This window comes from Scleropages formosus, chromosome 4 (assembly GCF_900964775.1).
Source record: "Scleropages formosus chromosome 4, fSclFor1.1, whole genome shotgun sequence".
In the NCBI taxonomy this organism is placed as follows: Eukaryota; Metazoa; Chordata; class Actinopteri; order Osteoglossiformes; family Osteoglossidae; genus Scleropages; species Scleropages formosus.
In genome coordinates this window covers 26,338,492-26,410,322 of record NC_041809.1, presented here as the reverse complement: position 1 = coordinate 26,410,322, position 71,831 = coordinate 26,338,492, and the positions used below count along the sequence as shown (strand labels likewise).

Here is a 71,831-nt window from a genome sequence, read left to right as displayed (position 1 = left end):
AGCGCACTTCACGGCGCCGCTCCAGACCCAGCTCCCAGAAGGCGAAGCCAGCTGCCCTCTTCTGCCTTCAGTCAAAGCCTTAATGAGCCCTGGAGTTAGACTGACTGATTTGCGTTTTGGACGTTTGAGATCTGGCAATAGGATGCTGGAATTTCCCTCCCTGCCTTTGCCATGATCCCCAGCTCTCTCTGTCCTTCCACGTGATGGAGTTAAACAGCGTGCAGAGGGACGTTTTGATAAATAGGCTCGGAGAGAAGTATAGGCTTTTTTAATACCTACTTTTTCTTTTGTCTCCCCACCCTCATTCCAAGGTCCAGCGCCTGTTTTATTGGCGTCCTGGGTTCCACACCGGATTGGGACGCACCACCACCCCCTCCCTTCTGCGCAAAATCCCTAGCCTTGAAAACTGGCCAGCCACGTTTTTCAACCATATGTGCGGGGGGGGCTCCTGTTGGGGGGGCATTAAGCTTGGAATGTCGATGAAATCTGAAGAGGACTGCAGAGAGCAGGATGAGAGAAGTGCGAGAGAAGAAGGCAGGGATGGAAGGAGGCAGAACGAGGCAGACAGATGGAGGGAGAGAGATGTTGGACTGAAGGAGTGAGTAAAGGAAGGAGAGAGTGAGAGAGATAAAATGCCCAGATGTTTCTACTCCCAAGCAGAAAATGCAGTGTTTCAGCGTTTTGCTCAGAGGCAATTTTATCTGAAGTATATGGCACACAAATTATCACAAGCGGTGTTTGATGGATTTTTTTTCCGTACTTGAATTTGAGTACTCATGCTGGACTTGCATGGCAGACACAATCTAACACACACACACACACCATCTGAACCGTTTGTCCCATACGGGGTCACGGGGAGCCGGAGCCTAAGCCGGAAACACAGGGCGTAAGGCCGGAGGGGGAGGGAACACGCCCAGGGTGGGATGCCAGTCCATCGCAAGGCACCCCAAGCGGGACTCGAACCCCAGACCCACCGGAGAGCAGGACCCGGTCAAACCCACCGCGCCCCCCGCACACAAATATAACACGTTACATTTTTAAGGTTTGCAGTCAGCGCAAGAATATTTCCTTCTGAAACATATACAGATTTTTATCAAAACATGTGCACTAATCCATTCACTTTCTGGGCCCCAGCGGCTAAATCGTAAACACGTGACAGTGCAAGGGAGTGTTTCATTGACTCTCCAGGTGCGTGTGCGCACGTACAGGTTTATACACGAGCGCATCCGTGGTATGCACCGCATTAGTGTTTGTGTGACCATTTGTGCGTAACCATAATCTTTGATTGTGGAAAAAATAAACCATTAGCATGCGTGACCTTCGCAATGTCAATATAAGGGTATTTTTTACCGCATTCTGTCTGGTTATCTCATGAGCCCCGGCGGTGTTATCATCGACCAGGAAACCGGGCCGAGCCAGGGTGGCGGGTCAGGGCTGAGCGGCCTGAAGGAAATGACCGAGATAGTCCGGGATCGTGGGGCTGAAATTAACTCCTGCTACGCCGTGGTAGCAGGTGACGCTGTTTCACAGTCACATCAGCGGACGGCACCTCCTCTCCGACAGGATGCGGCGCACATACAGTCAACGCGCACGGGTTGCCGACGCAAACGCCGCCGCACCTGCTCTCGCCGCGCATTTCCATCTCCAACCACGCACGTTATCCGAGCGTCGGCACGCAGGGCTGCGGGAATTTCATTTTCGGGATGGAAAGGTTGTAATTATGTCACAGCAGCAGCTTGTTTTGCTTGTTTCGTGCTGAAAATTCACAAATTTAATGAGAATACCCCCAACCCCCTTCTGCGGACATGCGGTGTACAGTAATTCGCTTACCTGAAATTAATTCTCAACACTCATAATGTAGAATATATAAGGACTCTACCCCCAATTATCTGTGCTAGTATTAGTATTAGTATTATTTTTATTTTAACTTCACTGAATCTGTGATGGGGGGGTGCGGTGGCGCAGTGGTAGGTCTGGGGTTCGAGTCCCGCTTGGGGTGCCTTGTGATGGACTGGCGTCCCGTCCTGGGTGTGTCCCCTCCCTCTCCGGCCTTATGCCCTGTGTTGTTGGGTTAGGCTCCAGCTCCACACGACCCCTGCCTGGGATAAGCGGTTTCAGATGGTATGCATGTTTGAGGTCATTTTCTACTCTAAAACCTGCATCACTCTGAGAACTGATTATAATTTTCCCTTAAGAAATGGTGTAAATAGTTTCTTCTTCTTCTGTGCTCTGAAGAATCTTTGGGAATTTATTAGGTATAGATAGGGTCGTATTATGAGTTTAGGAGCAGAATCGGTTGCTTAGCCAGCAGCGGAAATGATATTTGGTGCGTACAGGGTCCGACACATGTGCTCTTCTGAGACAACCGTGCTTTCCGCAAACAAACGGTTTCTTTCATGGCAAAAACGAAAAAGAACCTAACGTCGAGATCGCCGCTTCGGAACATTGACAGGCTGAGACTTGTTCCCAATGGGCTTCGGTTTCCTGCAAGTCTTCTCATAGAGAAGTCTTCCCACGAAGACTAAATGATTGACTCTCAGTTTTAACCCATCCGTACAACAACGTGACGCGTGTCATTTATGCAGTAAAAAATTCAGAAGCGGCTATAGCATAACTGCCTGCCCCGAAATGTTTCTGACATGAGGTGGCCAGCAGTGTACTTTGAGCAGCTGGATTGTGTGACTGATGAATGGCTGGTCTCGTTGTTTTCCTTGGAACCCGAAATGTGGGAGGCTTGCCGACACTTCGCCGGTTCGCAGTGCCGATTGACAGGTTCCTGCCATGCACACTGCGAGCGTCGCTCCTTAACAACTCGGGTCACCTTGGGTATCCTTGAGTAAAAGGTGTTCCCATCACCGTTTGTTTTACTTTCTCGGCATTGAGCTAAAACAATCCAAGAAACACTGAGTTTTTGAAAGGCTGTAGGTTAAAGTGCCGGAAGCGTAACTCTTGTTGTACCCTTGGATGGTCTGTTTAGCTTGAAGCACTCAGGTTAGATCAAACTATATTTATGCACGAGAAACAGAAGTAAAAGGAAGTCTCAAGAATATTGTTTACTAAAGTAACAATTTTAATAACACCAGAAAACCAGCAGGTCTCCACATGCTATGTGTGAAGAGTCAAGTGGAACAAGGGTGGGGCGGATCTGGGAAAGAGAGAAGCTGTTACCCCTCCTGGAGGGACAGGTGGGTGAAACAGGTGGGCTCAGCTGCCCCCGGAGAGAGGCGTCCGGGTTCGAACACGTCCGAGCTGGACAGGAAGACCTTCCATCCAGCGATTCGTAACGAAAATGTAAATAAGAAGAATCTACGAAGGGAAGTAAAAAGGGAGGTTCCGAACCGCTGTGGAAGTTTTTTTTTTTTTGTAAGTGCTCTACAATGTCAAAGCTTTGTCAGGCTGATGAAATTTTAGTACATGGGAATTTGGACACACAAATGACAACTTACGGCACGTTTGACAAAGGAGCTATTTCATTTTTCCATGCGTCCTTTTCAGTTCTATTTCTGCCTAAATTAGAACTGTAATTCATTTTTAAAAGTCATGCAGAAGTTTCGGTTTCCATTCTTCTTCATTTCATTCCTCATTCTTTAATTTGCACTTTGGGCTGCAACTACTGTAATCCGTTGACCGGTGCTACCAGCGAAGGTTGGTGTTCAACAGAGTTTCCTAACTGTAGAGAGATGAGAAGCTGTAGGTCATCGGTGCTCTGAGTGGTCCTTTTCCTATTGAAATTATGACTCTCAATGTAGCTAGAAAACTCTTCAGCTGAAAGTGATCCGCAGCTATAGAGACATATTTGCTTAACAGAAGCTTCTCAGTCAACTCAAACTCAACTCAGTCAAGACTTGACCACCACTACACCCCAACCAGACCGCTTTGCTCGTCTACTTCTGCTCGCTTGGTGGTCCTGCTCACGAAAAGTAAAGCGAGGAGGTTCTCGGTTCTGGCTCCCTTGTGGTGGAATGACCTCCCCCTCTCACTCAGAACTGCTGAAACTCTGTCTACATTCAAGAAGGGTCTGGAAACTCACCTCTTCCAGACTCACTTCGCCCGAGATCTCTCCAGCTCATGTGTGGTGTAAATGTTCATGCACCGTAACTTTATGAGCAGCACCAGCTAAGCCTTTACACAACCGCTACTCCGGCATTGTATGGAAATGTTTGTGTACCTTTCGAAGAAAAAAAAAAAAATTGTAGGAAGGTGATCAGGGCTAGTCTGTCCGGAGTTTTGTGCACCTACTCAAGCGATGAACATCGGTGCATCAAGTGGAAAGTGACAAACTGAGTTTACTTAAGAATCCCATGTCTGCAGCCATGTCTCTTTCTCTTAATGTAAAGCACAAATTCTGTTTTAGCTGAGATGTTCGTCGCTTTGGAGAAAAGCGTCTGCTAAATGAATAAATTTAAATGTAACTGATTTGTCAGGAAGGCTTTAACACATATGCTGCAGATATGTACACTACGGGTCAGTTCATGCACCAGGAGTATTTCAGTTTAATCCCCTTGCTCGCAGGTAGTCCTCTCCCGCATCTAAACCTGCTGCCTTTCACAGACACGCTTATTCACACATGCACACGTCGGCAGCGCGTTGTCACTGCACGCATGCAGAAGAGGCACGTAGCCGGAGTCTTGGGGTGAAACGCAGTCACTAGCTGAGCGCCTGACTAACATCTCTGGATCGTGACCGTTGTGCTGGGTGCAAATGTTCACACATCTGCAGCCATAGTGAGCGTGTGTTACTGCTAAAGCACGTACACGCACGGGCCAAGTGCGACTGAGATTTCGCTTGCTCTCTTCGTGATCTCCGCAAGCCGTCTTTCGAATACGATCTCACGCTCCATGCGCAAATGGACTTCTTTTAGTTGTTGCGTCTTCTTGTCCATATTTTCATTTTCATCTGCATCTCTCCATTTCTCTGTCCCTATTGTGTGGGTTCCAGTGAAAGGTCCAGCACTGCCCAGAACTGACTCAACCCACTCTTCCTGAAATCCCATACGTAAGGATATGTGCCCTCTTTCTCCGCTGAATACTTTACCGAAGCAGCGTAACCAAGCGTAAGAGACGAGGCGGGAGACAGGAGATGCGGTTGCCCGTTGCAGCGGGCTTTTATTTGCCCTTAGACAGGGGAGAAGGAAGGAGATGGGAAAGGGGGACCAGGGAACAGGTAGGGAGAGGTTTCGTGCTGGTCAGGGGGGCTGGGAGAGTCGGGCCGGTCGTCTCAGGGATCGGGTTCGGGTTCGCCTCCGTCTCGTTCTCCTCCTCGGTCTCTTTTCTCTACCGCTGGGCACCGGGGAAGAAATCGGGAGTGAAATCAGCCCCAGCTGTGGCCGCTTTGCCCCCGTCTCCGCCCCCTCCCCGGGCCGCCTCGGCGTGCTACACCGAGGTTCCAATCTGAAAAACCTGGTACAATAGTGGTTCCTCCCCTGGGGCTTGGCTACTTTCAGGTGACAGCTCTATGAAACGATGTCTGTGTTTCTTGGAAAGGAAACCCAAGTTCTGGGAAGGAGGCCGTTAGGCAGGCGACGCGCCGCTTTGCTGCGGGACACTTCCCAGCATCCGCTGCCTCCTGTCTGGGCTACGTCCTGCCCCGTTCTCCAGCCGCCCGGAGTCCTGGAAGGAACAAGAGGAGAGCCGCTCTTCCCACCTGCCAAGGAAGCTCGGGGGCGAGCTGCAACTGGTGGGCTGCGATGTCCATCATCTCAGAGCTTTAGAAAACGCCACCAATGCCAACCATTTAACGGGTGCTTGGGAGGGGTCAGAGGTCAGTCGGAGGAATCGGCTGCAGCTGTTTCTTTTTTGAATGTGAGAGACATGAACTCAAGGTACACGATATGAGCATTATTTCGTTGATTTGTGTCATGCGTCTGGAATTTGTTGATGGCACGACGAGGTGGCCTGAAAGCTTCTATGAATGTCTGTGGATGGGCGTGTGTGTGTGTGTGTGTGTGTCTTATTTGACCTTGGTTGTCTCCTGTCTCCGCTGGCTTAATCGTGCTCAGTCCAGCAACAGCACGTCTTGTAAAAATCTTGAAATTCTCTCCTTGTGTTTCATTGCGTTTAGTGTGTCTCTCTTTCTTTCTCAAACACGTGTTTCTGTGATCGCTCACCTTTCCGTGTCTGTCGTACCGTTTCTTGCGCATTGCGTGGCGGTCGCTTCACAAAAAGGCAACGCGGATCATGCAACTGAATGTTTTTATTAAAGCGGTCTTGGCGAAGTGCCGCGTCGAGTACTACGTGGTACGACAGCGAGTCGCTTACCGCATTTTGAAATCTTTCGGTCGCAAGGTCAGGTCCCTAAACGTCTGACCCGATGACATACATACTTTCAGTTTCAAACGCAGAGATATCTGGCCACATCTTTGTAAACCTCTTTCCTGAGTGGACAGGGATGTTTTTGATCTCAACCACACCGAATAACTGAGCTCAAAGCAACACGATTAGCTGAGCCTGCGCTACACGCAGGTACAGTGAAGAACAAGCCGGACTTAGGCACTGATTTCAGGTCATCCCTGCACGGGTCCTCCAGTTCCCACACCGTCTCACCTTCCGCAGCACGCTTTTGTTTCTAACATACATGTGCCATGTGCCATGTTTTACAGATCCTATAAGATTTACTTGTAGATCAAAAACTGTTGCAAGAGTGCTGTTTAACACACACACACACACACTCACACACTGTCTGAAACTGCTTGTGCCGAGTGGGGTCACGGCGAACTGGAGCCTAACCCGGCAACACAGGGCGTAAGGCCGGAGGGGGAGGGGACACACCCAGGACGGGACGCCAGTCCATCACAAGGCACCCCAAGCAGGACTCGAACCCCAGACCCACCGGAGAGCAGGACCCGTCCAACCCGCTGCAAACCCGCTATTGTGCGTTCTTAGAAGCACAGTAATTGGACAGGCCATCCTTGCAAGTGTGTCCAAGGAATGCCCGTTTCCCTGCGGGAGGGACAGCGCGACATCATTTAGGAGTGACTTGACATCAGCACTCCTGGAAACGTGAAGGAGGAAACAGCCCAGCCTGGCAAAAGCTTCTGGCATGTTCTTTCTCCCTGCGTGTCACGAACTCTGCTTCAGATGTGATGTTTCCTCTCTGTCCGAGCGTCTTTCCGAGTTTCCTCCCATCTCCGTGTCTCTCGGCCTTCGACGTTCTCGTACCCTCGCGTTCACATCGTGCATCACCCAGTAACAGCGACCGCATTCAACAGCTCCGCTGTGGGACACGCATACATTCCGGACGTGGAAGATCCACAATCGGGTAGGAGGTTGAAGCACGGTCAGAGGAGGGTAGCTGCATTAGGAGAAGGAGCAAAAAAGGAGGGTAGGTCAGGGAGAGTTGAGCAGTTAGGACAGATATTTGAACCGCAATTGGGAACCTCTGGAAAACTGTGCATGGAAGCCATGCCAAGGGACTGGCTTCCTCTCTGGTTTGCGGTTGCAGATCCCATTGGGAGGCAGCTGCTGGACAGCTTGGAGTTATACAGTTTTTATTTCTCTTGCACAAATCTTTCCAAAAACAGTGAAGATAAGTCATATGGGTTTAGGGCGGAGCCTATGCGCAAGGACGCAGTTTGGAGAGGGGTTTCTAAAAGGAGAACAGAGTACGCTTCCTCTGTCAAACAATGCTTCCTATCCCCCCCGCTTTGGTTGTACCTTCACTAATGGCATGCTCCGTGCCTTGTTTTGTGTCTGAACCCCCCCGCAGTCTCTCTGTTTGGCTCTCGGCAGACTTATAAAGGACGTCCTGTCCAAGGCTGTTGCAGGGCCAGAAGACATCGTTTCGCACCCCCCACCCCGCAACCCCTCGCCTCACACACACACACACACACACACACACACACACACACACACACACAGACTGCTCCCCAAGCGTACACTTACGGTTCCTTTTTTGCCAAGTTCAGATATGCTTTTGCTCGTTTTCTCACACACAAAGCAGCCCTAATAACCCGTAACACTGTTCGGCAAACCCCCCCCCCCCCAGCAGTTGCGGCTCGCTCTGGTATTTCTTCAATTCCAGAGGCCCCATCCAAACCGAGAGAGAGTAACTCACAGTCCTCTGTCTCACTGTCACTGATTCTCTTTCTCTCTGACTGTTAACCCTGCCCCAACGCCGCTCACACGCTCTTGTTGCCGCGACTCCCGTTACCCCTGCCCCTCTCTCACTTTCTCTTTCTTTCTCCCCTAAATACGGTTTGGATGCTGAGAGATTCGGAGCAGCAGCGGAAACTTTTGCTCTTCGTTCTTACCCTGGTGTTTTGTCGGACAGGAACGGAGGCGATCGCCGAACGCGTGGGCGGCGGGAGACGGTGAATAGGAACGAGAACGTCGGTCGGGGGGCGCGTGCGTTCCGTGATGTGTTTCTGACCGCTGCCACGCCGAGGATGGTGGCACACAGGTGGCATGGCTTCTGACGGGGTCCTGCTGTTCTCTAAGGTGACTGTCAGCTTAGGTCCAGCGCAACACAGATGGAGCGAGGTCGAGTTCGTCACGACCCTCACACGCACACGCCCCCTTCGTGACCCACAATAGGATATGATTAAGCTACATTTTCATGTCACCGCACTCCTCTCTTAATGGACAGCTATGATTGTTCGCAGCAAAACACCAAAAAATGTTCCCGGTGAACAGCAAACTAAGGAAGCACAAGTGACATCGAACAAGAAAACTGACTAATGATCAGTACTGCCGACTGATGTGAAAACCGGCAAGTGCTCTGTTCGTTAGTAACTTGTTAGTAACTTGTTTTACAAGTTTTAAGTGCAATGTGAGAATCATGAAGTCAAATATCAGGCATTTACCCAACATACTTTTTATTCATGAGTATATCTCCACTTCTTTTCATGTTTTTTTTTTATTTGACCAAACTCTTACAGGGAGCTTTATGTGCCCAGGAAAGCCTCAACATTTTTTTTCAGTTTTAATATATTTTTCTCTGAATTTAGTAATGGCCTGTCATCCTGATCTTATGCCTCGCTCTCAAAACGTGACACCCGAAGCGACTCGTACGAGTCAACACCGTTTCATTAGATGAGCTTAATGCAAGTAGCCCACTTACTTCAAATCTGCGTGTATTCGTTTCACTAGGTAACCTAATGCATATAGAGGGGCCAGAATTTGCTTAAATTTCACTGCCCTGTTGATATACACACACCATCTGATGCTGCTTGTCCCATATGGGGTCATAAGGAGCTGGAGCCTAACCTGGCAACACGGGGCGTAAGGCCGAAGAGGGAGAGGACACACCCAGGACTGGACGCCAGTCCATCGCAAGGTACCCCAAGCAGGGCTCAAACCCCACACCCACCGGAGAGCAGAACCTGGTCCAACCCGCTGCACCACCTGTGCCCTGTTGCTATAAAGGTTAAAAAAAAGGTGTCACCCTCTCAAGCAAATATGGACCAATGTATGATCTTTGGTTCTCCTTCTCACAGATGGCTGATGTTGCATGGTGGGGACATCCCAGGGCTGTGCCACTGAGCACACATCAATTTACCCACATACCCTGGGAGTTAATCAGGTACCCCACGGCCCACTATCACCGGGTGCAGATCCCTCTCCTGGTGCCCACCGAATGAGAAAGACAGTAGTTACAGGGGAAACAAACAGTGGTAAATCGCCCCAAAATCACAGCTGCAATATTATAAATGTACTCTTGATCAGTATAACAACAGAAACTGGTAACAGGAGGCACAGCATGTGGTCCTTGAACATTTTTTTTCATAAAAAATATAAATACATTCTTTCATGTAAAAATACGTTCCTCTACAAATGTATTGTTGTATGTGTATAAAATGAAACAAAACACATACCCAAACAAAGAAATTGCTGGTAATGATACTGGATGCAACAGTCATAAGTATACATAATAACATACACTGCACTTTGTTCTTTGCCGGGAGATAAAACTGCACCACCTGCGTAATAATGAAAGAGTCCTTACACATCACCCTTAACCTCAACACACGGAATGGAGCATCACAGTGCGTTGATGTCTAATCATCATGTCCCTGTCTCAGGTCAAGACATTTAACCCAAGACAGAGTTAATAAGCGTTGGTAAACAGCATACTGGTTAAGGACATGGACTTGTAACCTGAGGTTAGGGATTGAAGATCCATTCCTGGTTTGTTCCCCTAGAAAGACACTCACCCTGAACAGATCTGAAGCTGAATAGGTGGGTAAAATATTTTTTGTTATTATTTTGGATAAAACCATCAGCTAAGCAATGAATTAGGACTAAACGTATCAAATCGGGTCCCCGCAAACACACATACTGCTGTAACCATGGCTGCGCAAGTTGCCAGGTCTAGCAGTTACACCAGACTAAGCGCTTTTAGAAAGGACAAGGATGGCGAGGGCTGCAGGCTTGAGGTAAGACGGTATAAACTTTTGGGAAAAATGTGATTCTTTTTAGATTACAAGTCTATTGGGGCAAACAGATCTGCCAGGGAATACAGCCAACAAAGTGAGAGCGAGAGCCAATCTCATGTACGTTCAGAACTTTCCGGATAAAGAGGAGCACAATTGCGGACTGGTCCTGTAAACGCAGCCAGACTGTCACCGGGTTTCGGTGGAAGTAACCAAAGAATTGCAACAGGTCCTGCGATTGTGCTTTAATGAGCATTACCTCACACATGCCTGATGAGGAACTCTCCACCCCAACACCAAATAGTTTTTTAAAAATTTTCTGGTGTCTGGATCGGGAGTGTGAACAACACCACCTCAGCGTAAAACCGACAGCTCCGAACAAACTAACAAAATAAGAAGATCTTTCAATACATTGTGCATTCCGAAAGGTTGGGTGATTCCTACTGCCAGAGTTCATTCTTGTCTCTAAAAAAAAAAAAAATCACTAAATCATCTGTATCGACACTCTTTCCGCATTTCATACGTCACACACTACACAGGTTTGGGAAACATTTGCGATAACTTCCTAAATTAATTTTTTGGACTCTGGACGTGTAAATAACAATTCCTCGCCGGGTTTTTTTTTTGGTTTCTTTTTTGGCTCAACGGTTCAGCAAAAACTGTCAAGGATTCCCTTTCTCCACCGGACGATTGCGCGCTGCCTCATGTCCGCAGGCAAGCGTGGCATTTAGTGAACACGTGCTCGAGTGCGCATGATGCAGACATTTAACAAAGGCACTTTCAGTGGTTCTCCTGCTTTCTCTTTCCTCAAAATTAAACAGAAACACGATGGTGCGCAGCCGCCGAAAACAAAAGTCCTCCGAAGCGGACGCTTGCTGCAGCTCGGCACGGCCGCCTCCGGCACAGCTCCGGGTGAGAGGCGCGCTCCCCGCTTTAGCCAGGGGAGTAACGGCCGATGGCGTGGGCCTCGGCGGAGGGAGGCGCCAGGGGCAGCCTCAGGACATCCATCTTGTTGTGGAGAAGCCCCAAGTGCGGGACGGCCAGCTTGGACAGCGGGTACAGGCTTTCCAGGACTTTGTCATCGGCCAGCAGGTGCTGGGAGGCCTGAGCTAGCAGCTCAGCTGCTCTCTCCGAGCTGAACCCCAGACGCTCCGCCGCGTAGCGGCTCAGGTGGTGGATCCCCTCCGGGAGCTCCTCCCTCGGTCGCCCATCGACCCCCACGGCACCGGACACCCCGTGCATTTTCATGTGGCTGATGAGGTTGCGCTGCTGAGCGAACTTGCCCCCGCACACCTGACACTCGTAGGGCTTCTCACCCGAGTGGATGCGCATGTGTTCCGTCAGCCGATACTGACGGGTGAAGCGCATGCCGCAAGCGTCGCAGGCAAAGGGCTTGAGGCCCAGGTGACTACGCATGTGGCGAGTCATGGTGCCGCGTTGCGTGAACTTCTTGCCGCAGATGTTACAGGGGTAGGGCCGCGTCAGCCAGTGTGTCTTCTCGTGCTGTCGCAGCGTAGCCGGATCCTTGTAGGACTTGCTGCAGGAAGTGCAGCGGTATGGCCGCAGGCTCTCGCCAAGCCTGGTCACCACTATAGCCTGAGTCTCGGGGCTCAGCTTGCTCTCGAGGTAGGACAAGCCGTCAGCACCGCGGCCATCCTCCTTGCCCCCATTTCCATCGGGACTGCTGGGGTCATTGGCGCGTGCCAGTTTGTGCCCTGCTTGGCCGAACGGTAGCTCCTCTGCGTGGCCCTCGTCGAGATTAGTTTCCTCCGTATGCGCCTCCACGTGGGCGTTAAGCTGCTCGGAACTGGGGAAGCCCTTGTCACAGGGGATGCACACGTACAGGTTGTCCCCCAGGCTCTCGGGCTCGAAGGCCACGCGAAACCTTTCCATCGCCTCTGTAGGGGAGGGCCGATCTTCACTGCTACCTGTCTCCTCGCTAGCTGATCCGCTCTTCTCGTCGTCACCGCTTGCACCCAACTTGTCCTGAACCTTCTTAAAGTGTTGACGGGGTCTGTGGTTGATCTCCTGCCTCCGCACCTCCCGCACCTCATCCTCCTCATCTTCCTCATCATCGTCGTCGTCTTCTTCGTCGTCTTCTTCATCATCCTCAAGAGGAGAAGTTATTGGCTCATCCTTCACCCAGCGATACACACCATCCAGCTCTCCTCTTTCTCCAGCCGCATTGGCGTCGGTGCTGAGGGGTCCAGCATAGGAGTCCTGGCCAAAGGAGCGAGGGCGATAAAGATGAGGGAGACGAGCCGTAAGCTGCGAATTGGCATGGCGTTGGGATAACTTCTTGGAGAGTAACTCTGCCCTCTCCTCACTTTCTGCATCTGCTGGCAAATCAGAGTCTTTACCTGGACCGCTGTTCCCGTCAGGCCCTGGGAGCGCGTGCGGCATGTTGGGATGCGATGATTTGTGTTGGGACTGAGAGTCAGGACTCTTTTTGGACAGGTCCAGCCCATAGAAAGGGGAGTGGCCACTCTCAGAAGCAGAAGTATGTAATGTGGGCTGAGGCTGTAGGGCCAGCTGGGGTGTACAGTGAGCCTGGGAGCCCTGAGAGGAGGGGTGCGGTGCATACAGCTCTCCCACTTGTGTCGGCAAAGAGTGGGCTGTCAGCTCCTCCAGGTCATGTGGCAGGCAGGTATTGACCACACCACCTGGAAAGTAGGACTGAATGACAGGAGTGGATGTCCTATACCGAGCCTCCCCTCCGATCTTCCCATAAGGTGCTATCCTTCCAGGTGGGTGCAAATGATACCTCCCATCCCCCTTCAGCTTCTTCCTGCACAGCGCCACCAAGTCCAGTAGCTGCAGGTAACTTGCAGCTGCCAGCACAGCAGCCAGGTTGGGCTCTGCACTGGACTCGTGATTGTCTTCGGTCAGCCGTCCTGTGTAAATATAGTCTAGGATGACCCGAAACACACCAGGGCTCACCATCTCATGGTCCAGGTTGATAAGATTGTCGTGGACAACGAGGGACTTGAGGTAGTGACTGCTGGCAGCTAGAATGTTCTTGTGAGCACGGAACAGGGCGTTCTGAACCACAATGATGACATCACACAGGAAGCCCTTGGTGCGCTGTGAGTTGAGCTGCAGCAGGAGATGCCTAGCATGACTGGGAACTTCCATGGCATCCAGTGTCGTCTTCAGACCCCCTCCTGCAAAAGATAAGTAATCGTCGCCGTCAAAGCAGCACTCGACTGAAGAATGCACGCCGTAAAGGGAAGACGCCGTACAATTTAAAATGAAAGTAATATATTTCAAACAAGGTGTAGAATATCGACCATCTCCAAGTTACGGTACCGGGAGGGGCCTGAAAGACTGTCATACATGCACATTTTACTCCAATCTGCAAATGGAAAAAAAAAATGATCGCAACAAAGATACAAGAATGAGACATGAGAAGATGCACCGGTTTACGTGTTGCTTTCTGCTTCTACTGCAAGAAATGTCAGGGCTTTCAAACAAATAAGATACTTGAGTGTGCTGACCCACAGATACAGATGCGGGGTATAAAAAACACAAAAGAGTTCCAACAGGGGGCGTGGTGGCACAGCAGGTTTGACCGGGTCCTGCTCTCTGGTGGGTCTGTGGTTCGAGTCCCGCTCGGGGTGCCTTGCAGTGGACTGGCGTCCCATCCTGGGTGTGTCCCCTCCCCCTCCAGCTTTGCGCCCTGTGTTGCTGGGTTAGGCTCCAATTTGCCACGACCCCACTCGGGACAAGCGGTTTCAGTTAGTGTGTGTGAGTTCCAATATAAAATTGTGAGGCTTTACAAAGGGGGTTTACAAGAAGCATCTTTGTTAATAATAAAATTTAATTTGTATTTGTTGATAATTAAAGAATGAAAACTGTCAAATGAATAACGTACTCTATAAAGAACTTGAGACAGTGAATAAAAATGAACAAAAAGCATCCCAATAAACTGCCCTTACACTACAAGCGATTGCTCCCGCAAGGGGTTAAGCGCATTGCAAAATAAATCAACTTTCTCTTGCATTGTCCAAGTACCGTATTACTATCGTTTGACTTATTGTTCTAGAACTGCTTCACGTCTCAAAACTTCTACCACCAGCTCCTCAAGGGCAGGCTGTTAATAAACATAATTTATTACTATCTAGGGCATACAGAAGCTTCCAGACCAAGAATCGACAGATATCATGATGTCTGAACCAATTTTAATTTGTTTTAAGGTAAATATTAAATGAATAACAAAACTTACACAAAGTTTTTTTCTTTTTTCTGGATTCTTAATTTTGTAACCACCGATCTAGAAAGCTGAGGGAAAAAAATCGAATGTCTTAGCAACGGCTTAAATTCATTAGCGCAAATGTAGTCGAGTGTTTGGAAATACACACAGCTCCCTCCTTATTAATGCACAAAAAATACCTACATGCAACTTTTCTGTATTTAACTAAATCCTGCTGGCATTCGAAATGAGACTCCAAGTAAACAGCGTAGGAGGAGTAAATAAACAGATGTAATTTAGTGCTGCCGAGCGTAACTAAAACCGCCCAAGACGAGAGGCCCGTAGGAAAGGGTGCCATATGGCCTGTATAATTACTATTATATTTAACGACGCATTCTGCTTCTCTGTGTGTGTGTGTGGATCCACTGCACGTTGTCGCCTTGGGTGCGGCTACGTGTCCTCCTCTGGCGCCAGAAATGTCCCCAACGGCGTTTTCTCCGGAAGTTATAGCTTTCTCTGAGAGGCACATGCACAGAACCACGCGAAACACGCGCAGCCATGCTCCTGGGCTTTGGATGCTATACTCATGTTTCAACCATATACTGTATATATTTCTTCTGCCACTGCTCATTTAAGTGTGAAATGTAACGCTACAATTATTATAACCCCATCCAGTTTTACATTAGAAATGTTTTTTTACAGTAAATGTGTGTTGCAACAAAAACTAAAGAAAAAACTAAATATAAGTCTAAAATATGCTTATATGGTTATGGATATAAAATAATATTGCTTTGATTTTCACAGTAAAAATGTGAAGAAATAATAATAATAATAATAATAATAATAATAATAATAATAATAATACTAATAATAATAATAATTAGTGAGCAGGCGCAGGTACGGCGACATGGAGAGGGGCGGGGCAACGCGGACAACGCCTGCGCGCGACAAATTGCACGCACAGTAACAGGGAAAAGTGACGTCATGACGTCATCGTAAGGCTGTGCCCGTCAGAACACCTGAAAGTCTGCGTCCGCACGTGATACCTTTACGCATTAAGGTGTAGTGTAGGGTCTGTAGTGTGCGCATTCATATGCCGGTATAGTAGTGGTTATGAAATTCAGGTTTTGAAAAAGCGTTGGATGATCTTCAAGCTTTTTAAAAATGACAACAGCTAAGCAAAAGCGCACTTAAAAGCTGAAAGAAATAAGCGAGTTAATCATGTTTAAACCCTGTTTGAAAGGCACGTGTGAATTTATTTCCTCTAACGGAATTACAGCTTAGTTTTACACAAATTCTTGAAATGAGTCACGGATAAATAGTGGGCAATAAAATGAATCATTCTACTTAAAATTTAAGCAGATACTATTAACACGTGGGCGTGCATACTGATTGATTTTTTTTTCCATGTAAAAAGTAATCTCTAAAATTGCATCAGTTACCTTATTAGTGTATAGCTGACATACAGTATCTGAATGCATAAATAAAAATGTTAAAAATACGTGGTGAACCAAAAGTCTGTGGAAGCACAAGAAGCGTCTCTAAATACGGACTGAATTAATGGAATTTTCTGTATTTTTCATGCCGAATAAAAATGTCATGATGGCAAACACAGATACGCATCGCCGAACGATTCAGCAGTTATAAACATATAATAAAGTCCCTTAACTTATGTGAAAAATTATACAGTACATTCATGCACAGCTTCTCCGGATTAGCATGTGTTACAATAAAAAAAAATGTGCTGAATTTTATGAATATGCATGCAAACTTTAGACTTTTTATGTTTCTGTAGTGTTTTGTGTTTGCTGTCACTCTGTGATTTCGGGAATCAAGGGTTCAGATTTATAATAACGGGTGACTGAGCGAACCTGCGAGCATCACAAACGATTTACTGTCACCTCTCTGTTCCACCAGTGCGGTTTAATCTCATATTAGCATTCATCGTACTTTATTAGTGCTTCATCTGCTACCTACTTTGTTTTAATATGCATTTTAATGCAGTTTCCAGAGGGGCCTGGACTTGGTAATAAGCCGCTTCGTTCGGGCTCGTCCGGGAAAGAGTCCCTTCCTGTTTATGCCCGATCACACTCCGGAGCTCAGCAAACGAAACACTTATTCTCAGCTCGCGCCCTCTACAAATCAAATCATAATGCGAGTTGGTCAATATCACACCTGCTACAGAATACAACAAAAATGCCTTCGTTTCCTTTTACTGATTTAAAGGGTTCAAATGTCTAAGGTTTTAAACACCCAGGCTGTGTATGAAGTTTAATAAAGAGCAGTATTTCAAGCTGTATATGATACTTTTTCCTCGCTTTATCTTGCGGTGAATACAAACGTTACTGGGCATCTCACACGGGTTTTCTTTGTATTTTTGTGTATGGCGAGTGAAACAACAGAGCAATTGCTCTATAATAAAGCACGAAAAGCCTAAGGAGATGGGTGGAAATGTCATTCTGGAATTTTGTTTAAGTGGAAGCTTTTAAATCTTTACTATAGGAATGTATTATTTCATAAAGAACCACCGTAGACTGACAGAGATTTAAAGTAACAGGCGATGAAACAAAGTTCTCTTGTTTTGTATTAAGTATTGTAGTTTTCCTATAAGCCTTATAGACGTTAGTTGTGAACTCTTTTTCTTACCTACTCTGGGGCATTCGGTTTCACGTGTGAGTCAGCAGGACTGTGCAACGCATAACACACACACACACACACACACACACACACACTTAACGGCAGTTCTATCTGTGCACAATAATGTGCGAAATAAGCGCTCCGAAACCCTGCCTGCCCCCGCTCGAAGGCTCTGAGCGTGTTGAGCGCCGCGGTTTTTCATAATATGACACCAGCGCCGCATATCACACGTCTTGTTCTTGCCACAATCTTACATACACACATTTACATACATCACTTACTTACGATATTAATTATCTTTGTTACAATATGCACAGGCGTAGATTCAAATAATTTACTCGTCTTTTAAGTTTAACTAAAAGAGTTTTTGAACAGTAGAAAAGCGTAAATTTTAAGGCCTCAGCCTGCCACGTCAGTTACATTACAGGTTTAACGGTCCTGCCTTTGAATCCTAATATTTCTCATTCACTCACTCGTTCACAGCTTGTCCTGGTCAGGGTCGCGGCCGTCCGGTGCCTATCCCGAAATCACTGGGCGCCAGGCCAGGAGGGTACACCCTGGACGGGTCACCAAAAGGTCGCAGTGAAACTTGCTATTTCATTTATTTATTTATTTTTTTATTGCACTCACTTATAATTTTTAATTACTTTTCGAGCATGGATTCTGCACAGACTACAGCTTGATCACCAAGGAAAGTTAAGTAAAGTTAAGCAGCAATTTTGCGCTGACAGTGATCAACACTGTTGGCAGTGCGGTACACCTGCTTATGTCCGACACCGCAGGTATTCAGTAGGCCGCCCAAAATATGTGGCAAAAAAAAAAAATGAAAACAGGCGTGCAGTAAATCAGCTCTTATAGTTTTACGTTTAGTGTGATGAGCCGAGAACTGATCACTCTGGGGATGTACTGTATAAACGACAGGACACTGATTGAGAAAATGATGATTGTAATGATGATGACTACCGAGTCAGTAATGAAATAATAAATCTACTCACTGTTTTCTTGGTCCAAACGTGTTAAGGATGAGCTTCTCTTAGTCTGTACTTTTTAAACGGTCTGTTATTAAAAACAGCCCATTCCTTGAGTGCCCTACTGCACTTAGTAAGTTTGTAATAATGTTCCACTTCCAGAGACACAACAAACTTGTAGCAAAAGTGGACAGGTCTAGAGAGAATCAGAATGACATTGACGCGACAGTCCTCGCAGGATATAAACGATGGGATTTACTGTAAGAGTAGAGGCTGCAATACATATACAGAACATGCCAGATACGCGGTTGTTCCGATGTTAATTTCATGTGCGCGTCCATCGCAACAAAATCACGGGATTCGGAGTCACCCCTCCTCCCCCGTTTACCCCGCTTTCCCTGAAGGGAAAAAAATAATAAAATAAAATAAAAAACGAAATGAACCGTTTCATCGTCCGGAAAGATGTGCTTGTTATCACACACAGTGTGTCCACGGCGAGCCGAGCGAGGAGCTGCGCATCTCTCTGCGCTCCGTCGAGCACATCCGCTCCGAGAGGAGCGCGACAGACGCGGCGTGCGCGCGCCGCCTCGCTCACTTCGTCTGAAGGATCGGAGCCCGGCAGAAAAGGCGCAGCTGCTCAGTCCAGCCAGAACTTCGGCAGAAACATCCTCTCGTCTCCGAAGTGTCAGTTCGGTCGTGAAAATATCGCTACATTCAATGCATACGCCAATCTTGGATTCCGTAATAATAATAATAAGATGCCCGCAACGAACTGTCACGAAAGACCCCAGCAGCAGCGTGAGTAAATACCGTGCTGAAAAATGATGGTACAGATCAAGAGAGTAAAAGAGTGTATAATCCGAAATGTATCCCTATAAGGCTATAGGCTATAAGGTGTCCAGCTGACCCTGTCCGAACTGTCGCACCTGGGTGGGAAAGGTGGGGATGCGCATGCGGCGCGTTACCTGGACGCCCGGACTCTTCATCCATGCGCTCTGCACTTCCCTCAATGATCATCTCAGCGGTCTGATACACTCATCCCTGAAGTCTCAACTTTGAACTGCCAGTCTCAGAAACTCTGGCCACTTTTCCAAGCACTACTGCCAACGCTTTATTAATTGCGATGGACTTCTTTTTACTGCCTCCTCCCCCCCCCCCCGCCCCCCCTCTCATTCACACACTCACCACCAGTCCTCCGTTTCTCTCTTTCTCACCCCTCCCATACAAATTCTTGCTCAACCCAGTTTAGCTCAGTTCTTGGATTTTTCTGTGATTCTCTCTTATTTTTTGCATTGCACCAGCAGCTAGCTTGACATTATGAGAGGGAATTGGCTGGAGTGGTGTGTGTGTGTGTGTGTGTGTGTGTGTGTGTGTGTGTGCCTGTTGGTGTGTGGGTTGTAGTGCCCTGTGTGATGTCAGACTACAGTAAAAAGTTAAAGGTAAAACGGAGGGCAGGGACTTGGGGTGACCCCACAGTGAACCACACACCACCTCCAGAGGCTGCCTTAAAGAGACAGGCAGCTCATTGTGTGTGTTACGCTGCAGCCGGCGAGTGGTGGCACGGCTGTTTCTCATCTTAAGGGCCAGGGCTGTAGTGGAAATGTTGTTACTTTGCTTTTCAACAAAGTTCTGGACCATTTTTAGCACTAGTATGGATGGGTGGTGAGACAGCTGCTTGTTGTGTTGTGTTGTGTTGTGTTGAGAAGGGGGTGTGGTGGCACAGTGGATTTGGCTGCTTCCTGCTCTCTGAAGGGCCTGGGGTTTGAGTCATGCCTGGGGTGCCTTGTGATAGACTGGCGTCCCATCCTGGGTGTGTCCCCTCCCCCTCCAGCCTTATGCCCTGTGTTGCCAGGTTAGGCTCTGGCTCACCATGACAAATGGCTTCAGTTAATGTGTGTGTGTTGTGTTCCGAGGCAAATGGCCTACACATCCAAAATGTTCACTTCCATGCCCAGTGTTAAGGAATTCAGATTTAGAGACACAGATGGAGAATGTTTAAGTAAACAGGAACTGTTTATATTTCTCTGGACTTCTTTATAAACAATATTTCTTTCCCACTCTCCAGTCCTCTCCATTTCTGAGTGTGACAATTTTGTTTGGATTTGACACCTGTTACGTTGGCTTTTTCTTGAGAAATACCCCTGCAGAAAGTAGTGCTTCAGTTTCAATAAGAAAAAAACAGCAGTATTTTGGGGGTTTCCCTACAGGTCTTGTGAGTATACAAAAATTTAGTTTCACAATTTGCTTTAAGTATGGTTTAATTTAGTATTTTTCAGCAAATATCAACTATTGCTCGCCGCACTATATGCTATTTCCCAGATATCTTTTTTCTTATTCTTGACCATCTCTCAGAATAATACACTTTAACACTGAAAATACATCACTAGACCCACAGAGGGATGCATTTTAGCTTCAGATTGAAAGTTCCATAATATTTCGTTGCGAAAGAGTTTTTGTCTTTATAATTATGAAAGCCATTTCTTGAGAAAAGACTGTACAAGTTTCCTCCTGCTAGTTCTGCATTTGTGAAAAGGTATAAAGCTTTCTGACATTAAATTTCTCAGAGGTGGGGGTGAAGTGGTGTGGCAGGTTCAGCCAGTGCCCACTGTGTGGTGGGTCTGGGGTTTGAGTCCTGCTAGGGGTGCCTTGTGATGGAGTGGTGTCCTGTCCTGGATGTGTCCCCTCCCTCTTCGACCTTGAACCCTGTGTTCCCACGTAAGGCTCGGGATGAACGGTTGTTGACAATGGATAGATTTTATCAGACCTTTTTTAGACCTTTTTCAGATTTTTTATGAATGTCAGAGAGAGAAAAAAGGTATCAATAGTATGTTTACCTCATTTCTTTGGTGTGAAAGATAAGGAAATGTGCAGTCATAGGTGTAAAACTGTAATAGCCGCCTAACTTCATCCAGTATAAGCAAAGTTTGAATACAATCAAGCACTAATCAACTTCAGAAAGTTCAGGGCAGTGGAGAACCTACCTAGGGTTGGTCATATTGCCAAAATCTCTCCATGAGCTATTGCACACCTCTCTTGTCTCAACTCAAGTAAGCATTCATGACTCTGCAAAAAGGAAAGCCAAAGAGCAAAACAGGGGTACATGGGAGAGTGGCAAGAAGGAAACTGTTGCACAACAGGAAAGCTAACCTGCAGTTTGCCAAAAAAGCTCCTGATGTTTCTGAATATTTCAGGAAGAATTTTCTGTGGACTCAAGAATCAAAAGTAGATCTTTTCGATGACATAGGTCTTATTACTCCTGGCAGAAACCAAGTACAGTACACCATTTCAGAGAAGGGACCTTCTACCAAGTCACGCACGGTGGTGGCAGTGTGATTGTCTGGGGATGTTTTGCTGCCATGGCTTATAACTTTTAGTGCCAGACCAGAGTAAAATTGTGAGATCTTCCATTATTTCTAATGAGAAAAACAGTCCCAGACTTACTTTTTCATTCCTTATTACTGTCACAGAGGTGGGGCCCTTGTTTGTATCTCACACACACACACACACACACACACACACACACACACACAGTCTAAAACTGCTTGTCCTAAGCAGGGTTGCAGCAAACCAGAGCCTAACCTGGCAACAGAAGGCATAAGGCTGGAGGGGGAGGGGACACACCCAGGACAGGACACTAGCTTGTCACAGGGCACTCCAAGTGGGACTTGAACCCCAGACCCACTGGAGAGCAGGACCTGGTCAAACCCACCACAGCACTTTGCCCCCTTGGCGCTTGTTTAACCACTTACTAATCTGCCAACAGAAAAAAACATGCCAACAACATGGAAAATATTTCACAAATAGTTAATGGATACGTACACGAACAATGTAAGTCACCAGTTGCTTTCATTTGACACTTATTTTTTGAATGATTCAACCTCTTGCATGGTAACAGTTTGTAACAGATCAGTACACACCATCATAAATTAAATATTTACATTACTTTAAGGATTATATTTGTATACTGCTTGTTAGTAGGCCTGATGTTATGTTGAATGGATAAAAACTTTGAGATTGTATTGTTTACTTTAGTTCTCAGTTATCATAATGAACCATTTGGCAAAACATCTGGCTTTATTCAGATGGTTAAAACCGAGCAGTGGTAACTAACAGTGTGAGATGGGTCTTCCTGTTGGAACAGAAGTCGAGTGTGGTTTTGAAAGTTTTAATGTTAAATTGGTCTCCCAGTAATTCTTGACAAAAATCCTCAATAGGATAGTTTGACCCTCAGTAACCAGTGAACTGCACCTTTGCATGGGAGATGAGCTTTCATGGGAGACTGATCCACATGTGTCTAGTCTCAGCTTGTGTTCTCAAGTGTTGAGTTTCACCTTTATTTAATTCCACCAGAGAAATAATAGTACAAGCACAAGAAAACGGAAATGGAAAAGGGAAAAAAAATACTTCCCAGATGTTAAATTGTGATGTATGGTAATTTTGCTCTGACCTTCAAAATAGGGGGTTTCAAGAGTCAGACTGCCTGAGTGCTTGTACTGAGTACAGCTGCCACAATCCTAACTGTGTAAGTAAATACATACATACATACATACGGTGGAGGAACCATATGCTCCAAGGAAAGACACACTAAAAAAATCTTAAAGTGATGTATATGCTCTTATATGTCCCAAAAATAATCACATTGATGCTCAGTTCATTAGACCTTTCTTAAGGGATTCAGGGTCTGGCCTGATGGCTACAAGCATGGTGACACCCAGTGGTTGACCAACTCAGTGCAAAGTGAACTATCATCAGGTGTTTGCAAATTCACGACAGCTCTAAAAATACTTTCATAAAACTTTGACTTGGCCATTTCATTTGCTTTTGTAGCAGCAGCAGCACAACCTGGAAAGCTGAACATTTGAACTCAAGCTCAGATTTTTGTGTTTTTTCTGTTGTTTTCATTTACATTTACATTTATTCACTTTGCAGATGCTTTTCTCCAAAGCGACGAACATCTCAGCGAAAATACAATTTGTGCATTATATTAAAAGAAAGAGACATAGTTCCAGACATGTGACTCTTCAGTAAACCTAGTTTACTTTCCACTTGATGCACTGATGTTCATCGATTGAGTAGGTGCATAAAACGCAGTATAGATGAATCCTGATGACCTCCTACCAATTTTTTTTTTTTTTACAAATAAGGTTCACAAGCAAAGTGTCACATACAATGACAGAGTAGCAGCTGTGTAAAGGCCTATCTGGGGAAGATCATGACGTTACGGTGCATGAACTTTTACACAATACGTGAGCTGGAGAGACCTTGGGCGAAGTGAGTTTGGAAAAGGTGAATTTTCAGACCCTTCTTGAATGTAGACAGAGTTTCTGCAGTTCTGAGTGAGAGGGGAAGGTCCAGAACCGAGAACCTCCGCGCTTTACCTTTCGTGTGCGGGACCACCATTCGAGCAGAAGTAGACGAGCAAAGCAATCTGGTTGGGGTGTAGCGGTTGATCATGTCTTGTAAATAGCTGGGAGTGGTCTATTGATGCATTTGTAGACAATAAGCAGGATCTTGGATTTGATTCGGGCAGCTATAGGAAGCCAGTGCAGAGACATGAGTAGAGGAGATACATGGGAACGCTTTGGCAAGTCAAAGGTGGAAGTGTGTCTGGTGTAAAAGCCTTTGTGCAAATTGCTTTGCTGAAGTGCTTGTGGTGAAAATTTGGTCCAAGTGTTCTTATTGTAAAATAAGATTTTTTTTCATTATTAAGGTTGGAGAATTATGCTTTTGGCCAAAGCACTGTGGGATATTTCTCTCTTGCCAAATTACTGAAATTAGGGGTGGAAAATCTGCGCAGAACAGCAATTTGTACAGATAACTTGTACTAGGAAAGGTCTAAATCCACACATAGACCTTTCTCAATATTTAAATGTTAGACTACTTTTTCAGGGGAAAATGGACCAAAGTTGAGAGCCAGAGTAGCAGCTGCAGCGAGTTCTGAGAATTAATTTTGTAATTTTAGATGATCCTTGTGTCTTATGCTTTTTTTCTCCAGGTGAGTGAGAGGAAGGGGGTTGAAGATGGCTCACAGCCTCTTGGAACCCTACCGCTACAGGCAGATCAGCATGGCCGCATTCAGGATAAGCTAATAGAGGACTTGTATCTCTCTTGTTCACTCTCTGATATCAGTGTATTCTTTGTTCTCTTTATACTGATATGCATGTCTTCAAGCTGAAAAACAACACAAAAAATAACCATGGGCTGCTGTCTCTGAGAGCATGATGGATTCTGCCACACAGCACTGCACATGATACGTGGCCTTCATCTCCCCCCTCAATCAATTTGGGTCTTTCTCAACTCTCAGTCTGGAAGTGATGGCCACATGTTTCCTAACTCGTGCTCTCCATCTACCCACTTTCGCTACGTCTCACTCACTCTCTGATGTAGCCACAAAAAGCACCAGATTCCAGAGCATTATTGTTGAGACTCAGGTCACCACCCCTGGAGAACCATTGTCTTGGCTGGAAGTGAAGAAGTTCACCACCCGTCCCCCCGCCCCCCCCAAGTGCTACCACCACAATCCCGCAGTTCCTGTATCTTAACTCATGGTAATAAGGTGCTGCGTGACAGGCCTAGTGGCCACAGGGTTGTTGGAAAGTACTGTTTTCCTTCTTCTGCGTGCCACATGACCTTACCAGCTCATCCCAGCTCATGCTGCAGTAAAAAGGTGGCTAGGGTACTATTCAGACATTACTTTAAGAGAATTTTGAGCACTTGGAGCCAGCCAAGCAGACAAGTGTAACATCACAGAGCCATCTCAGATTTTTTGTCCAGTGTTTGTCCCCCCTCTCCCAACCTCTGAGTTGTTTTCCATACTATATGGTCGCATTGCTACACAGAAGGCCTACTGCCGATCGTAGTAGGGTTATACTTTCCACTCTTGGCAACTGATAACCTGCAGGTTCCTGACAGGCCTACACGAGGCGCCCGTACAGTGAACATCCCGTAGGAACTTCATGATCTTGTAATTTCTGCAAAATAAAACCTGCCAATTCATATATGCTTATCTACTAAGATGGTATTTATCCTCCCCAATAGACACAAATATGTGCACACTGTAACGGTCCATTTTTAGCACTCTGAACCATATTAATTTCTTTACCAGCTTGATTATCACTGAAAACCACATGTCGCATGACATCATGCAGACAGGAAAAGAGGAGCCAGAGTGTTGGGGGAAGGGGAGCAAGGGGCCCTCAGGAAGAAAGATATTGGCAGCATTTTAGTATTCCACTCTGACATAAATAATCACAGTAAGAGAAAATAGAGGAGTATGACTCTGAACGTTTGGAGGGGAGAAGGGGGAGGTGGACTTGTGGTGCACCTCTGTTCTGGCCTCTGTCTGATCACAGGGACCCAGCATCTGTTGATTCCATACACTGCACCCTCTACACAGATGGCCTCACTTTCTCCAACCCAGCTCCCACTTTGTCGAGCTTTGTGAGCTTTGGGACACACACACACACTGTCGTACGGACACAACAGTACACATACTTGGCACTCGCAAGATCTGAGATAATCCAGTATTGGTAAGCAGGGCAATAAACAGGAGCAAGTTCTCGGCCCCAGGAGCGCCTTTCGCAGCGTGGGACAGGGTGGCGTTTGTGGAGTGGAGCGCGAGGTTCCCTGAAACTGTGATGTGAGGAAGTGTATTTCCCCTCTGCGATAAATAGCCTGGCTTGTTGTCAGACTCTTTCCCCTGGGATAACCTAACATTTCATATGCGACTAGGTATGTGCGTCTCGTTGTGTGTTTCTGTACATGTACGTGTGCGTGACTGCAAAGGTGTGTGTATGTCGTTGTGTTCGGTACTGCTGTGTGACATGTATCATCATGTGTGTGAGCATGAGTGTGTCTATATGTTGACCTCGCTCTCACCCCAGTGCCACCCAGCCAGAGTGGGTTCCAGGCGTGGCTGGTCCTGCCAGATCCCCACCGCGCCACATCTGCTATCCATAACCGCCAGCCACTTTGGCTCAGTCTCTGCGTTCCGCCCACCCCAACCCCAACCCCCCCCCCCCCCTTGTCTTCCTCTCTTTCTCCCCTTATGATGCCTCACTGTTTTCCCCTTTTCTAAACTGGCTGAGCCTTTCCTCCTTTATTATTCTCCTCGCATCCACTGCTTCCACCTCACTTTGTTCCATACCCTCAGAGTCTCATGCATCTCTGTTTTGCTCTAACTCTGGCACCCAGAGAAAGGTGACCCCCCCCCCACCACCTGCTGGACTTCCCTGGTTCAAATGGCTTTTGCAATTTCATGCACTGAGCTGCATACACATAGTGCCATCACAAAAACATTGACATGTGAAACCTGACTAAACACAAAGTGCACCGGCTAAGAAATATGATTATACCTTTACTCTCTCAGGCTGCCTTGTCCAGCAGGAACTTTTTTAAGTCCCATGAGGGTGAGTGAAGTCAGACAATTTACAGCTCCAGGTACCAGCTAAACCTACCATCTGGGTGTGGTGTTATTCTACAGTGTTACATTTGCAGATGAAGTCAAGGGGTCTGATCTAGGGAGACCACCAGCCAGAGGTTGTGTGAGGGGCTGGTTAGGGATGATGGAGGCCCCTTGTTGGATGAAGACAACATCTGGATTTCAGCACCAGAGACCAACCGCAAAGGGGTATTATGTGGTGTACTGCCTGCACAAAGCCTGAACATGTGCAACTCTTTCTTTGTGTCTGTCAGAACGTGTATGACTGTACATGTGTTGACTGTACATATACATATATAGACATTTGAGCATTGTCCACAAGTCTTGAGTCCAATCTTCAACAGTTTGGCTGATGACTCATTTAGCCTTAGGGTGATACAGGCTGTAGGCAGTCTGTTTTAGATATTAAATTCTCATACCCCTAACATGGGTTTGCACTTGGACATGAATGTGGTCTCTTGTGACTTGTAACATGTCATTCAAAGCTGGAAGTCATAGTCAAGCTAACTCAAGTCATCCCAAAACTGGAAGACAGCCAAAGTAAAAATTTATAACAATGCTGCCATTAATCATGAAGAAACTCCCAGTCCATTGTGTTTGTGTGGTTCATATCACTGCCCCTGAAGTGCAGTTGTTAAGGTGTTGTCCAGTCCCCCAGGTCAGCCTCCAGTCCTAGCCACTGGCGCCATCAAGTGGTGGCCACAGGAACTAATATGATTGACAGTAAGTCCACATGTCCCAGCTCCCAGGAATGACAAGCAAGCCCATGTCACATTGCACATGTTTATTTAGATCCACCCAAGAGAAGGTGCTCAGCTAGTGCCAAATAAGAGACAGGAGAAGGATGTGAGGGAAACACAAGGAAGGTCAATGCACAGCAATGCAACGGATGTCAGTGCTGTAAAAAGGAGGAAAGGAGGATTTTTTTTTTAACTTTGCACAGTCTAGAGAAAGTCTGCAGTCTTTCTGATCTGCTCTTGGGTGGAGTACCTGTGCTGGAGGACCATCTCCATCAAGGAACATATGGGTACCCCATGGGTCTCCTGTCCCACATCCCAGCCCCTCTCCATCATTCTGTCCTTTTATGTTGTATCACAGCAACAAGGAGAAACAATTGATCCAAAGGAGTTAGATGGGTTGGCCAAAAGGACTTTGCTTCAATGTTACATGGTCCACGACAATGGTAGCAAACCGATCACAGATTACGAGTTCCCTTTATCGCCGTATGAATACTTCTCTCCTCTTCTCCCCCCAGTGTTCCTCCCTTCACTGTGCTTATCCCTCCTTGCTTGTTCTCTCTCAAAACCTTGAATTTTCAGTTGGGGTGGTTTTGAGCCAAAACTCTTTTCCCACATTATGAGAGATTATTTTCTTTCACTAGAGGCAGCAGCAGGTGTTATACATATAAACAGTAACCTTAACAGTAGTCACATCAGTGGGAGGAGCTCAGATGGAGCTTCTGCTGTTTTGGGTATTAAAAAAAATGATGTTCTTCCACTTTGTCCTCTGTAAGACATCAGCTTAGCAGCTAATAATCACAATAAAAAGGGCAAGCCTGTAAACTTTGACCTGCATTTCATGCAGGATTCCCATAAGGAAGCGGGACCCTGGGCCTGTAGCAAAGCTCCTGTTGCCAGAACAGGAAGAAGGGGAGGCTCTTCCCAGGGGACCCCAGCTCCAAACACCATTGTTGCTGTTAACTGCCCAGTACGGACATGAGGCTGCTGCCACAGTGAAAACAAATGCAGATTATGTGTCGTGTGGCAAACAAGCTGGTAGGCACGTACGCAAGGGTGCCATTGTTTTTTTGAAGACGTCTATCAGCCCAATGTTGTTTCCTTTAGCCATGCATAGAAAAAGCAAAGGCGGGAGGTACATGGCCAGATTTTAGCAACACAGACAAATTTTTAACATCAGCAATTTACATTTACATTTATTCATTTAGCAGATGTTTTTCTCCAAAGCGACATACATCTCAGAGAATTTTTGATTCCCAAATAATTCTGGGAATTCATGATGGATATTTCTGGTACCATTTTGGCTCACGCTGTGTAATGTGAGTTGAATATTGCAAATGACAGCTGGCAAAAATATTGCAATAATGTAATAATCTCACAGATATGGTGATGGAAAAGAGTATATCACAATGTTTTAAATGAGGATATGGAAGAATGGAGAAGGCTGGAAAAGTAAAATTGTTTTTTGATGCATCTTCTGAATATTACAAGAAATTAGAGGAAGACAACCTTTGGCCAGATCACACTGATGCCTTTCAAATTCTTGTCTGATGTTTTTGGCTTTTCTACGTAGTCTAGAACATGTGAGACAATGCTACTAGCTGTCAACTCCTTTACCTATCATTATACTTTTCATACTGTAGCTAACTACAGTGGTGCTTGAAAGTTTGTGAATCATTTAGAATTTTCTCTGTTTCTGTCTAAATATGCCCTAAAATGTGATCAGATTTTCACACAACTCCTAAAAGTAGAAAAGAATCCAGTTAAACAAAAACACCTGTTCATTTGTTTGAGGAAAATGATGCAATTTTACATATTTGCATATGTCAAAAGTATGTGAACCTTTGCTTTCAATAACTGGTGTGACCCCTTTTTTGCAGCAATACTTGCAACCCAGCTATTAACTTCCTTCTGCTATAGCCATTCCTTGGTAGAACGACTTGTGTATTCAGGGTCATTGTCTTGCTGCATGAACCATATTCTCTTGAGTCCCAGTTCACGGACGGATACCCTGACATTTTCCTGTAGAATTTGCTGGTACAATTCAGAATTCACAGTTCCATCAACGATGGCAAGCCATCCTGGAGCAGAGGCAGCGAAGCAGATCCAAACCATGATACTGTCACCACCACATTTCACAGATGGGTTAAGGTTCTTATGTTGGAATACAGCATTTGCTTTCGCCAAACATAACACGTCTCACTCAAGTGAAAAAGTTCTATTTTGGTCTCATCTATACACAGAACATTCTTCCAACGGCCTTCTGGCTTATTAACGTAGTCTTTAGCAAACTGTAGACAGGCTTCTTTTTGTAGTTCTTTTTGGAGAGTAGTGCCTTCTCCTTACAACCCTGCCATGCACACTATTGTTGTTCAGTGTTCTCCTGAAGGTGGAACGTGAACATTGACATTAGCTAATGCAAGAGAGACCTTCAGTTCCTTGGATGTTACACCGGGTCTCTCTGTGACCTTCTGGACAATCACACGCCTTGTTCTTGGTGTGATCTTTGTTGGTCGACCGCTCCTGGGGATAGTGACAATGCTGTTGAATTTCCTCCATTTGTACGCAATCTGCCTGACAGTGGACTGGTGGAGTCCGAATTCTTTAGAAATGGTTTTGTAACCAGGAGGGTGAGCATCAGCTCTTTTTCTGAGGTCCTCAGAAATCGCTTTTGTTTGAGCATTACCTAACCATAATTTCCCCTTCAAATGAACTGATAATACTAGAGGTTCGCATACTTTTGACACACAAAAGTGAAAAAAAAATATTTTTGAATAATTAAATAATTTTAAAATAATTAAATGAACAAGAAAACGTTTTTGTCTCATTTGTTTAACTGGGTTCTGTTTATTTAGTTTTTGGCTAGTATGAAAGTCAGATCATGTTTTTTGTCACATTTATGCAGAAATAGAGAAAATTCTTAAGGGTTCACAAATGTTCAAGCACCACTCTATGTACAACAGTTATTGTCACTGCAGTGTAATTTCAAGACTTCACAAATGACACAACACACAATATGGAAGAAAATCAAAAAGTTCCATTATGACTTAACACAATTGTTAAATCATGAATGATGGGCTACATACCGTGAAAAAAATTGCTATTGAGATACCGTCTGTCAGAGATAGAGAGTAATAAGTTACATTTACTCTGTTCCTTGTACTAATAAATAGAACTCCTACTGAAGAGTGCTGGTGCTCACTTGAGGGCCTCATGCAGTTCCTCAATCCATCCTTTTACCCCACATATCACATGATCCATCCATCCATCCATTTTCTTGCCCACTTGTCCTTCTAGGGTCGCAGTGGCAACAGGGATATCAGAGAGGCCTCATCCCTCGCAACTTCCTCCAGCTCAACCTGGGGGATCCCCAACCGCTCCCAGGCCAAGTGGGAGCTATAACCTGAAAAGCATCGCACCTGACCCCAGTGTTGGACCTTGCAGGTGGTGGGCCCACATGGCGCCCCCATGTTTAATTTTCAGGTTGAGCCTGGCCAGGCTACATGGGCTGCCAGGCCACCAGGCACTCGCAAGGAACACTACCCCCAGGCCTAGCTCCAGGGGTAGGTCCTGGTGACCCTATTCCGGGCAGGGTACACGTTCTCTTGATATCACATGATATTCACTTAATAACAACACAAACAATAATAAGAAATAAAAATTAGATTTAAAAACTGTGTAGAAAATGGCATCAACTCAGAAGCAGAGGTATTACGTGGGGGTGGAGGGTGCATAGAGGTAGCACTTTGCTCACTGGTTCAAAACTGGTAGAGATAGAAGCAATAGGATCTTGTAAACATAGCTTGTTTAACGGCTAGTCTTTTTCATTATTGGTAGCGTAGTGGTTAGTGCTGTTGCCTTTAGACCCAGAGAGTACAGGTTCAAATCCTAGCTGTAATACACCTTGCTGAAAGTACTTACCCTAAATTGTGCTCCAAAAATTACCCAGTTGTATAAATTGCTAAATAATTATAGGTACTGTAACACTGTAGGTGACCTTGAAAAAAGCATCAAGTGAAAGAGTAATGTAATTGATGTGCAGTAAAATACTTCATTCTGAAGTCTTCCTTGAACATATTTGAGAGGTGTCTGTTTTCTTTTGGATGATCTGCATACAATGTGACAACAACTCCACCAACCTCCAGACCATAGCAAAGTGAAAAATAATAGCACATAGGAGAAGAGGCTCCCTAAACTTTGTAATGCTGATTATTGTATGAGATAACAGTGCCCTCTTTTGGCAAACCCCAGAACAACTGCAGCCAATATCTGCTATCCAACTTGTTGGCCCCATGTGGGACAACTCCACCTGAGATCCTGAAGTCCTTTGTAGGATCATGTGAATAATGATGGTTTGAACAGGTTGTACTTCATGAAATGCATTGAAGAAGAAAGTGGGCTTAAGGCTCCAAGGTCACTTTGATGCTTATCCTAAAAGGACATTCCCGGCAGCCAGTGAGTAATTGAGCACACTTCCAGTTTGCCACTTTGTGTTGACTGCATATTTCAACTCTACCAAGTGTGAATGAGTAAAACTGACCATTTAAGACAAAGTGTTAAACTGTGAAACATGGTGGGGGATTCATAATGAATCCATAATGGTATGGGTAGCCATGTCTTGGAGTCATTAGGTCCAATGTTTGCTCTGCATCATTACATAATGGCCAAGGAATATAAGGCCATTTTGCAGGACCAGGTGCACCCAATAGTGCAAAAACTGTTCCCTCTTGATGTTGCCATACTCCAGGACGATATTACCCTCATTGAACACCATGATGAAGTCAAACACTTTCCACAGCCTACTCAGTTGCCTGATATAGACATCATTGGACCTTTATAGAAGTTCTAGAGCACAGAGTGTGAACTAGATTTCCACCTCTTTCATTCCTCAAAGAACTGGAGGCTTTTCTTCTTAAAGAATGGTGCAATTTGCCCACTACACACATAGCATTCCAAGAAGGACTGAAGCTGTTCAGAAGGCAAGGGGTGACCCTGCTCCTTATCTGTATCCGTATCTGTATCTTAAATGTATTGTTTGATGTTTTCCATTATTTTTTCAACCCTTTGTATGTCAGGGAATGAGTATGTGTGATTTCTCTTTGATAGACTGGAGCCCCATCCCTGCTTTACACTGCTTTATTCTTCCAGGATAAACTCCATACCACCACAACCCTGCACTCGACAAGTTGTTTTTAATAATGGATGGTTATATATGTACATATGTTGAAAAATACACTCACTGAGCACTTCATTAGGAGCACTATACTAATACTGGGTATGGTCTCTCTCCATGGCATGGATTCCACAAGGTGTTTGGAAACCTTCCTTTGACATTCCAGTCCAAATACAGTGACTGGGAAGGCCACTGAAGAACACTAAACTCATTGTCATGTTCATGAAACCAATGTGAGATGACTTTTGCTTGGTGACATGCTGCATTATAATGCTGTAAGTAGTCATTAGAAGATAGAAAAATTGTGCCCATAAAGGGATGGACATGGTCAGCAATATTATTCAGATAGGCTGTGGCATTCAAGTGATGATTGATTGATATTAATAGGATCAAGGTCTGCCATGAAAACATTCCCCACACCATTACACCACCACCACCACCAGCCTGGACTGTTGACACAAGGCAGGCTGGGTCCATGAATTCATGCTGTTGATGCCAAATGCTGACTGTACCATCTGTGTGCATCAGCAGAAATTGTGATTCATCAGATCAGGCTACATTTTTCCAGTCTTCAACTGTCCAGTTTTGGTAAGCCTGTGCCCACTGCAGCCTCAGTTTTCTGTTTTTGGCTGATGGGAGTGAAACCTGACATGATCTTCTGCTGTTATAGACTGTCTACTTCAGGCTTCAATGTGCAGTGCGTTCAGAGATGTTTTTCTGCTCACCAGTTGAAAAGAGTGGTCATCTGAGCCTTTTTGTCAGCTCAAACCAGTCTGGCCATTGTCCTCTGACCGCTCTTATCAACAAGGTATTTTCATCTTCTGAACTGCCACTTACTGAATGTTTTTTGTTTTTCACACCATTCTGAGTAAACTGCGCAAACTGTTGTGCATAAACATTCCAGGAGATCAACAGTTACAGAAACACTAAAACCAGCCTGTCTGGGACCAACAATGCCACAGTCAAAATCACTGAGATCACATTTTTCCCCCATTCTGGTGTTTGATGTGAACAATAACTGAAGCTCCTGACCTGTATCCGCATGATTTTATGCATTGAGGTGCTGCCACTTGATTGGCTGATAAGATAACTGTATGAATAAGGAGGTGTACAGGTGTTCTTAATAAAGTGTTCAGTGTATGTATATTGTCAAAATGGTTGCATATATACATAGGGACAGGGGGCGCGGTGGCACAGCGGGTTTAGCTGGGTCCTGCTCTCTGGCCGGTCTGGGGCTCGAGTCCCATTTGGGGTGCCTTGCAATAGACTGGCGTCCGTCCTGGGTGTGTCCCCTCCCCCTCCAGCCTTCCGCCTGTGTTGCCGGGTTAGGCTCTGGTTCGCTGCAAGCCCATTCGGGACAAGCGGTTTCAGACAATGTGTGTGTGTGTGTGTGTGTGTGTGTGTGTTTGTATATACATAGGGAAATATGGTGAATTATGTACATCAACAAAGTTGTGAACCGCTTATACATTTTTATAGAAATGTTTGCGCAGCACACACAAACAATGCTTTATATTCACTGTACTATCGTTCAATATATAAATATTTTATGGGCATAACAAGATTTATTTTGAGTACACAAAATATATGCATGAACTGTAAAAAAACTGAATTACATTGACACTATATATGTTTCTACATATTTTGCATGTGTTATATATTTAATTTTAAACTAAATACTTTGCTGTACTGTAGTTCTGTTTGGGTAAACACATGCAAAATATTGCTGTGGACATCTTATTCTGAAAAAACCTTTAGTGGGTGCCTTAATGCATTCCAGGTGCTTATCCAGAGGCACGGTTATGAAACAAATATCACAAATATAATTTCAGTCAGTGTGTGTGTGTGTAACTGCAAAGATTCACGTGCACATGGAAAAAATGTTTATAAAAACAACCGCTTGCAGTGTGCTCCTGTATCTTCCATGCATGACACAGCTTCTGTGAGCTTCCTGTTCGCCTGGATACAGAGACAAGGCCTGCTTCATTCTCATTGGCAGCATATGGGAGGGCTGCGCAACATCCAATCAGGAGCTCAGGCAGCTCATTTTGCATGCTCATTGGTTGCCTGCAGCTGGGAGTGGAATGCTGCCATGGACCTTTCACCCCGCATCCCTGGAACACATACTCTTGTACCGTATTGTAGGAGAGCCCTAGGGACTGTTTGAAAATGCTTCCCATGGCCTTCGGATAAAAAGGCACAGAAAAGTACACCACGTTTGCTAGGATCTGTGATGTGCAACATGTATGTCCCACTCACAGTGTGATAACAAAGCTCAGTCAGTAGCTATCGCCGTCACCCCTAAAATTCCAATTCATATGTTCTATTCCAGCCTTGGTACCAGTGTTCAAACAACGATTTTTTCACGTAACACAGGAATAACTGGATCACATTGCTTAAGTGGGCCACTACACCGCCCATTACTCCTTCAACAAGAGAAAAGATACAGTCTGGTGCAAAAGGAACCAGAACAAGGTGCTCCTCTTGTTTATTCCATGACCAAATTATTCTGTTTCAAATACACACATACACTTTCTGAACCGCTTGTCCCATACGAGGTCGCGGGGAACCGGAGTCTCACCTGGCAACTCAGGGCGTAAGGCTGGAGGGGGAGGGTACACACCCAGGATGGGACGCCAGTGCATTGCAAGGCACCCCAAGTGGGACTCGAACCCCAGACCCACCAGAGAGCAGGACCCGGTCCGACCCAGTTCGACCCACTGCACCACTGCACCACCGCGCCCCCCTCTGTTTCAAATATTTAGATAAAAATATGAGAACATAAGAACAGCTAAAGCATTTGGTTGGGAAAACATATCTGCTTCAAATAAAAAGCACAATAAAGTAATGTCTTGATGGTCTGCAAGAAAGCATATACTTTTGAGAAGGTCTGCCAGCATTAAAACAAGTGGTGAAAGCTCAACTTTTGGCTTGCAGTCTGAAATCTGTGGAGGTGAGATGAAGCTATTTCATACGTTTGCGGTGAGTGGTTAACCCCAACAATTTCAGCACATATCATTTTTGCATGTGAAGAAAAACATGCAGCTGCTGTGATCTGCTGAGCGATAACTTGTATTATTAATTCAGTTAGATTGGTAATGCGTTTAGCCACACACATGACGCCGCACGTTCTAAGATGTGATAAGTATGAGAGTAACTCTGCACCGTGACACCGTCAGCAGCGTGCAAATAATGATTACATCTGTACCTATTTTCATTATGAGAGGGATGACGGGTCATATTGTGTAACAGATAAATCAGTTACACAATATAGTGTAAGCCAGCGGTGAGACAAGCTAACTGTTTGTGGATTAGGTCACTGTGACACAACAGCTGGTTGTTAGCAAAAAGTCGGATTTGTTAGGGACATGTCCGAAGAGGAGAATCCTGGTGTGAAAGGACAGGCCGAAGCAGACAGAGTGTGGCTGTGGGGCTGAGCGTGCACTGCTCAGGAGGATGACTGCGAGTGTTAGTAGGTCTCTAATTGGACAACGCAGGGGAGCTGTGTAGGGATGAATATGAAAGCTCTGTTTCGGTGTCAGGTCCTAATCAGCTCACAAGCTCAGAACAGAGATGATGATATATGAAGACATAAACAGAAAGGGAAAGACAGGCTGACATCTGTTCAGGGCAACAGGCCAGTGACCTATTCTTAGCTTCTTCTGTGTTCTTATGTATACAGACACATACACATTTACAGTTACATTTATTCATTTAGCAGATGCTTTTGTCCTAAGCGATGTACATCTCAGCAAAAGTACAATTTATGCATTACATTAAGAGAAGGAGACACAGGAGGAGACTCAAGTAAACCTAGTTTGTCACCTACCACTTGCTGCACCGAGGTTCATCGTTCAAGTAGGTGCATAAAACACAGGATAGACACATCTCGATACCCTCTCACCAAGTTTTTTTTTTTTTTTTAAATATTATAAGATAGGGGGGCGTGGTAGCGCAGTGGGTTAGACTGGGGTCTGCTCTCCGGTGGGTCTGGGGTTCGAGTCTTGCTTGGGGTGCCTTGTGATGGACTGGTGTCCCGTCCCCCTCCAGCCTTATGCCCTGTGTTGCCAGGCTGGGCTCCGGCTCCCCGCAACCCCAAATGGGACAAGCGGTTCAGGGAATGTGTGTCTGTGTGTATTATAAGACACACAAATAAGCAAGTGAAGTATTTATATATTAAGCATATAGAGAGCCACGCACCCGTAGACGCATACCACCATTCCAGTTACGCCAATTCGACTTGACGAACAGTTAATTTAATACCCCTACTTTGACTTATGAAGCATTTCTTTGCTTTTGCAAGGCTGAATTTGGATTACTTGTTACTCCAGACAGCTGAGTGGCATGACATGTGTACATTAATACTTATTTATTTAGCAGACGTTTTCCTCCAAGTAACTATGATTATTAGCTAGAATGTAACTGACATCTTTTTCCATGGTGATTTACCATCTAGATACGGCATACTGAACTCCCTACAGTCATTTTTCCTTCTATACATCCAAGCAACGAAAGACGCAGACTACGGCGCAATTTGGGGACAGTATATTCATTGATTTCTTTTCTGTTCTGTTTTTTCTTTCATTAAAGCTTTAGTAAGAATTAAAAATGAATACATAAACATTGCCTATCATATTTACTGTGTGTGTTCTGTTGGTGAGCATTTGTTAAGCATAGGGTACAAATATGTGGAGTCTGTACAGAGTATTCAAGGGAAACTGTTTCCTCATAACTAAATGGTTAACTGCTGAAGAAATTCTGTCCATTTTAATGGGATTTGGTGATATTTTCGCATAAATGGCTGTCAGGTTTTGTGCTCAGTGACGTATGAGATTATTTACTATTGAAACTAATGGCAATGTCTTCCGAGTTGTGAAAATTCGCCAAACTAACAAAGGAAGATTTTTCAGGAATATATTCCCTTCGTTAGGTGGGTGAAAACTGTATATATTTTGATTATATATTCAGCCATTACTTTTTGAAAGAATGCTTTTCTAAGTTAAATACTGACTGAATACATGTTGCACTGTAGCTCTAAGCACAGCCACAGGTTCTTGAACTTTCCTAGACCACAGATCCCTAAGAATCTGAGGAAAGCTAAGACTTCCGTCGGAGTAAAATAATGCACTCGGTGTATTGCACTGAAACGCAATTACCTCCACATAGTATTATGTCATTGACAGTTAATGCATAGTAATATTCTTATTTTAAACTTTTATGTAATTGAAGTTTAATGAAATACTGAGATAAAAATCAGGCTCCACACTCGCCCGTAACACACCACACATCTTTTAAAAACACACAGCAATGTCCAGTCCTCTTGTCCAGTGTCCATTGCTTAGAATAAGAATCTGTTCAAATATATACAAAACCATCATGTTTGGAAAGTGCTGCATTGTTAATGTTAAATTATTGTACTAAAACACCTCCTCCTACAAACTCCTGAAAACCAGATTACCATAAATTACTCATTGACAATTCAGTTGCAGCCGCACAAACGACTGAGATTAACGGGTTAGCTCTTTGTTCAGTAATCCCGCACCGTTGTGAATTGTAGAAATTATTGTAGCTGTGTGTGGGGAAAACACGGGCAAATTCTGTACAAGAAATATTTCTTGGATTCCCTCTGCTGCTACGCCTACTGTTGCCAGGTTTTGGGCTAAGATTAATGTGAAACTTTGAGGTAACTTGAAGAGAAAAAAAAAAACACTTAGTAGAAACAAAAGACGTTCCAGTCACACATTCTCTACAGGGCCTGACGCAGCATTTTCCTAATCAAACAGCACCAAGAAACTTCACATATGACTAACAACGAGCGAACTGAATATTGTCAACATTTCCGTCCTCGCGCCGGCACGCGCGCACAACCACGGACTACAAGTTGACTCTCGCGATGTCCCCCGCCCCGCGCGATTTGGCCGCGCCGCTTTCGCTCCCTGCGCTGCGGCCAGTTGAATTTGGTCAGCGTGAGCCAGCGGTGCTCGCGGCCCGAGGAAAGGAGTGGAGGACGACGCGGGTGAAAACCAGCGCCCCAAAACAAACAGTAAATATATTACAACAGTGGAACCAAACGCTTTTTTTTTTTTTCTCCCCAGCGCAAGCCGCCTGTCAGGCTCTGGTGTGAAGTAAGGGCGTGGTCATCGTTTAGTTTGAGGGAGTTTTCGCTCTGTTCCTTCATATTTTCCCCGTGTTTGTCGCGGGAGGGAGGAGACACAGTACACGGCCGCCATCTTTGGAATCTGCCCGTGGCTGGAGAGCGGGCTTCTGGGCCGCTGCCGGCCCTGTGAAGGCTACTGCACTACGGTCAGCGAGAACGGACCTTCGCTTCGGCTTGACAGCACACTGGAGCGTCGCCGCTCGAATCGCTTTGTTAGAGGGGGAATACAGACCCCTGCGGTGAGCGCGGAGCTGGTTGAAACCACCCCTGGAATCGATACGGCGCTCGTCCCCGTCCCTTAAATCTGGCCTGTCGGACTGGTGAGTGTCCATTTCCCGGCGGACTGCCAGCCCGGCTGCTCCACACAGCAGAGGGACCCTGACACGTCAGTCGACACAGTGTTTATTCATGATTTTTTTTTTTTTGCGAGTTAACCGTAACGTCTAAACGTGTTGGTTAGATTTTTAGTTAGCCAGTGACACCCGGCCAGTGCGGTTAGATTAGCTAGTTCCAGCAGCACTGCTGCTCTAGCCTAGCCTAGCCTAGTAGTAGCCGCAGCGCGAGTGAGAACGTACGTGTGTGTGACGGATCAGTCAGTGCCGTGCTTGTTGTGTGTATCAGTTGTGTCTCGTCTGTCTGTCTGTGTGTGTATGTGTGTTGTGGAGGTCGCCTGGTTTGGTGCAGTGCCGTGTGTGTGTGTGTGTGTGTGTGTGTGTGTGGGGTACACCTCCTCCCCTCGGCCGCTGCTGCTCTCTGCTAGAAGCAAGCAGCAATCCTCCTGGATTCGACTAAGTCTTAGGGAAAAATGAAAATATGCTGCTGTCAGTTTATTACTTACTAGGGTTTCTGTTGGCTGTTCGCAGTCGAGGAAGACACTGCTGAACACACAACCGCAGATCTGCACGTACATGGAATGATGATGTGTCCGTTTTCAGTTTTGCTGCAGCAAGGAAGGAATTATGTGATGATCATCATTCCGCGGGCTTTCAGTTCCATCTCGCCTGGAGCTGTAATCTGTTGTCTGTATGCCTTTTGTCTTGGATCAAGCAAAAAAATCCAGCAATGCCTGTGATCTGGCTGTCTGACATGACAGGTTGGACTCACTCGCGGCAGTGTGGCGATGAATCAATCAATGGTGCATTTGTGTCTTGCCATTGCAGGATCTTCAATGTCAGTCTGCCTGCTGTACATCTTTTTATTGCACTTATCACTTCATTAGATCAGATCCTCTTCTGTCGACTTGCCTACTCTTTCCATCCTCACGAAATTATTCCCACCCCAACGTCCCTGTTTTCATGAGTTATACCTGTTCAGTACAAGTTTCTGCCTCCTTCATGTGTGTGTTGTCAATAAAGTGTGTCTCCTTATTTGTCATCATCTTGAATCAATGAAAATCTGTGCAGATGTACTGTGTTGCAGTTAGTAATGGATTCTGGATTTAGCCTATAGGGTTGCCACTTCGCTGTCCGCTGGCTGGCCTCCTGTGGGACTTTTGTGTGCTTGGTGTGGGATATGTGCATAGTTATGTAGCATGGTCTTTGTATGAGTGCTGCAGTAATTCTGCAAGAACAGATCAGGAGGATTGGACTTTCACCTTATTTAATGTTGAGAAGCTTGCACCAGAGAGAAGTAGGCATTGATGAAGCCTCTTGACGGTGTATGCGCTGGTAACATATTTGTTCCACCCTTAGATAATACACACATTCCTTTAGATTCAGGAATCTCTCTGTCTGTTTTTGGGTGTGAAAGCAGCCACTTATAAAAGACGTTCTCTGCATGTTTGCTGAACCAAAATAGAAAGTAAATATTGAAACAAATATTTAAAGTTTTGCGCCATATTCAGGTGTTGGTATGTATATGAGAGGCTAAGTGTGTGTGCATTTGTAAAGGTGTAGGGTTGCTGTTGCTTAGTGAGTGTTGGCGTTGAATAGTACTTCTGTCCGAGAAAGTGTCCTGTTCCTTAATCTGTTGTCCTCCTGTAAAGTCAGCACTGCTGTTCTTGTTAATTTGTTCTGAAATGCCTTAGCAGTGTTGGGTTACTGGATACAGGAATAAGAATTTGGGTGTCGATCAGGAGAGTTTCATAGGCCCCCCATATTCTTGGATCAGGAATGTATTTTGATAGTATTGTTTGGTTAATTGATTTTCATTTTTATTAAGTGTATAAATTCACTGTTTGCTTGGCTAATTAGAAGAGATATGAAAGTGCCTACAAGGCTACAGGAGTAGCACAACACACTTTTCTTTACCTCATCAGCTCCTGAAACTGCCAGATGTTTCCCAGTTGGTGGGACACCTTCCTGTAGCTATCCCATCATGCCCCCTTTTTGCTCAGTGTTAGCTTGAGTAATAGAGCTGTAAATAGGCTTAGAGAGGTGCTGATCCTCCAGTGAAAAGGGCTCAACCAACAAGTGTGCTCTCCCTTGTTAAGTCTGGACTGACCCTCATTTTTGAGCAGGTAAATCCCCATTGAGAAATTTCTCAACTAGCCTGGCTGGAAAAGAACAGGAATGGATGAGCTGTCGTGCCTTAGCACCAAAGTGTGCCCAGGACCATTTGAATTAGCTTGAATTATATCTAGGCAACATTTAATCAGGTATGTAACTAATTAATAACTGAATGTCAGCATTGGCACAGCAGTGAAGCACATGGGTGACTTTTACGATTGTATGCACAAATATATACAGTATGTATAGTAAACATATACAGTATATACTGTGATTGTCACTCTAGATTTGTATAGGTAGCTCATATTCAAAATAAATCATTCATATTTCAAATGAAAGTTTAACCCACCCCTATTCTGGACTGTAAATATCTGGTAGTTAATACATGGTGTTTTTAGGTTCAAAACCTACTGCTTCAGCCAAGAGTTTTTCTTACAGCCTTCCTCCTCACTGCCCATTGCTGCTTGTCTTGCATGGCGGCTTTTGATTGCTTGGTTTTTCCTGGGGAAATAGTTTCAGTGACACATGCAAAGCAAGGGTTAACTTGTGGGGTGTGGTTAGAGTCCTGAGGTTCCTGCCAAAGTTAGATTACAGCCCTGAGGCCCACTGTTACTCAAGGGAACCTACCATTTTCAAGGGACCATGGTCCACTGTAGCACCCAAATAAAAGCAACCAAAGAAACAGAAAATAACCTGTGAAGGATTTAAAAATAGTCATACCTCGAAATACACCCATTCAGATGATGGGAATATGACTTTACAAGGAGTTTTATTTAATGCCTTCAACTTAGAAGGCATTTCTTCACACAAGAACCGAATGTGAATTTCACACCTCCTGACAGCTGAGCAACATAAGACATTTTACAATTATTTATTTAGCATAATTTTTTTCTCCAAAGCAACATAGGATTATTTGTAGTGCTTAGCTGACAGCTTTATCCGAGGTGGCTTGCAATGCTAGATATACTGCTGAATAGACTAGATATATTGTTCTTAACTACCTACAGTTTCGACTATAGAAATGCTTTCATCTTTCAGTGTTTTAGAATAATTTCTATTGTTTTCATTGATTTATTTTGCTTTTACAGTTTTTTGCATTAAAATTTAAATTAATGAAAAATATGATCAAATATCAGTGTGTCTGATTTGTAAACATTTAAGCGTATGGTGGTACCTGACAGCTGCAAGAGATGAATGAGTACAAGTAGAAAGCTATAGAGTATTATAGAGTAATTAACGAAGGGAAACTCCCTTATAAGTAATGTTATCTGTCGAAATAAGGTTGTCAGTTGTAATGGGTTTTGGTGACATTTAACATAAGTGGGTATTGTTTTTTTTGGGGCTGAGGAACAAATACATTTTTTTTTTTTTTTACCATGGAAAATAGTAATTATGTCTTCAGTTGATAAGTCAAAGGGTTTTCAGGGGCGTTTTATATTTGTAAGGTGAGGAAGACTTTGTTATGGGAAAGATCTCCTAAAAGAGGTGAATTGGTTTTCTGTGTAATGGAACTTTATGGGTTTGTTTTGTCAAGCACAAGTCTTTGCAGATTAAACCGAATTAGATATTGGATTGAAAGATTTTTAACGTCTGATAACAAGGATAATTACTACTTGCATGTTTTTAAAGTGGTTCTTTGGAATTTATCTGGGTTTGATATCAAATTGTTCCTTAAAACTAATTGAAAACGCACATTGTCAGCTTTTTACTAGCTTACTAGATCATTTATATGACCAAAATGTTTCTAACATTGCTTGTATGTATGTTACTAGCTTTGTATCCTTACACTTGAATGAGAAAATAACCTTGACATGAAGTTCTGGACTGTGGGAGGGAACTGGAGAACCTGGAGAAAATCCATAAACATGGGAAGAACATGTGGACTTCACACAAATGGATCAGATGTAAGTCTGATTCCACATTCCAGATGCTGTGTGACAACTGTGCTATCCACTGTGCCACTATGTTCTTGTCTAAAGGGGACAAATATGCCTAACTATAAGGATTCTTAAAAGGGTTTACAGTAATGTAGGGGTTAGAGCCGTTCCCTTGAAGGAGCCTGGTTTGAATCTCTCCTGCTGTAGTACCCTTGTGCTTACACAGAACTGCTCCAATCAAATTGTCCACCTGTATATGCAAGTCATTGTAAGCGGCTTAGAATAAAAACTAACTTTGTCAGTTTGGCGAAATTCATTCGTTTTCATTTATTAATTTTTCTTCTAACAATTAGAATGCAAACATTGTGAATGAGAAGTTACTTTGCATTATTGTATTTAATGCATGTTTTCTGTAATTGTTACGTACAGCTAATGTTCTGATGCAAAAAAGTATCCCTGAACCAACAGGATGTTATTAGTATTATTATTCTTTTTTATTTACCTTTTGCTTTTGTCTGAGGCAAAGAGAATGCATACTACTGGAATTTAGTCACCATTTCACCTGCATTGAATGACTTTACGCTGTGGGAGGGAACCCGCACAAATAGCTAAATTCCAACCCATGTCCAAACCCACAGCACAGGTGATGGCCTTCCCAGTGCATGCCAAATTTGAAATTGGGTTAATATGTGGCATTTCATCCTGCCCTTAGACCCAACATTTGAAATGAAGACCCTTATGTCTTCATGTATTTGTAGTATCGTAGGGTTTTTTTTTTTTTTGGTTTACAAAGGATCTGAAACATAAGGTGCTGTTAAGGTTTAATCATGGTCAAATTGGTAGAAATATTTTATGATTACTAGAGCTGTCTCTGGAAGGTTGTAGAGTCTTATCTTTCAAGGGTGGCGCTCGTCATTGGTCCTCGGATTCTAAGTTTACTACTGTCTAAGGTATGTAAGCAGATGTACTTCTTTCAAAATTCATCAGTAATGCCTGTAACCTGGGGATTGTTCAGATATGGCTTTGTTGTCTATAAGTGCCATTTGTCAAAGATGTACGCTCTATAACGGTAGCGAGAGCATTCAAAACAAAACAGGTGAACAACCTTATATTTCACAGAGCATCAAATATTATGGTGAGAACATAGCCACCCAGACTGCATATCCTACTATACCTTTAAACGTTAATGTATTTTTACAGGCAAATCAGGTTAAATTAGTGGTATCTGTTAGACTTTTCAGACACCTGATTGTTTAGCTATGTTTTAATTCATGGTCATTTTGGCTATATTGACACTTGTCACATTAGCTACTTCAGCAATAACTGAACAATTTTCTCATCGTTCCTTCTAGGGATCACACTAAACTGATTTTCTCATGGTGACTGGTTACATTTTCTAAATGCATGTTTGAAACCTAAAAATAAGTGAAGTTGTATGAAAGTGACAGCCGTTTGTTAGGAATGACATTGCTTCACAAATCTGTCAACCAAAAAAGCGATAACATCGACATTAGTGGGGAAATTATTTTTCCTATGTTGGTTTGCAGGAAAGTGCAAGCAGCATTTCTACAACCAGTAAAAGAGACCCAGTAGTGCTTTCTTACTCACTGTGTACCCAAAATTTTTCTTTGTCCCTTCCAGTTAATACTACATTTTTGTATTGCACCACATTTTTAGATAGTAAAGTAAAAGAAATCAGTCCCAAAGTCACTGTTCAGCAAGTGTCTTGTGCATAGATTTGATTCATTGCCCCAGACCACTTCAGTGATTTCATTCTATTGAATGTAGTGGGAACTGAGGTAACACAGCATACCTTCAGAGTAAAAACAAGTAAAAATGGGAGTAAAACAACAGGCTGCTATGTGATCTGCCACCTTAGTGTATGAGAGAAAGAGAACACATTCTTATGTTCATGAAACTAGACAAGAATACGTTGAATAGCTGGAATGATTTTGTATGTTGCATGCAAAAAATGCAGGATCAGATGCCTCATGCATAACCTGAAATGAAAGGGGAACCTGTTTTGGCACAAGCATAAAGGCAGCAGTCAGTACACTTTCGAAATCATTGGTGTTTTACAGAAGACATTTAAGACTTTTCATATATGAATCTTAATCATGTGTTTGATAGCTTGGTCAGGACCAAAATTAAAGGTAGACCTACGTACGTAGCTATGTAATTACACATCAGTGAAAGCATTCCACCGAACAATAAGAACAGATGTTCTGGAAGTTCCAGTGACACTGGTATGGTGGAGTCCATCCTTCTTTTCAGTGTCACCTATAGGTTTTGTGACGAGGACTTGTTGAAATTATGGCAATTCCACTTTGCACATTGAAAAGTTCCTTACCGGCACTAAGGTCGTATGCAGATTTCCACCCTGATAGCTGATTCCTACTGTGGCACTGACAATAGCACCTCATTTCAGTTCCCGGAGACAAAAGGAAATCCCACAAGAAATTGTTTCTAATCGTTATCTTTTGGCGTGCGGGTCAAGTTCCGCTTAAGGCTAGAAAAAAATAAGCAGACTGGAAGTGAGACTATCACCTTGGGAAAATTGGAATTGTGCAAAACGTGTGGGAAGGGAAGAAGAAAACCTTACAGGAGGAGAGTATATTTAAAGTAGATTGTGTCTTTACATTTCAGTGTTGTATATTGTAGTGTAATTAACAATATAATTGTCACAGCTTTGCCAGTGTTTTGTAAGTTGGTAAAACACCCCCACTACACTTAAGGAGAGGTGCTGTAACGGTGCGTTTGACTAGCTAGATGCTCATGGGCACAGCATTAAATTTACATGTATTCATTTACATTACTCCAAAGTGACATACTTTTAAGAGGAAAAATACAATGAGTACATTACAACAGAAGGAGAGATTTGGATACAGATGTGTGATTCTGAGTACAGTTAGTCACAATACACCATATGAACCAGAAGTGATTAAACTTCGTATTGGAAAATGGCTATTGCATGCCTATTTGTGGCTTTTCCCCTACTTTAGGCAAGGCTTTGGTAATAGCTGGTTTAGTTTATAGGTGCTTGGTGTTGCTTTTATAAAGTAGGACCTTATCAACCCAATCTCTTCACAGTAGCTGAATTTCAGCCAACACCCCTGGTACCCCTCCCCATTTCCCCTCAATTCCCCATATCGCAGCCTCCCACCCTCTCCCAGGATGTACACACTGTAGTTCTCTTAATGGAAGTTCAGTGCTTGACTGGGAACACTACAGCCTAGATTTCCATGCAAAATTAATTTTAGGTTTTGTATCTAATAAGAGATTGCTTATATAAGGGAGCTCAATGTTACGGAATTCAAAAGAAGTGCTCAGAACGTGGGCAGAAGTCACACAAAGAGCATTGGGAGAAAACCAGTGGTCAGCACAGGCTTTTTTTGTAGTCAAAAGAGATTCAGTGACCACACTTTATTTGGTCAGTATGAAATGATCAGTAATGAGAAACTAAAGTATTATGCAGGTATTCTTCCCTGTGGCCACAATGTAGAAATCTGTGATTTTTACATGCTTTGCTCAGTTGTTGTAGTCTTCAAAGCTATTGATATTTTAGATAGGTTTTTATAGTTTTTACACACACACACACACACACACACACACACACACATATATATGTGTGTGTATATGTATATATAAAATAATAATTATATATACCTTTTTGCTGAAGCATTCTAGGTAAAGTAACTTTCATGAGGTTATAGAAAGCCATATCTTTTGGGACTTGGAAACAGTAACCTCTCAGTAGCCAGTCCAGTTCATTAACTGCCATGCTACCTGCTGGCCCAACATTACTGTGTTATTGTGTGCAGAACTTGGCATTATTGATAGGGAAGCACATTTTACTTAGTGGGGAATACTTCATTAGGATTGCTCTTGCTGTGCGTTGGCGGCTGTGTTGCAGTGTGCGCGAGTAGGTGTGGTGGCTGTTGTCGAGTACAGTGGGGATTTCAACTGATTTGAGTGCTTGTGGAAAAACTGCGTTTACTGAATGTAAAGCAGGATGTTTTTGTGAGGTGGGGTACCGCATGATTGCTACTTTGTAATAAAAGCACCGAAATGTATTGTGAAGTGTCATTCCTGATACTGAGAGTTATCTTGGACGAAAATGGATGCATTATACTGCTGCTTATAACTGAGATGGGAGGAAACAGTCAAAATTGTGCAGTTGTGCCTGTGATTAGATGCATTAGAGTCTTTAAAACCCACCTTCATAGTGCATCTGAGTGGGAGAAATAGGAATGTTATTAAATAAAATTGTACAAATGCAAAGACTTATGATTTTAATGTTTTTCATGTTTCTTGTGTTTAATGCTTTGAATAAAATTCCACACATCTTCAACATATTAGTCTTGCCTTTCAGTAATTAATGTGCTACACTGGAATACGCTTTTACTATTTGTTCAGATATTAGCAAACAATGCAGGCAGTCCCTGGGTTACAAATGTCCGACTTACTTATGAACCATCCCCTTACTGACCGGAAGTTAATTTTTTTTATCACCCTTAAGTAAACATCAAATAATAAGCTTAATGCTTATTATGGTCAAAATTCAAGTTATATACAGTGGTTTGTAATAACAAACAGGCGGTAATTTACGATGCACATCAAAACATTGCGTGTCTACAGCGGTTTGTCGGCTCGTGGTCGCCTGAGCCCGAGGTAGGACAGACTTTGTTCTTTTCAGTCAGACCATGTTGCTGTTAAGTGTCTCATGTCTTACTGTATTTGGCGTTAACCTTTTTGTTTTTACCCTCCTAACCATGGCACCAAAGCATAAATGTGATGCAAGTGGTGGTGATGCATCCAAAAAAGGAAAACAATCACAATTGAAACTAAAGTGGAAATAATAAAGTGATCGGAAAAAGGTGAAACGCCAACAAACATTGGAAAAGCGAACATAAGTTTCTTCAATGTTTTGCACGTGCACGGTCTCTCTATTATAAATACTGTAGTTACATTTATTATCATGGTGTCATTACATTGTATTATTGTATTGAAGATGTTTTAGTGTATCTATAAGTGTTTAATGTTTTTTATGCATAGAAAGGTACACAATATACGATATAGTAAGTCAAACATTTGAGAAACTGACGTTAGATACCCACCATACCTAACTTGCGTCAAAATTTGACTTAGACTGAGGAACGGAACTCGTTCGTAATCTGGGGACTGTCTCTATGCCAGCTAATATAAAATTGAAAAAAGAGTAACCAAAGTAAAGTTTTGAAATGATTATGATTTGAATGAACATGATTATTCAAATCCATATCCAAAGTTCTTCATTGAACACTGTCTGTTCAAGCTCATTTTCAGTAAAATGAAATTACTCATGTAGCACTGGCATTTATCATTTAAAAATAGATTAGTCGTACCACTGCCTTCTGTACCGGTGGGTAGCACATGCCACTGGCCTGAAAACTTGCAAATGTCGCTTGAAAATGCAACCTGGCACATTTTAGCCTACTGAAAATACAAAGCTTGCAATTCCAAGGGCAAGGCTTCTTAGTTTATAGCAAGGTTCTAGTTTACAGGAATTAACCATGAATGAACCATCTTTGCTATTTTTGCACGTTTAATTCTGTAGCTGTGTGGAAACAGTTGATGGGGTATGCGTTTCATTTTATTTTTGTTACAGCATGTTAAATGCACCCTTTCATGGAAAGTAAAGATACCAATATGTATGTTAGTTTTTTCATTTGCCACAAAATGTATGTCAGGTGGGAAAAGTATTCCTATGCATTGCATTTGTGTGTTAATTCTAAAAGACTAAATCAGTGCTTTGGAGAATTAAAATCATAACTGCAAGTCAGTATGAAAAATTTTGCAGTTCTACACACGAATTAGTGGTATGTATATTTTCTCATTTTGGATAATAAAATGTTTTTCATTTTAGAACTGTCACATTAGGGTTTTTAGTTAATAAATTTCTTAATGTAAGCTATGTCTTTTTCCAGGTTTATTTGAACTTTATTTCAGGTGGAAATACTGCATATCAAATTAATGTGTTAGAATCCTTCATCTTTTCCTCCCTTAATTGTATCTTGTCTTTGTCAGTATTTATCTGCATTTAATAAGCCACACTCATAGGCACATATATTAGAAGTTTGTGTGGCTGTAGAACTTTGTATAAATGTTGTCAAAGTAATATTTTTTTAAAGAAAATATTTTCATCAGAACACTACAGTTGTGGTATTTCTAATCTTCTATACATGTTTCCCTGAATGTATGCAAATTTTTGTCTTATCACAGTAGGCAAATTTGTAGCCCAAGATTATGGTAGTGGATATTTAAAAAATCTAAGTATTGCCATTGAGAATTTTTAGACTTATGAACGTAGGCTATGAATCAAGCATATCTGTGAGTTGTTTCCCCACCAAGAGCAGTTTACTTACCCCACGTTGCGCCCATTGGGATTGAACAAGGTTCCATAGGCCTGGAAATGTCAAAGAGAGGGTATGCCAGGGATCTTCTGATCTGAGCATCAGCTCTGTCTGGAGCTGATCATCTGAGCAAGACTCTGGAAATCAAGGACTTGCCTCCCACATGGTCAGAGGGGCCTGCAAGATGAAGGCACAATTTGAAAAGTAGCCTTTAATTTTCGGATGAGATGTTACTTTGTGCGTGCATGTGTGTGTGTGGCAGCTGGTAGTGTAAGTGATTAGAGGTGTTGCCTTTGGACCCAAATGTTTCAGGTTCAAATTTTCAGTCTCAAACAGTTGTTAATTTCATTGATAATTAACTGGTGATTGATGAAAACTGTGATCATGAAATGATTAAAAATCAAATCTTAAGGGTTGGTATTGAAATCACATGTATTACACTATTTAAAAATTTTTTGTCTTATTCTGGTGTCAGAATTTTGAATAGTAGTGGATGTGGAACAGTCCTACACTTCTAGCATTTTGCTGTTTATGAAATTTGACTGTGCTACTATCAACCCATAGAGCTGGTTTCTAAGTTTTGGATTGTGCAGCAAAGATCTGATATGTATTTCTTGTAAATTGCAAATTGGCAAGTTTCCTCCACTGACCATCCCTGCTCCTGATTATGTGCAACAGGGATCTTTTATCACGCTTTTATGATGCATTTATGTGCATTGTAAGATGTCTTTTAATCAGATATTTGTTACACATTTATTAATTTAACAATTACCCCCTCAAAAAGAATAGGCTATATAACTGAATACTTAATTTATGTCAGCGAGCTTGCAGCAGACATGGGCAGCCCCCTTCCTAAATCTTTGTTTGCGAAGCCAAGCCATGATAAATCATGTCACCATAAAAAAAAAAAAACCTGTAAATACAGTTGTATGTAGAACTTGAACCTGAACTTTTTTTTTCTTTTTAATCCAAAACTATTTTACGATGCTGCCAACAGACTGAAGCTTCACTGAGGAAAAATTAACTTCATTGCACTGTGTTGTTGGTATAATAAAGCAGGCTCTGCACAGCAGAGTCTGAATGTTACTTTGGCTTATTTTTAACAATACACATCCTGTCCGTCCTGGGTTTATATTGTTGGTAGGATTAGGAAGGTAGCCCCGTTTGTGCATTAGTGTATGTCTGAGGATGGACTGTCCTTGTCCTGGTGGCAGCTATAAGAAGATGCCATGTTGAACTTTGATGAGATACCCCTTGCTAGGGTGGGCAGCCAAAGCTGTCTGAGCAGACAGAGATCGGCAGTTGTAATTAGTCTCTTGCTCGAGGGCACAGTGTGAAAACAGCCCCTGTACAGAGAACAATAATTAGGCTAATCCCTTTGGAGTGGAACTGAGTAGGACAGATGCATGGGGGGCAGGAGACCCTGGGTCTGCAGTAAGCAAGTACACCTTGATTAGTGCCGATTGCTCAGACTTTGCTGGGGTGGCCAGGGGCAGGGCTCAGCCAGGGCTCCATCTGCTTGGAGAGGAGCGCCGTTCCAGGGCAGTAAAGGGATGTAATATTTATGAATCTGTACCAAGCAAAGCCAGTATGTCACAGCTACCAAGAGAAGGTAGAAATGAGTGAAGGTGGTATATGCGCAACAATTCCTGAGCATGACACAGACAGATCTGAGCAATTAGTGCTCACTCCTTCATCGCTTTAGTATTGCAGCATCTGCAGTTCTCATAGGAGCTCTTTTTTCTATGCCTTTCTGAACTGTCACCTGTCACTACCTCCAGTTGACCCAGAGACTCACCTCTATCCCAGTAGTAATGCTGGAGCAGTGCCTTACTGTTTTTGTGAAGAAGTGAAAAGTGCTGAGTTAATTGAAGAACTAACTCCAGTTAAATTCTTTAAATTATTGTTGAAACATTTGAACACTTTCTGCTGGGACAGCAATTAGTGCTGTTGCTTAGCAATTTGAAGGGTCCCTGTCCCACTCCTGTAGTTCTCTTGAGCAAAGAACTTACCCTGAAATGATGCAGTGAGAACACCCTTCTGCATATATGGTTTCACCATAATTGTAAGCTTATCTAACTTTCTAAATCACCTAAGACAAAAGTGTCTGTTCAAAAAAAAAAAAAAAAAAACAACAATACATAATGTTTTCCCTTCTACACAAAATTGTCATTGTGTTTCGAAATTCATTAGCATAACAGTGTTCTGCGCTGGAATTTTTAAGATGACGTTTTGAAACTTCACAGAAGCGATCACACACACACTTGGGCTAATTCCCTCCTGCAACACAAGCCAGGTAATTGTTATGACTGCTACAACTGGCAAAAAGGAAGCCTGCCAATTCATTACTTATGATGACCTGTTTAGGGTATGGGAAATTTCATTACTGGTTCACCAGACTGCTCTTGACAGCGTCTTGCTGATTCAGACCACTTTTTGAGTTGCTCCACATTGATAAAGCTCATGGATTGATGACACGGAGCCTGTTTTTAGACCTCAAGCCTGCCGACTCCACTCGTCAATGCTTATGGCGTTTAAGTCCTAAATGAGCCTTAAATGTGTCGTGTCGGTGCCACGAGTGGCATGGCTGACTGCCGCACAACTGATAGTATGCAGCTTACAAGCTGCTTTCTGAACGTGTCACTACATTTTTTTCTTAGTTTTCAGTAAAACATTTGCGTACATATGGCTCTGTATGTACACGTATATGAAACATTAGGAGCGATGGTTTTTCACAGCAACAGACACTGCCTCCCCTCGTGTAGTCCATTGTTTCAAGGATGGACTGCAATAAGATACAATAAGTATTTTGCATCAGTGACATTCCAACACCGTCTAACAGAAATTAAACGCATTTTGCCCACCTTTATACAGTCTTTTTGGTTCTTAATCTTAACACATTTGTAACTGAGCTGGATACGTTGTACAGGGGGACGCGGTGGCGCTGCAGGTTTGGCCGGGTTCTGCTCTCTGGTTGGTCTGGGGTTTGAGTCCTGCTTGGGGTGCCTTGCGACAGACTGGCGTCCCCTCCTGGCTGTGTCCCCTCCTCCTCCAGCCTTGCGCCCTGTGTTTCCGGGTTAGGCTCCGGTTTGCCGCGACCCCGCTGGGGACAAGCTGTTTCGGACTGTGTGTGGATACATTGTACTTCCAGCAGTCGTTGTGCAATGGGGGTTTTTTTATGTTTTCAGGTTAATTAGTAATGGCAGCAGCTGTCTGCATTTATGTACTGGGAAGAACATCAGTTCCTGTCTATAAATGAATTCTTTTCTGTATCAGTTACTAGTCTTGGTCCCACAGATGGGTAAAGTAGCCAGACACGATGTTCAGGTGCTGTTAGTTCTGAAAAAAAATTACTCGAGTAAAAGTAAAGAGTTTTTAAAAAAAAAAAAAAAATCAGGTCAAAAATAGAAGTACTGAAATTTCTTTAATTCAGAAGAAGCAACTAAATATTTAAGGGTTAACAGCTATAATATAGTTTTAAGTAATTGTTTCAGTAAAGTAAATCTACCATGGAAAAAAAAATTAGATATTCTCAGTTAGGCTAATAAGTGCAAAAGACCAGACTTCTAAGTATAATTATTTAGCTGGCACCTTTGTCCAAGGCAACTTACAATGTTAGCTTTGTACAGTAAGCTGTTCACAATGATTTACTCATTTTTGCAGCAGGGTCACTTTACTGGGCAATTCAGGGTAAGTACATTGATGATGGTACTACAGGAGAATGTAAAGGTTAAACTCATGTCCTTTGACTGAAAAGTGACAGCTCTACTGTTCTGTCAGTTGTCTTGCATGAAGTTATTTTCTCTTTAGCCGAGGACTTTTTGGAGGAAGGTTTCTTAATCTCTGTGATGTGTGTTCTCCTGCCCACTTTTTACCCATAAGCAATGCTGGAACAAGGCCAGGAAAATAGTGAAAGACCTCAGCCATCCGAGCAACGGACTCTTCTCTCTGTTGCAGTCAGGGAAGCATTTCTGCTCCCTAAAGGCCAATACAGAGAGGATGAAGAGGAGCTTCTTCCCTCAGGCTGTTCGGGCCCTCAACCAATACAACATATACACACACACATTTTCTGAACCTCTTGTCCCATTCAGGGTCACGGGGAGCCATAGCCTAACTTGGCAACACAGGGCGTAAGGCTGGAGGGGGAGGGTACACACCCAGGACAGGACGCCAATCTGTCGCACGGCACCCCAAGCGGGATTCGAACCCCCAGACCCACCAGAGAGCAGGACCTGGTTCAACCCACTGCGCCACCGCACCCCCTGCCAATACAACACCTAGGACTAAAGACCAGTCACCTCCAGGAACCACTCCACCTCTGCTATTTCATTTCATATACAAACTCAAGCTGAACTACCTGTGCGCTTTTGCACATTACATTGTGCTGTTGAACACCATATTGTACTACATCTTATGCCGCACAAATTTTTATAATTAGATATTTATATATTTTGGTCTTACATATGCATAAATAGATTGTATATATTTTTTTCTTTAGATTTTAGTACCTGTTATTTCTCTTTCTAGATTATGTCGGACAGCTGTATAAAGCATTTCACTACACGTCGTACTGTGTATGGTTGTGTATGAGACAAAATTTGAATTTGAGTTTCACCTCTTTGTAGACATCTTTCTAGAAGGGTTATTTTATAAAGTAATGAAACCTGTCAAGGTGTCATCTTTGTTTTTTCATGGTTGATATTGATTTTCACCTCAGTATTGAGGTGTTCAGATACTAATGTAATACCCTACTATATAAAGGGTAAATCATAAGTTGTCTTGGAAAAAGAAGTCAGGTAAATTTGAATTATTTCATTTTCCGCTAATGTGGTAGAGGTACTGGTCGTTTCACTGAAGATAGCTGTGTGGGTCAAGCTGCCAAAAATATACCCGAGTCATTTCAGAGAAACAGACAGAAGGTATATTTTCATGTTTAGACAAAACCTGGAGTACTTTTAAGATTATTGTGGTGTCTAGTGTACTATAGATACTACAAAACCACGGTCACAGTAGCAAACAAGTGAAATTTAAGGTTTTAGGTTTGAAAGAATTAAAAGCGGTGGATCTTGTGACAACAGATATCTAGGCACCAGACTATGTAGGATGTTGATTATTAATCAAATTGGTTAAATTTACATGGGGAGCCCCTGGTGTACCCCTGAGGGGGAAGGAGACAGGTGTTGTAGAGCAGTATAGAGAAGGAAAGGCATCTTAGCTCACTTAGGACACATTTACATATCAGCCAACTTCCTGATTGACTGTACTGTGCCGAGACAAAGGTGTGTTCAGATATCCTTCATGGACATTTTGACTGATCTCTAAATTTGCTGGTAATGCTGATGGAAATCGTCTCACTTGGAACTTTGCTCAACTCAACTGCTCTAGACATTTCAAAATCTCTAACTCTCCTGTCACCACCAGTCACCACCATCCACCTCCTAACCACCCAGCTGCACTTGGCAAATACACAGGGACTGAGGTCATAGTACAATGCTGTGTTTGTGGGAGCTTTGGCCCGAGTCGGTCATGTCTAGGGTTCAGTGTGTCTTGAGTTGGCGAAGAGTCTCAGTCAGCACTTTGATTTGCTCTTAAGATGAGTGGTCCACAAATGATGCCCCAGTGAATCGCATGGCTCTTGCGGTCCTCTCTTAGTATGGTATCTCCTCTCATCCAGCTTTCACAGACTCGCCAGCTCCATTCTCTTGGATCATATGTTCTACTGTCCAGTCTAACTTTAAAGACTTGAAACTGATACTATGTCTTCTGTGGGAACTGACCTTGCCTGGGTCTGGAGGTGTATACCAGGGGCCATTTCAGTAGTCACCTAAAGCCAGTGAGCAATGTTGTGATGTGAGCTCCACTCTTTCATTTTCCTTTCTTGTATCTTTGTCTTACATTAATTTTGATTTGATTGTGGATTAGTCTTTTTCTTTTTGAACCTCCAGGTTCCTATGTGTACAAGGCAGCCCTGCTGCAGATGAGCCAGAGGCGGAGGCCTTTGCAGCAAAGTCGCAGGCCCAGATAGTCCCCTGCGGCGGTAGTGGGCTCCCAGCATGCCCTCCACCAGCAGGGCAGGGAGCCTGAAGGACCCCGAGATCGCAGAGCTGTTCTTTAAGGAAGACCCTGAGAAGCTCTTCACTGACCTGCGTGAGATTGGCCATGGCAGTTTTGGCGCTGTCTACTTCGTAAGTGTACCAGTGTCCTGATTGACTGTGCGGTTTTCTTATAGCTGGTTATCATCCTGCTACATCTATTGTTATTTAGTCTTCCATTAACTCAGTTTAAATGCCAATTTTTTGGGAGATGTAATCTGTAGCAGATGTCTTGATCTGCATGTTCATGATTGAACCATTTATCGATGTTCATTCTTGTGCTCAACCAGCTCAGGCTTTGCCTAATAATTGTAAGAGTTTAAAATCTGTTGCCCTGACTGCTTCTGTGGTTTTCCAGGCACGGGATGTGCGCAGTACAGAGGTTGTGGCTATCAAGAAGATGTCCTACAGTGGGAAACAGTCCAATGAGGTGAGCAGTGCATACTGATTTAGAAATATCCTCCTGTGCCCCCACATTGTTACTGGTTTCATTCATATTTTGAATTTAGTTGGTCTGAACATATGGGGTGAAATTCAATGGGTGTTTAGAGGGATGAAAACTGAACCTGTTTTGCAGCCATCAGCTCAGTATAATCTGTAGAAAGGCTTGTCATTTTCCCTTATTTTTCCTATGCGGTTATGACTTAATGAGACAGAAATGTACAGGAACGCTCATATAAAACTAGGAGGTGAATATTCAAAGGATTCTTCTTGCTGCTGTAGTTAAAATTGAAGATTAGCATTAATCAGATTAGACCTAATTCCAGTAAAGAGGAGTTTTATGTGGCCAGGCCTCTGGTGAAAGTCAGAACTCGGCTTCATGTTGTTGGGACAGTATTGCCGCATGCTGCCCACAATTTGTTAAAAGAATATGTAAAGTTTATATAATCACAAATGTAATGTATTGTTGGCAGTATTACTATTTATCCAACAGTAAGACTGGAAATTTTCCTAAATTCCCCTCCTCCTCTCTTAACAGTGTTAATAGTATTTTACAGTTGGATGTCCTGTTTTTGTCAAAAACATGCCTGCCTTTGTCAGTGGAGCATAGTTTTGTGATAGTTATTTCTACTTCACCTCATCTTTTCCCTCCTCAAAGAAATGGCAAGACATCATCAAGGAGGTCAAGTTCCTACAAAGAATACAGCACCCTAACAGCATCCAGTACAAGGGCTGCTACCTGCGGGAGCACACAGCCTGGGTGAGTTCAGCTACACTATTTAGCAGAAAGCAATAATGATAAATATCCCAGACAGTGAATGAGGGGATCTAGTGCCCCTAATGGAAAAACAGGTAGCGGTGTATTACCTGTCTCTGCTGTTTTATTCACAGTAGAAGAGCTTGCAACTGTTTTATTTATACTTATTTTCTATTTCAGTAAAATAATTATCTGTGTAGCAGTTAAAGAATTCTGATTGTCGTGATTTCTTGTTTTAGCCTAGAGCAACTTGGCTTTAACAATTCTTGAAGCCTTCAAGATATACTAATGGGCTGCAGCAGGAAAGTGAGAAATAGCATGTAAAAAAGAAATCAGTGAAATTGAAAAGTCTTGTCAATTTAACAGTAACAGTGGTCTTGGAACTACTGCACTTATGTGATGTTTCTCATTTGGAATTTGTAACTGAATTTTTATCTTCTCTGAGCAGTTGGTTATGGAGTACTGTCTAGGTTCTGCATCTGACCTTCTGGAGGGTGAGCAGTTTTTTTTTAAATGTATATTTAAACACTTGTTTTTCCTCATTTAAGTGTTTTTTAAGAATAACAGCTAGACAGCTAAAACCAAGTTTGTGCAACACGGCTTTAATCTTGAATTATTGGCTTATGTTTTAAGATCTACATGAAAGAAGAAATTATCTCAGATTATTTACAATTTTCATTTCAGGTGCCAGTCAGCCCTAATATCTTCCAAAAGATGTGATCTTTAGATGTGAATAGTTGTGACTTTTCCAGTATTAAATGACAACAATGCAGAGTTTTACTATACAGATTCCATATTTTGAGGCAAGATCTACATTGCATGGTCAGTGTAGAGCCTAAAAAATTATCGTACTTCAGAGTGTATGTATTGGAGTACATTCCCAAATTATTTGGAAAAATTTGTCTTTTTGGCATTTCTGAGCAAGGTCTTTGTAAATCAAACCCATTTTCTGTAATCTTGCTTAGTTATTTCTGAGCTGTTCACTATTTCATATACGGTGTGGTAGTGTATTTACTGATGTATTTCTGTATAGTAGTATTCTGCCACAGTGGTTGATGTGTGAAGGACATCACTGGCTCTGTACAGGGCATTAAAGGACAGGAGACTGTGTTGGACATACATTGTTGTTTTTGCTAAGATGGAAGTTAAAAAAAAAAAAAAAAATCTATAATTTTTTTATGACTGTAAAATTTCTTGTTTTCATTTGGTGTTTTCAGTGCATAAAAAGCCTCTTCAGGAACTGGAGATAGCAGCAATTACCCATGGTGCACTACAGGGCTTGGCCTACCTTCATTCACACAATATGATTCACAGGTGGGCAGCTTGTTTTTTTTTTTTTTTTTTGGGTCTGTGTGTTCAGGGACATTTTTTTATTTTTTTTTTTCTTCAGAGCTTACAAGCATCAGAAGAATGCTGTAGTGGATATTGACTTGAACTGTTTTTTTCTTTTACTGTGTTTCATGCAAAGAGCTGGTATATTACACCATTAGTCTCATTCTCTGTTCTCACTCTCTTAATGTCTTGCTCATTTCTGCAGGGACATCAAGGCTGGCAATATCCTGCTGACAGAACCAGGACAGGTGAAGCTGGCAGACTTTGGCTCTGCCTCCATAGCCTCTCCTGCCAACTCCTTTGTGGGCACACCATATTGGTAAGCAGAGGCCTGCTGATTTATACCAGCCTCTTTTGTAGGACACAAGACTGCTGTCAAGCTAAGAACCACAGCTTCAGTCTGCCTGCACATATGCTTTTGTGCACATGTTCTTTGCCCTCACTTTGAGTGCCTATCTTTGTGACTGTGTTGTCCAGTTTTGTTGTCATAGCATGTTGCATACAGTTTCATACTTTGTAGCTGCTCACCTGAAGTACTTCTGTGTTCCCATCCAGTAAATTATTTAATATTTTTTCCATGATGTAAGGATGGCCCCTGAAGTGATTCTAGCTATGGATGAGGGCCAGTATGATGGAAAGGTGGACATCTGGTCTCTGGGAATCACTTGCATTGAGTTAGGTAAGCATGGGTGGATATATCTCAGAGATCTTGGAGTTTATTTAATGTAGCATTGCTGTAATTTAGTGCTTCTCTCTTTGCCATCATTCTTCCAGTTTTCTTGTCATTGCTTATCTTTAACTTTCTTTTTACTTGGCTCAGTTTCCCTTGCGAGCTTTTGCTTTCCTCTTTGCCTCTTTGTGTACTTTGTGATTCACTGTGTATTTGCAGTCAATGTCTATGATACACATTCATCTGGTTAGTTTGCAGACTGCACTGTCTAGTCAACTCTTGTCTGTGGCAAAGAATTCTTATAAAATTGTCACAAATTGCACAAATTCTATTTTCTCTGAGATGTACGTCGCTTTGGAGAAAAGCATCTGCTAACTGAATAAATGTAAATGTGAAACTTAGTCTTACACTGGATAATGGGTACTTTGAGAACCAGAGAGCTCCTAACAGCTATCAAATAGAAGAGGGCGGCATGACAGCACAGTAAGTACTGCTGCTACCTCACAGTGCCTGGGTGGTGCGAGAGGACATGAGTTCGGTCCCCACTCATTCTGCGTGGAGTTTGATGTTCTCCCTGTATCTGTGTGGGTTTCCTCCCGCAGTCCAAGGACATGCTGTTCAGGTGGATTGATGACTCTGAAATCACTCATTGTGTTTGTCTGTCTGTCTGTCTTTGTATGTGACAGAGTGAAAGTGTGTTTCACTGACAGATGGATGAGTGACTCATTGTAAAAAGTGTATCTAGCATTGTAAGTCACCTTGGGTGAATAAGGTATGGGTTTATATTACTGCAATAGTGTTCATTAGAAGCTGCTGAATGAATAAATGTATATTCTGAAAGTCTATCACTGATAAGACTTCTAAGACAGTGAAAGTTCTTGTCAGTTCTCTTTATAATGAAATTTAGAATGTGGGCAGCTCTCATACTTAATGAATAACTAATAAATAATTCTGACTGAAACCCAGTTTTTTGGTGCCCATGATTTTGTACCTAACTCCCTTCTCCTCTCTGCTTTCTGTTTTCAGCGGAGAGAAAGCCCCCTCTCTTCAACATGAATGCAATGAGTGCCTTATATCACATAGCGCAGAATGAGAGCCCCACACTGCAGTCAACTGAATGGTGAGTATGACTTTTTAATCAGCTTTTACTTTCTGTTAATTGTATTTCTCTTGGTCACACATGGGTAACATGTAAATATGCTGTGGACAACAAAACATTATTAGAAGTTGTTATTGTAAAGTTATGCACAGCAGAATTGACCAGTAAGATCTTCACTGTCCTGTCTATAATTTTTAATTTAGAAAGAAGGCCATTCAGGTTTAGTTGCTGATTAATCTCATTTAAAAAAAAAACATATTTATAATTGTAACATGTTTTGTTGAAGTGACAACTTTTACATACATTTATGGCCTCTTTAATTCTCTTTGTGTCTCTCTCTCTCTCTCTCTCTCTCTCTCTCCCCCCAGGTCAGATTACTTTAGAAACTTTGTAGATTCATGTCTTCAGAAAATCCCTCAAGACAGATTGGACTCTGAGGAGCTCTTAAAGGTCAGATTCTGTGCTGTCAAAGTGGACACAGTGCTATTGTGGGTGAAGCATATCTGCTGGGTAAACAGCTGTGCAACCTCTCTTGAACAGAAGTTTTTGTCTTGATGATGAATCTGAGTCAATATTGCCATGTCTTTGCACGAAGGAAGGAAATGATACTAAAAATATTAAAATAAATCATGAAGATTTACCTTGCGTACCTCATTTCACTTATTTTAAAATGTACTTTGGATACAGTTTTAAACCTTAAAAATTAGAATGTCATTCAAATCATTGAACACGTTAGATTGCCTACTAATCCGGTTTTGTTACATGAAGTTGAAAGTTCAAACAAATTATACATGGTAGTGCTATAATTGATGTAAAAGCATGTTTAATGAACAGCTGATCTTTCCTTCAATTGAATCTTCAGTTTTATGATGGCAAGGTTGGTTGATGTTTTTACATAAGCTTCAGAAGATAGTTTGTTCCAATATTTGCTCTACTTTTTTCCTCAAAACTAACTTGCCTGCCTCCTTCCCTCACCCACCCAATCTTCCAGCATGCCTTTGTCCTGCGGGCGCGGCCTGAAACAGTGTTGACAGACCTTATCCAACGGACCAAAGATGCAGTGCGTGAGTTGGACAACCTGCAGTATCGCAAGATGAAGAAGATTCTCTTTCAAGAGGCCCACAATGGACCTGTGGCAGAAGCCCCTGATGGGGAGGAGGTCTGTTACCATCACTTTTTCTTCATTAATTTTTTAGTGTTTTTCTGCTCTTGGTTCCAACTGGTTCTCAACTGTCTGCTTGTCACTGAAAGTGGACTGTAGAACCTTAATAAGAATTTGATCCTTTCCAGTCTTATTGCTTGATGAGTCCTGTAATATATTTGAACAGCTAGATAGTGTAAAAGCTTTTTCCATCTGAGCGTGCTTCAAGACTACTCTGTGAGTCTGCAATGATGCTCTGTGGTGTGACCTTTGATACTTGAATTCACAGGAGCCAGAGCATGGGGCGGGCAGGACAGGCACAGTGAGCAGTGTGGGCAGCAATCAGTCCATCCCCAGCATGTCCATCAGTGCCAGTTCCCAAAGCAGCTCTGTCAACAGTTTGCCAGATGCCGCAGCTGATGACCACAGTGAGCTGGAGCTGATGGAGGGTGACCACACAGTCATGTCCAACAGTTCTGTCATCCATCTCAAGCCGGTGGGTTCAGTCTGTCTTCCTTTACTTTTTCCTCACATTTCCTACTTGAATTCATATCAGATACTTAAATGAAAAGTAGAAGGCAGTATAGTTCATACATTGAATTTGTTGTATACGCCCCCATTCTCAGTTAGGCACAAAGGATCTGTACTGTCATTTTATTTTTAGGAAGAGGAGGAGGAAAGTTATCATGATAACCCAGATCCCCGAAGCAGACCCTCTGAGCCACAGCCACCACCGGCACAGACACCCCGGCAAAAGCCCTACCGAAACCGAGAGCACTTTGCAACCATTCGGACTGCCTCCCTGGTGAGTACTTATGTTTGCGAGTCTGTTTCCCCCCCCGCATTTGCCCCATTTTCAGCTCAGAAGCTCCCTATTGTGCGCCTTCCATTGCAGTATAACCCTAAACTTAAAATGATAGTTCTTTAATGTTCCACCATTGTTTACCAATATGAAGGACCTCTCCCATTTCCTTTTTGGGCTGTTTGACCTGTTATGATCACATTTTATAAATTTATATAAATGTTGCATAGTGCTACTACTTATACACACACTATATATATATATATATATAAAAAGTCATGTTTCTAGTGACATGACGTTGTATTAATATATAGCAGTGTGCTTTAATTTTCCAGACTTCTTTCCTGACAAGCCAAGTTTCAGTTGAAAATAAATTGTTCTGAAGCTATAACTATCTTCTCTTAGTTTGCTCCCAGTAAAATTTAATTATTCTCCTTCCCTTCCTTTCTTACTTGCGTCTGTCTCAGTTGAAACTCAGTGTACATCACAGCTTGTCTTATTGACTGGATGGGGGGAACAAAAGGTTGTACAGGAGAAGGATAGGTGTGAGATGGAACCAGAACGGTTTGTGCATTTCTCTTAACGTGTACCCATCCTCTGCATTTCCTAGGTAACACGGCAGATGCAAGAGCATGAGCAGGACTCAGAACTGCGGGAGCAGATGTCCGGCTACAAGCGCATGCGGCGACAAAACCAGAAGCAACTGATGGCACTGGAGAATAAGCTGAAGGCTGAAATGGATGAACACCGGCTACGGCTGGACAAGGAGCTGGAGACCCAGAGGAACAGTTTTGCTGCTGAGCTGGAGAAGCTGGTCAAAAAGCACCAGGCCACCATGGAGAAAGATGTAGCGTAGCCCTCCTTTTTCTTTCTTGTTTATTCTTCTGTATGGTCTGCAGTTAGGGGGGCGCAGTGGGTTGGACCGGGTCCTGCTCTCCGGCGGGTCTGGGGTTCGAGTCCTGCTTGGGGTGCCTTGCGGCGGACTGGCGTCCCGTCCTGGGTGTGTCCCCTCCCCCTCCGGCCTTACGCCCTGTGTTGCCGGGTAGGCTCCGGTTCCCCGCGGCCCTGTATGGGACAAGCGGTTCAGAAAGTGTGTGTGTGTGTGTGTGTGTGTGTGTGTGTGTGTGTGTGTGGTTTGCAGTTATCAGAATTGTGGACATGGTAAAATACTGGACCATGGGTTAGGCTTAGATACAAATATCCGGATATTTTTGGAGATATTTAGAAAAAACTGATATCCTGGGATATTTAGAAAAATGAAGCATAGTTTTGAGTCTACTTTGAGGGTTTCTCTGCATTTCCGTTGGTTTTACTGAGCCGGCAAGGTAATAATCCAGCAACTTTACTATTTAATAATGTATCCCACAATGCTTGGTGCAATCCAACATGGAGGATACGGATCGTGACAGCAGACAAACCCCCGAAGCTCAAACTTCCAGTACTAGTACAGCAGTGAGGGAAAACAAAGTGGTGTCTCTTTTAGATCGTCTCAAAGCTCCAGGGTTTTTGAGAGGGTTTTCTTGTTACTGGCCACCATGTTTGGCAAGCAACAGCATGAGGTTCTAGCAGGTTGCACTGAGGTGGTATTGATGCTACGAGTTAAGTCGTTAGAACAGGACTCAATCGAGTTGTCCACTAAGCATTTACATTGACTACTGCTGTAATGATTATTAGGCTATCGGTAATGATTGGTCGAATGCTGAACCTTAGTGTATAAATCCGACAATAGCCAGCCTCTGTAAACATGTTCTTTGTTGCTTTGGATTCGACACACTTTAAGTTTTCTGTCAACCCACTGGTACACTGGAATCTGAATCAAACATGAAAGCTCTGAGATTCAAGCCATTTCAAGTACGTAATAAAACCATTTTTACACGTTTGTCTTATCCTTTCATAGACAACACATAATCTTTCAAATAATATAGGTATTTAGGCATTTTTGAGGATATTTAGAGAATTTTTTTTCGAGATATTTAGAAATTTTTTCTGGAATTTCTGGAAACATGTTTAGGTCAATTTTCGAGATATTTGTATCTAAGCCTACCATGGGTCTTGCCGATATACTGTGACCCTATGTAATACGTGAAGCTTGTTACATGTGTGCAATTTCTTAAATAATTAGAAAAAGTTTTATGTGATTTATATTTAATGAAGTCATAGGTGGGGTTGGTTCCTCTGTATTATAAAATATAATTCTCTGTTTTAAATGCCTTGCATTCAGTGTGGTTTTGTATTAACTGTTTCTGCCCCCCTGTGTGTGTCTTTTTCCTGGTATGTCTGTTGCTTGGTCCTTTCTCTCTCTCTCTTTTCCTGCTGCTCGGCCACACCTGCCGTCCCCTCCTTGTGTGTTTGCAGGCCAAGACTTTTGCCAACGATGAGAAGAAGTTCCAGCAGCACATACAGGCTCAGCAGAAGAAGGAGCTTGCCAGCTTCTTGGAGTCACAAAAGCGAGAGTATAAGTTACGTAAGGAGCAGCTCAAGGAGGTACAACGACACAGCACGCCCCCGTGCATATGTGTGCAGGCAGGCACAACAACATGGGCTTGCATTCCTAACCGCTTTAACAGCCCTCAGACCTGTTGTCATTGCCTTCTTCCCAGGAGCTGAATGAGAACCAATCCACACCCAAGAAAGAGAAGCAAGAATGGCTGTCCAAACAGAAAGAGAATTTCCAGCACTTCCAGGCTGAGGAGGAGGCAAACCTCCTGCGGCGGCAGCGCCAGTACCTGGAACTTGAGTGCCGGCGATTCAAAAGACGCATCCTCATCGCCCGCCATAATGTGGAGCAAGACCTTGTGCGTGAGGTGAGCTGGGACCCTGAGCACTATGCAGCTTCCTGGATCTGTGATGAGGTCTTTCTTTTCCTCAGTTTCCTCTCCCGATCTCAAGTTGCATACTTGTCCTTCCTTTACGGTTTCCAAGTCGATCTGTTTCTCTCACCCTTCTCATGGTCTTTCTTACCTCACTTTCCTCTCTGACAGGAGCTAAACAAGCGCCAGACACAGAAAGACCTAGAGCATGCCATGTTACTTCGCCATCACGAGTCAATGCAAGAGCTGGAGTTTCGGCAGCTGAGTTCTGTACAACGCATGCGGGCAGAGCTGATCCGTGTGCAGCACCAGACAGAGCTCACAAACCAGAATGAGTATAACAAGCGCCGCGAGCGTGAGCTGCGCCGTAAGCATGTTATGGAGGTCCGGCAGCAGCCTAAGAGCCTCAAGGTGATCCATCTTCCATTCTTGTATTTACTTTGCATTTATCGGGGTGCACCTCACCCTATTAAACCTTCATTTCCTAGAATTAAACTCTCATATTCTCCCTACTGCCATCTCCTCCCTTAATATCTTCAGTCCAAAGAGCTGCAGATCAAGAAGCAGTTCCAGGACACATGTAAGATCCAGACTCGGCAGTACAAGGCATTAAGGAACCACCTTCTAGAGAGCACCCCCAAAGCAGACCACAAAGCTGTGTTGAAGAGGCTGAAGGAGGAGCAGACACGGAAGCTGGCCATCCTTGCTGAGCAATATGACCACTCCATCAATGAAATGCTGTCCACACAGGCTGTAAGTCATGAAGGGCTGGGGTGGGCCCATTAAGACCTACACTGATGATGAGTGGTTGAGCTTTTTTGTTTTGTTCAGGTGATACTTGAAAAATTGGATTTTCTCCTCTACCTCCTTGGCCACACCTCACATCCTTCTCTCTGCTGGACTTGCCGTTTCTTATGTTGCCCCCTTGTCTTCCTTGCTCTTCCTCCCCACACTCCAGCTCCGATTGGACGAGGCACAGGAGGCAGAGTGCAAGGTGCTGCGGATGCAGCTGCAACAGGAGCTGGAGCTGCTCAATGCCTACCAGAGCAAGATCAAGATGCAGACAGATGCACAGCATGACCGTGAAAGAAAAGACTTGGAGCAGAGAGTGTCACTCCGCAGGGCCCTGCTCGAGCAGAAGGTGGGTGCTATGATTAGACCTTTGGTGGGAGTGTTTTAGGGCCAGAAGCCAAAGCACCACACCGCCTTGGTGGTTCTTTTGTTGGCAGCAGTTTTGTGACAGCCAGTATTGAATATGTGCGCTTCTGACATTTGTGTATTAACTTAATAAATGTGGCTCAGTGAAAAAACCAGATGATCTTCATGGAAGCTAATGGTGATCTTTTGTTTCTTAGAAAGCATTGAGTTTTGGCAGATGTATGAAATACAGTAACCTGGATTAACATTTTATTAGATTATCAGTAAAAATAAGAGATGGAGCTGCTCTTGATATGCTCCACGAATCTCTCCATCTCGCTGACTTTCATCCCACAGATAGAGGAGGAGATGTTGGCTCTGCAGAATGAACGCTCAGAGCGCATCAGAACCCTACTGGAGCGCCAGGCCCGCGAGATTGAAGCCTTTGACTCAGAAAGCATGCGTCTCGGCTTCAGTAACATGGTGCTGTCCAGCCTCTCCACTGATGCCTTCAGCCACAGCTTCCCAGGTGCTGCCAGTGGTGGAGGAGGAGTAGGTCCAAGCCACCGCAGCAGTAGTCACCACCACCACCATCACCACCACCACCACCACCACCACCACCACCAACACTCCTCCCAAAGCGGGACCCCTCCACAGCAGGCCTGGGGCCAAGGGGGTGGAGGGAGCAGTGGCGGTCTCGGTGGCACCCCACCCTGGGGGCACCCTTCAACGGGAGCCCTAGGGGCAGGGCCACGGTCTGTGCAGGGTGTACGGAACAGCCCCCAGGCTTTGAGGAGGACATCCTCTGGGGGGCGCACTGAGCAGGGGATGAGCAGGAGCACCAGCATCACCTCACAAATATCCAACGGTTCACACCTGTCCTTCACATAGGCCCGCTCTGCCTGCTGGGGCCCTCATGCTCTTCTTCCATACTTTCTGTCTCTCATTAACCCAGTTTCCTAACCCTGCCCCTTTGTACCCTCCTCTCTTTTGTCCTTTGATCTCATACCCACTCAGGCACAGGCCCACATCTTGTACATAATGTGGAGGTGAGAGACCTTTTAGGCTTTGGTGTGTTCCCACCGTGTACAGACATACATGCACACACCTGCCATGGTATTTGTGGAATCCTAAAGACTGAGCATCCTGACGATACTGTGAGTAGCACAAATGTTGCGGTGTCCACCCCCCAGATTGATATGAACACCTTATGTGCGTTGGCCTACAGTCGGATTTAGTTAGCTTCTTTGTCTTTTGAGTAAAATGTTTTACATTTTCAAGGCATCAATTTTCCAGCATGTAAGTTTTAAAGATAATATGAAGGGTGATCTAAAATTGTCCCTTCCTCCCACAGTGATTTTTCATAGCTATGATGAGTGAGTACTATAGCTGAACAAGAAACCCATAATGCACTGCAATTCCTATAACAGCATATGGCCTCCAGTACATGTTAGAGATGATTTTTATGCTACATAAGACAGTCCTTATGGTGGAAGCACTGAATGCAAAGACTTTATTTTTTTTACTTAGTTGCACGTATATATAAATGTCAAATAATCCAGAAAGTTACATTAATATTTAGCATCTATTCAGAGAATTGAAATGAACAAGTAAAACCAGTCATATTTATGAAGCCTGATATATGCTATGTTTACCTAAAAATCAAACTTTTTTTTTTTTTTTGTATCTTGGTGCCAAGTGTGAAGTTGAGTGCTATTCTCTCTGGTCATTTTAGCCAAACAGTGACCTATGTGATCACACTACAGATGTTTGGTTGTAAAGACACTTTTATAAAAAAAAAAAAAAAAAAACTTTTTAAACATCTTTTAAATGATTTATAAACACTTTTTAAATGATGTAACCAATCTGGCGGGGGGATAGATGGCAGTTGATGATGTGAAGGCAGGTTCATCAGGCTCTGTTTATGTCCCAGAGCAGGAAGATTCTAAGCTTATTACAGCAGCAGCTACACAAGTATTTCAGATGGAGAAAGTGAAGTAACAGGTGACCTGGTAGGTAGCACAGAACCTTAGCGATACAGCAAGCACATGGACCACAGGTAGCGTGTGGGAGCAGGGGAATAAGTGGTTGAACAGCGTTGGTCTTTGATTCAGCCAGTATCAGGGGGTGTAAGTGCCTGAGCAAGGGGTATGCTTTGCACAGGGAACAGATGAGCACTGAAGGTTTGGAGGGAATACAGCAGGAAGTTCTCAGAAAGGTAGCACACAGACACAGGGTTGGAGTCCAGGATGTCCAGTATGGCTGCAAAGTCTCCTTATGATCATTGAAATGGAAACAGTGTAATTTTAGGAATTGAGAGATCAGATTTCCATCTGAGCTGCCTCAAGTTGTATCTTGTAAGTTTCTGCATGGCCTCTGCAAATATATTTACAAATTCCCCCCCCAGTCTTTTATGTTACTGAGTTGAGTGCCAAGTCTAGCAATTTCACATCTGTGGTCCAGGACAAGGGTGGATGTCTCGATATACAGGGAGACCACAGCAGGAACTAGGACAGGCCCGTTCAGGTTTACACCGCTACTATCAGGGAGAATCATGGAACACGATGCGAATGATTAAAATTTCAGTCCTAAATCACACCATGCCAAAGATGAAACCTGGATGCTGACTGTGCCAAAAATTGACTAGCCACATTATTTTATTCATTGAAATCCATCGTTCCACCAGCGATGCCACACTGCTTCCCTTAATTCCCCCCCAACCCTAACTCCATTCCATTGATCCTTCTCTCATCATCGTTCCCCACAACTCCATTTCCCTTAGCCCCCTGCAGCTGGGCTCCGTGACCTCTCCGCTTGGCGCCTGGGTGCAGCAGGTTGTGACCGCTGAATGTTATTCTGGGTGAGTGGGTGTTGCTGCTGGCGCCCCTGCCACGCCCCTTCAGTTCCTGCGCCACCTCGTCCCCAATCTGCCTTCCTCCTCACAAGCCTGACTGGGCCCCCCCCCCCCCGAACCCAGGTGAACTACCTTCATGTAGAAGTTTTAAGTACTAATGAAGTTGCTTGAAAAAGTTCATAAAAAGGCTAAGGAACGTTTAGTATGAAATCAGTGTTTTAAGTGGGAAAAGATGTGGATATACAGTTACATTTTGAGTGGGTGTATAGGAAAATGTTTATATTGTATATTTAGAATTTTAAAAAAGTGAAAATAAAAAAATTAAAAGGAAAAATTAACTGCTTGTATTGTGCAAAAATGGTAAAATAATGACATGGTTTCTAACATTAATATTTAAAAGAAAAAGTGCACACACATACATACACCCTCACAATGGTAAGAGACCACGGTTGTACTTCTGGAATCATGTTTTACACAATGAGAGTGAACATGTTGCCTCAGCTGTAAAGTCCTGGATGTTGTCTGAAAAAATGGGATGTGCTCCCACTCTTGTGTCGAACCCCCCATCCTGCCCACCCCCCTCTGTCAGGAACTGCCAACCAGCATTCCTCAGACTTATCACCTCCGTCTCTTTGTTGTCATCTGCTTTTTTGGTTTTCCATTTTTTCCCTTCCTTATGGCAAGTGTGTGTAGTCTGTAGGAGTGGTGCATGCTAAAGGAGGCACCCTGATACAGTGCTGTGTGGTTCTGTTGGCAAACATGAAGGTGTGCTCTCCTGTCTGTTTTGAGCAGGTGTGTTCATTCTCCACTATGTGTATTTCCACACATCTCCTTTTGTTAAATGCCTGTAGTGACAGTTGGCACTCACCTAACTTCGAGAATTTGTGAGTGAGCAGAGACTTCTCCAGTCTAAATGTGATAAACCAGAGACAAAGTTTTCACTTTGGTCAAACACTGTGCCATGATCAAGCCCAAACACAACTGCATCTCTGTCCTCAGACTATATATATAACATCCATGCATTGCATGTGTGTCTTTTAATTGGCCAAGCACCTCACTCTTTTGTCAGGGAATAGAGCAAGAAGCAAGTAATGGTGAGTAAAAAATGAAGTCAGAGGTGTGTCCTCTGTACACTTTGTCAGTATTCATTTTTTATGATTTTTCCTCCCCAAGCTGACCATTCATTGCAATCGTAATATATAACATGTATTAAAATGTATAGATTGTGAAATCTTTTATTGAATGTCTGAAAGATTACAAAAGGAAACTATAAAGTGACAGGAAAAAAAGTAAATTTAAAATGTATAAAAGTGATTGTTTTTTTGGGGGGGGGGTGGAAAACTTTAGGTGCAAATGTAATATTTTATTTGTAATTACTTGTGATGGCAGGGGGATAATGGACAAAATCAACTGTAATAAAGTAATTTTAGTATGACTGACTCCTGTCTTCTTTTAACACAGGGTTAGTGTTCTTTATCTTAACCAAAGCTGGAATTTTTGTGAAATTTTTGGGTGGCAAAATTGACAGTGACAGCAGCTTAGGTAAAAGGACTCGGAGAGCAACCTTTCTCTAGTGAAAGTCCGGAGATTTATCCTCATCCGATTTTCACTTGTTAATGACTTTTTTTTTTTTAAATACCTAAGAATGAAATGGATTATTGGGAGGACTGCACATGAGCTGTATTACTGAATTTTAAAGAGTAACTAAAGTCACTAATTTAGTTTGGACCTCAGCAGGCCAGAGCCTTATGTGAAACATGAGGGAAGGCTGGGATGCCAGGCCATTGCAGGATAGACACACACACACAGAGCTGGATTTGAACCTACAGCCAAACAGTCCTAATGCTAAGAGGCAGCATTACTACCCATTGTGCTACCATGTTTCCCCAGAGGGGGGGGAGGGGTAACACAAAATACTGATACTTGTTGAGGAAGAGGAGTCAATCAGTAACAGACCTGGGAATTAATTGATGGAGTCAAATCTGGTCACAAAGTGGTGTCCTCTGCCAGTACTCTAACTCCACACAGGGACATTCAGTTTCTGCATTACCAGTGCTGTCCTATTATAGAGCGTGAGTCAGTTTTTTTTTTTTTTTTTTTTTTTTTTTTTGGGATAACATTTAATCAGCTTTTTGCACAAGTTGCCGTTTAACACTGCATAGGCATTGAAGAGAAAAATGTTGTGTGATAGTGTTGTTTTTACATTCTTCAAGTTCCAGGTAATGGCAGGCAACAGATACTGAATAGATACCCCCGAAAGTGCATGTGCCATGAAAACGGTACACATTTGCATTAATTGCTAGAAACTTCTAATGCCTTGCCTTTTTTAGCATATGATGTACCCAGTTCATCTCTCCTTCTCGAAGGCCCAAATCTGGTAGCTCTGTGATTCCCCACAGATGCCACACACAAGGTAGGATGTGGAATCACTAAACCTTCTTGTTCTGCCACTATCTTCATGCTGATTTGGTGTCAGAGGCCTGATTTTTGGCCCAGTTTCTTCTTTTTCTTTGCCCTCTGCAGCCTCCCCAATCTTCACACCTGTCTATACTGTATCCTACCCTTTAAAACCCCCTTTTTTTTTTTTTTTTTTTTTTTAATATTTAAAAAAAAAAAAAAAACTCTTCCTTGTGTATTCCCTTTCTGATCTTTTCACCGCGTGTAACATCTGTGCCATGTAAACGCTTTTGATTCCCCTCCAAAGCCCACTTGGTCTGCCACCTTTCCAATCCCACCATGGGCGATGTGTGTCGACAGCCAGCTAGGGGATCCATCCCTCCTGAGCTGAGCAGCCCGTCGTCTGCGGGTGACCAGAGTTTGTGTTCTGCGACAGGTCCCTGGACCGGTCCCCGCCGGTCCCACTCTTGGCCCCATCCTTGCTGCCGCTGCCTGCATCCCAGCTGCCATCTCCTCCGCCCTCAGGAAGTGAGCCACCGCGCGGAAGTATTCCAGCACCAGCGGGTGGCTCCACTCAGAAGCACCACAATGGCCAGAGCTGTTGCTCAACAACAGAAGGAAGTAGGGGCTACTGCGGAACAGTGCGGTGGGCAAGGTGGAAATCGGAGGCAGCAAGGGGTCATCCCGACTGCGCAGACAGAGCACGGGTACAGCCACCTCATCTGCATCACGCAGTGGCTCGTTGCGCTCCCAGTAGGCCTCCCAGTCAGCTTCTGTGCAGCTGGAAGCCCTGGTGGAGCAGAAGGTGAGCATCTCCATGTCCCAGAGAGAGGAGCAGCAAAGCAGCTGTTCTATGTTCAGCGCTGAGCTGAGTGCTGTGGCGTACCTGGCGGGCATTGGCATGCAACGA

The 71,831-nt window shown here is 43.7% G+C and overlaps 3 protein-coding genes across 3 annotated transcripts in view; 1 reads left to right on the top strand and 2 right to left on the bottom strand.

The window, feature by feature from the left end:
• Nucleotides 1-9,326: 9,326 nt before the first annotated feature.
• LOC108921309 (hypermethylated in cancer 1 protein-like) lies at nucleotides 9,327-19,282 on the bottom strand. The gene is made up of 2 exons (XM_018730746.2): nucleotides 19,132-19,282; nucleotides 9,327-13,533 (listed from the first exon to the last, which is right to left on the bottom strand). Exons 1-2 carry the CDS (start codon nucleotides 19,181-19,183, stop codon nucleotides 11,303-11,305), a joined length of 2,283 nt encoding a protein of 760 aa, XP_018586262.1. The 5' UTR covers nucleotides 19,184-19,282; the 3' UTR covers nucleotides 9,327-11,302.
• A 19,202-nt stretch (nucleotides 19,283-38,484) lies between these two features.
• taok1b (TAO kinase 1b) lies at nucleotides 38,485-68,070 on the top strand. Its single transcript, XM_018730650.2, has 20 exons — nucleotides 38,485-38,993; nucleotides 55,335-55,574; nucleotides 55,840-55,911; nucleotides 56,581-56,682; nucleotides 57,128-57,173; nucleotides 57,897-57,993; nucleotides 58,217-58,330; nucleotides 58,599-58,690; nucleotides 59,708-59,801; nucleotides 60,149-60,230; nucleotides 60,772-60,939; nucleotides 61,211-61,417; nucleotides 61,586-61,726; nucleotides 62,334-62,570; nucleotides 64,079-64,207; nucleotides 64,324-64,527; nucleotides 64,705-64,944; nucleotides 65,074-65,286; nucleotides 65,492-65,674; nucleotides 66,028-68,070. The coding sequence occupies exons 2-20, from the start codon at nucleotides 55,443-55,445 to the stop codon at nucleotides 66,559-66,561; spliced, it is 3,087 nt and encodes a 1,028-aa protein (XP_018586166.1). The 5' UTR covers nucleotides 38,485-38,993; nucleotides 55,335-55,442; the 3' UTR covers nucleotides 66,562-68,070.
• Nucleotides 68,071-71,176: 3,106 nt separating this feature from the next.
• LOC108921173 (protein ABHD15) overlaps nucleotides 71,177-71,831 on the bottom strand; it is a 1,975-nt gene continuing 1,320 nt past the window's right edge. The window contains exon 2 of the mRNA XM_018730518.2: nucleotides 71,177-71,807. Within this exon, the coding sequence (XP_018586034.2) occupies nucleotides 71,177-71,807 (631 nt within the window). The remainder of the gene's footprint in view (nucleotides 71,808-71,831) is intronic.

Coding starts and splice junctions, on each gene's coding strand:
- LOC108921309 (XM_018730746.2), bottom strand. CDS start 19,183: ATGATCATTGAGGGAAGTGCAGAGCGCATGGATGAAGAGTCCGGGCGT. Junction 13,534..19,131: donor TGAAGAGTCCGGGCGTCCAG/GTAACGCGCCGC, acceptor TATCTTTTGCAG/GAGGGGGTCTGAAGACGACA.
- taok1b (XM_018730650.2), top strand. CDS start 55,443: ATGCCCTCCACCAGCAGGGCAGGGAGCCTGAAGGACCCCGAGATCGCA. Junction 57,994..58,216: donor TCACACAATATGATTCACAG/GTGGGCAGCTTG, acceptor TCATTTCTGCAG/GGACATCAAGGCTGGCAATA. Junction 61,727..62,333: donor CCATTCGGACTGCCTCCCTG/GTGAGTACTTAT, acceptor TGCATTTCCTAG/GTAACACGGCAGATGCAAGA.